At 40.9% G+C, this 72,089-nt stretch overlaps 1 non-coding gene across 1 annotated transcript; it reads right to left on the bottom strand.

The window, feature by feature from the left end:
• Positions 1-50,916: 50,916 nt before the first annotated feature.
• Positions 50,917-50,991, bottom strand: Trnas-cga (transfer RNA serine (anticodon CGA)). Its single transcript has one exon. It is a non-coding gene; the product is annotated as a tRNA-Ser (tRNA).
• Between the last annotated feature and the right edge of the window lie 21,098 nt (positions 50,992-72,089).

Here is a 72,089-nt window from a genome sequence, read left to right as displayed (position 1 = left end):
CAAGTTAAGTGGCACAGTATTGTTCCACATGTAAATTGTCTGCACTATTTCTCAAAATACATGAAGATGTTTGTACTACTGTGTAACTTACATGTTAAGGTATAATTGGCGATGAATATTGCTCTGTGCTGGGACCAAAGTATGACATCACTTTAAAGAACCCAAAAACTCTACTGTCTTAGTTATCAAAATACATTATGATTTGTTCTGAAACAATACAAAATACATGTGGTTCACATTTTGGAAGTATACTTCTAGCTTATAGATTAAGGTACGTCTTTTTATGAGTGGAACTCAATATTTGTACGAAATGGAAATAGTACCTGACAGAAATTAAAGGTGGTATGGATTATTTCTCCGTGAAGCATTCCTCCATAACAACACAAACTAAACGTTCTTCACCAATTGTCTCTACTAATCTAACTTAGAGATTAAGGTACCATTTTTGTCGGCTGTGGTTCGACCGCGGTACAAATTTTGTGCAAGTCATAATGGATCTGTCAAATAACCAAAACATGAAAACTGTGCTCCGCTTTATATGCACACTCGATGTAAGGCAGAGTAGACACTCCAGTGAAGTGTCACACTTCAGATGTCTAAATTGTCTGTTTTACTCGTCAAAACATCGTCTTACGCAGCTGAAGTCAGGGACCAGTGTAATAAGCAACTGGAGCCTCCCTCCCCCAGTACTGAAATCTGAACCACATCTGACACAGCCCATGTGTATTACCTTACAGCACTCGCAGCCAGAGTCTGACGATCAGTGTATACGGTGCCCAGAATCTGCATCCACTAAAATTGGAACATGCACAATGCCAGACAGTGCGATGCATACATCCTGTCCGCTTCTAGCCAAAATAAGGGAATTTCAATTTCATTATCTATTTCCTGGAAAGTAATATTGCAATGACATTCAAAATACTTAGAGAGTTGGCAATACTCTCTTACGATGTAAAGGTTGGCTACAGCACGTATACAGAAGCTCTGGAATCTAATATACTGTTGTCGCGTCTCGCAGTGTACGGATTAACTAGTAGCAGTTTTGACGCCAGTGTAGGAGTCCGCCTGCTGTGGTGCGCATGTGTGTTGGGCGAGGGATCGTCACCGACCTGTCGTACTGCCGTGTCCGCCAGCAGAGACACAGGATTTGGTGTTTAGTTGATTATTTTTATAATTTGCAGCGCGTTTATTAATTTTAAGTAAAGGATTTGTCTATATGCGTAGCAGCAGACTGTAGTTTTGATAATGATAGGAGTAGAATTCTTAAGGGGTAACCATTGTTAGATTAAGTACTGATTTTTGTCATTGATTTCTTTTGTAATTATCAGAGAATTGTTTCACTATGTATTCAATTGAGAAGTATTTCAGTCTGTCTCAAGAGTTTGATTAATTTGTAATATTGCTTTAATGCCACTGGAGGCAGATTTACAAACGAAGCGATTGTTCATAGAGCTTGTAGCGTTTTGTTAATTGAGTGAGAAAGAATCGCTTTCAGAATATAGTTTTTTGTTTAGGTTATCATTTATTGATTTTAGATTTGACCAAACCCTTTCTCTTGAATTATATGCAATTGTAGTAAGCAGCAGCAGCCGCAGCAACAGCAGGAGCCGCCATACAGAACATGCATTGCACTCAGCGTGAATAATAGGTTTTTTATGTTTTTGTTTAATAATGGAATGGAACAGATCAAGCAGTGGCAGCAGAATAACCAAGTAACTTATTTGTTGCGCACAGGACCAATTAAAAAAATAAAGTCTTAGCGATCTATGTAATAGTAAAGTCAACAAGAGTACAAGCACGAGATTTTCAGTAGAAAACACGAGTTAAGAAGATAGAGCTAGCAACATTCAACTTATTGGTGTAAGACTTCAACTAGTCCCCTTTTTTGATGGGTTTACGTACAGAAGTTTGCTTTCACCAAAATATCAAGTGAATGGTCATCAAAAATAGCTATTCCATTAGTTTTATCTGTTCATTGGTGTATGTGTTGATAGATGTACAACGTCGAGACTGCCACATTTAGGTGCAGTGTATCATCTTTTTAAACAGTTCCAATTAAGGATGCAGGTCTAGGAATGTCCTTGTGTTCACCACTTTCTGTGAATGTAGCCCCTTTCCATTGATGTTTGCAGTAAATTATGAAATAATTCAGTTCTTCTTGTTGTATTCAGACTTTACCAAATACTGTGTTTAAAGTAACTACTGACCTTCCTTTGAATATATGATCCACGGACGTCATAGGAATGGGAACGGTGCCACACTCTCCGACACCGCGTACAGACCAGCAGCGGGCCCCGGCCAAACTACGCACCGTCGAGAGTTCCTCACGGCTCCACGCCAACTAACCAACTCGGAGACAGCACTAAAATAACTGAGCAGTCGACATCACAAGCTACACACAGTTTCACGAAGACTTGCATGAAGAACTAGACAATACTAACTGCAGCGTTTGTGCAGTAACAAGGATGAACCACGAATCGGCACACACAGGCCACCCATAAGCGACCGCTGGCCAACATACATAGCGTCCGACAAGACGACTGACCGACGACCATCCAAGGTGGTCCGCACTCAAGTGATTTGTATCGACAACCGTCGGGTGAGTCATGGCTGTCCGGACGTCACTGTAGCTGCGCCGTAAGTCAAACATTGCCAGGTCCGAAATGAACTTCTAACGCCTCCCAACTCACTGGCAGATCCGAACTAACTCCGAACACACTATAATCGGGAAGTAATAGCAGCCTTCGAAGATAATACGCCAGGTCTTATATCGATAAGCGCCGCTGCTGCCACTCACGGGCAGGCGAGGCGGCAACTCAGTGACACCAGCAATTGAAATTAACATAACGAGGTGGCAGTACAGTAAAAACAGGATGTCAAATGAGATATGGCACGAACACGAGCCATGCACGGCTCATCTATACTTGACGGCGTTATGAAGAAAATATCCTAGATTGTGAGGAATATGTTTCTCCATATTCAATATAACACTTACATTGTCCTTGTTGGAAGCTGTGTTAATAACTTCTATATCGATTATAAAAAAATAATTAGAAGTGTATGCAAACAAGATGTAAAAAAACACAGTTATAATCTGCCACGAAGGTTCATATCAGCGCACACTCCGCTGCAGAGTGAAAATCTCATTCTGGAATGAAGACGTAGTTTATAAACCTTACTTAATTTCGATTTTCGATAGTAGCCTTACTGTTTCTCACCCTTGCTCTCCTCACCCCCGCCCCAGTAGACAGATTGCTGTGTTATAGTACACTGTTAAATTGATCACTTCAGCTATCTGTAAGCTTCCAGGTAGCTTGCACTACACTGACAAAGAGTGTAGTGTAGCGCACTATCAACATTTCCTGTTGGCTTTAATATGTTTTGTCTTCCACAGGGTGAAACACACAATCCGCTCTGTAGTTGTAATTCATAGCTTCAGGTGTGTTAATAGCATTTAGTGTAGCCAAGGAAGGTATAACAGATTATCACATATGCGTCTCAAGGGCCAAATACAGAATAAGTAACATAGCTACTAATAACACTGTGCACTTCAAGGCTTGTGATCTGACACATAAAATTGTTGTATATCTTTATTAAACAGTTGGAGCTCAACAAAATTAAACTTGTAAGTAGGCTGTTTAGGTTTTTTTATTGGTAACGCCGCCGCCACGTAGCGCTCTGTATGAAAATCACTGGCTGTGCCGAGTGCAGTCTGTGGCTAGTTTGCATTGTTGTCTGCCATTGTAGCGTTGGGCAGCGACAGCTGGATGCTAACAGCGCGTAGCGTTGCGCAGTTGGAGGTGAGCCGCCAGCAGTGGTGGATGTGGGGAGAGAGATGGAGGAATTTTGAAATTTGTAAGACTGGATGTTATGCACTGCTATATATATTATGACTATTAAGGTAAATACATTGTTTGTTCTGTATTAAAATCTTTCATTCGCTAACTATGCCTATCAGTAGTTAGTGCCTTCCGTAGTTTGAATCTTTCATTTAGCTGGCACTAGTGGCGCTCCCTCTATTGCAGTAGTTTGAGTAACGAAGATTTTTGGTGAGGTAAGTGATTTGTGAAAGGTATAGGTTAATGTTAGTCAGAGCCATTATTTTGTAGGGATTATTGAAAATCAGATTGCGTTGCGCTAAAAATATTGTGTGTCAGTTTAAGCAGTCATGTATAATTTTTCAAAGGGGACGTTTCATATGTCGACCCTTAGCTGAGGATACCTCACTGGAATCTTCAGATTTTTGTTCTTGTCGTTTGTGTAATTAGTGTAGATATTGTTTATTGCTAGCGCATAATTGTAGAGAGAATTTCCTTTGTAGTTGCAGTCTTTCATTGCTGTAGAGTAAAAAGTTGTGGCATGCATGAAGAGTTGCACCAAGTATTTCGCAGCTGCGCTTGCAATCAACTAGATATTATTATCAGTGCTATGTTAATGTGTTCTCTTATCTTTGCTCTTCAAATTGTGGTTTTCTGTGTTATCATGTGAAGTATTGTGACAAAAATGGCGTGTGAAAAACGTAACACTAGGCTCCAAAGTAAACTGAGAAATAATAGTGACGACGAGCGTAGCTTACCAGCACCACTGTGTATTGAATTAACAGACATTCATAGTAGCAATTTGGTAACTATGCATGGGGAAATGGAGCGGGGTGCGAATAATGGCGTAGGCAGTGAAACAATTAGTGAACAGGGAAGCATTATCATTTAATCGGTCGGCAACAGCTCGCCTCAGGATTCCGAAATGACAGGACACAATCTTGCAAGTACTGTAGATTAAGATTTTGCGTCCTCACCGTTTTCTCAAATCAGTCAAGACACATTTTCTGCTTTTCAAACTGAGAATATTGCCGGGTTAAAAGCATTGCCGAATAGCACTGAGGAACATGTTTCAGACACCAGTGCAGTGTTATTACAATTAATGCAACAAATGGGACAAAAGCTTTAAAAGTTAGACACAATGGAACAACACCAGAGACAAACACAGCAACAGTTAGACACAATGGAACAAAATCTTTAAAAGTTAGACAAAATGGAACAAAATCTTCGGAAATTAGACACCACGCTAGAACAAACACGTGAAGATTTAACTAATGATTTACATAACATTGAATCGAAATGTCAAAAAGTCTGTAACGACGTAAAAACAGAAATGTGTGAGCATTTTCAACCTATTTTTTCGCTGCATGAAAATGGATTACAGAATCACGAAGCAGCCATAAAAGAACTGCAAACTATAGTTCATGAAAATCGTGAGATCTTGCAAGCTAAAATTGACTCAATTGCATCTACCGATTCGGTTACAGAACTTGCAAAAACTCAGGAAAACTTAAAGGACACAGTAGATACGATTTCATCAGAAATGGACACTCTGAAACTTGGTTCAAAAAACACACAGAGAAATAATTTCACTATCTGATAAAGTAGCCGAACTTTCAGATCAGTTCACTAACTTATCTACAAAGGTAGATGATGATCTGAATGACACAAAACCTGTAGCCTTCACTGACACTGAAGAGTATGAACAAATTAGAAAATTCAAACAGAATCAAAATCAAATCAACACACAGTACAAAAGAAAAATGCGGGAAGTACAAGATCAGTTGGCTCAAGTAATAGAAGAATTACATATTTCAGAGGACACTCGCGCCCAGTACACGAAGAGGGACATAGAAATACAGAACAACCACAAAATAATGACACAGGACATTTCGGGAATCATGAAAGAAATTGGCAAGGTACACTGAATTTTGAGATGGAACCGCCGAAACGATGTAACAATGACCGACATGCGACTCGCCGACATGATTTTGACTATAAGCTGTTCATTACTACACGTAAATTCAAAACATTTAAGATTACTTGCAACGACATTCATCCACAAGCGTGGCTTCATCAATTCTCTCAATGTTTTCCTCCCAACTGGTCATTAGAGCACAGACTAGAATTGATGTGTGGCTACTTGGAGAATGAACCAGCTGTAAGAATGCGATCGGTCATTCACGATTGTCACAGTGAAGGAGAATTTTATCATGCTTTCCTCTCAGCATATTGGTCTCAAGCTACACAAGACCGAGTAAAACATAGCATCATTATGATGAAACATTTCGAACAATCTGAATTTTCCAGTCTTGTGAAATATTTTGAAGACATGTTACAGAAGAATCAGTATATTTCAAACCCATACAGCCCCTCAGAACTCATCCGTATTTGCTTAATCAAATTGCCTCAACATTTACGACAAATTATTTTGGCAGGACGTTGCAAAGAGGACATTGAAGCTTTTCAGGGACTGTTACAAGAATTGGAAATTGACACTGACAATCGCGGAACGCGAAAACAGGAGCACAACAATTACAGGTGACACCTGTCACAGTTCCGCGATGGCAGAAACAATACACGACATGGGTATTCGTACAACGTAAATCGTGACCAAAACAGACACCACCCTATGACAACTGTTGGCAGAGTAGTAATAATTACAGGGAAAGATCACCTCTCCGTGGTAGTAACTATCACAGAGATAACCATAGAAACAGACAATATGGGAACAAAAACAATTATTATCAAGGGAGACAGAATAACTTCAGACGCAACGGTCCAGCGCGCAGTTACGATTCAGGGAGAAATTCTCCACCACATGACCGACCAACAAGAAACTGTGTAAACTACCGACAAAACGACAGACCTGAATTCCATCAGAACTGGCGATCTTCAAACAGGGCAGGGCCTTCTCGTCAAGGTGAATTTGTAGAAGTTAGGTCTCCTAATCCCAATAACGACGCGCGCCAACAAAGAGACAGACAATGACTCGAACCGCAGGAAGCCACGTGCGCCGGCTGGCTCAGAGAAAAATAAGATAGACGCCAACCTTGAGAAAAATTTTAGCATTCCTTACCGACGTACACAACAAGATAATTGTTGTGAAGTTTAAACTCTGTCCACTAGGAAGAGTAAAGGTTTACACCACATTTAACATGTAAAACCGTTTATTGAAATATAATCTGCTTTTCAACTTTGTATTTGCCATAAAACATTTCACTTCACATTTCTAAAATGCTTTGTCACACTGAGAAACTGTTAACATGTAACAATGTTTTGAAGTTAACTATCCAGTCTAGAACCTAGGGAACACTTTTAAACAGAAATTACGAATGCATTGTTATAATGAACAGACGACACAGTGTTGTTATTTGTACATTCTTGCTTGTTAGTTGCACTATTACGTAACGACTATAAGGCTTACATACTTAGAACATATATTGTTAATGGGGTTTTAATGCAACGTTTTGGTTTAGTTGAAAAGACATTCTTTATTTGAAGTACTTTCTGTGAGATTAAAGATGACTTAGCATTTCGTTTCTCTGATGGCTACACGATTATATCACGACGCTACTAATTTGTGACACAATTTACATTGTGCTTTTGCGGTGTATCTGTTTTATATCTGCACAGTTTTTCTGAATTCTTCTGGAAAGGAAAACATGTTTTAGTACTAACTTTGTGGTATAGCTACAATGAGACAGCCTTTTCTGTAGCACAACAATACGTTACACTACAGTACTCACTTCATCACAGCAATAAGCGTAGTAACTACGATATCTATACGCAAAGCATTTCACTTTTGTTTATCATGAGGTAAGTACATTGACATCTGCAGAACTTAGCTTTCAGAGGACGATAACTACGACACTTCCACAGAGATTATCTCACAACAAGACGCACAGTTTAGCGCTATAGTACACGTAGTTGAGTGATAAATTTTGTACTTAAAACATTTATTTTTAAAGATATTTGAAGTACAATTATACAAAGGTTTTCCGTGATACATTTCATTCCATTGCTGTAATCTGTAACGCATGAGGAAATAATTACATTAATCCTCAGGGGGATACACGCTTACTTTGTGTACCATGTGTTTGGCAAGCACAAGGAGCCCTAGCTAATATGGTATTTGCTTATACAACTTTACACATCGGTACCATATTTCTCTAACACATAAATTACACAGCTATCAGATAATTTAACTAAGAGACAAACATTTTTTTTTACTACATCAGTGACACATGTTTACACAATTACACAGTTGGATAACTTGACAGTTATGAAACTGTATTTTGTCTGTACTGTGTGAACTGTTCATATTTTTTCGGAAACCATTGTGATACTATGAGCGCTTTGAATGATGTATTTGGTATGGGATCATGATTTTTAAAGTACGTTTGAGGCAGATGACGCTTTTGACATGAGCAGAGAATTTTTTTTAGGTTTTGAAATTATTGGAGCCAGCTACGACGATTTTGAGAGTTGGATGAGGTGTTATGATGTTATTATTACGGTGACTATGTGTATTATGCTGTTGCGGTATGTTTATGATCAATAAGCTGATGCTATGTGAGTTATTTGATTATGCTACGTATCTGTTATGATGAAATATTGAAGAAGTGTCGACGAATAAAATAAAGAATAATGAGTAGTGGTTAGGAACTCTGATTTGTGAAAAAGGATGTTGGAAACCGAGAATCGTATTTTAAGAGTTATGAAACGTATGTAAATGCCTGAATGTATTACAATGCCGACGGAACTTTTTTGGACACTGTTATATATATATAGGATTTTATTTCTACGGATTTGTAACGCAAATTCTTGACCTGTGAAATTTTTTATATGAGACTGCCACTGTAGCGGAAACTGGTGTCGTAAATATTTCGGTAAGAAAGTTAAGTGACCACCTGCATGTAATGCGTCGTTGGCACTCAGCTGCGCGACAGCCACCTGGAAACAAGCCATTAGTGTGTGCCTTTCTGAGGCACAAGAAAAAAAAGGGCTATTATCCTCGCTATTGCCATTTCTTTGTAGGAAGCTTCGCAAATACGACACGCTCAAACTTGAAAACAAATGATTACACTTTGGAGTTCTTAATTTATGATATTTACGAAATGAAATGATGAGAAACATTTCATGTCAATTGTCTTGCTAGTTGGAAGATTGTTTACTGTATTATGTAATGACTTATGGCTAGCGAATGACGTTTCACGTCTTGCTTTGCCAATTTTGTTTAATATCTAATTTCTAGCGGCACTGCAGCATTGGTTACAATAAAATTTAATGAATGTACTAATATAGATATTTTATGCCTACAGATCCAGTAAATAATAACTTTATGAGGTACTTAAAAAACGAAGGAGTACAAAAAGACTTCCCTTCACAGGAACTGCATACATAATTTTCTTTTCAAGTACTTGGTAATTTTTATGGTAGAATAACTTTTTGTGCTGCACCACTTTAATGACATACATATTAATATATGAATAGACATTTCCCTTATTATTTATTTTATTTATTTATGCATTTATTTTACCTGGCAAGATTAGGGCCTTCAGGCCCTCTCTTACACCTAACCAGGCATACTCAGATTGAACGAGTTACAGTTTCTACTTAACATTAAGGACATATAGCCTATTATGCAGTATTGATGTTAAAGAAAAAAATAGATATTATAACAGTAGTACAATGATAATTATAACAATAAAAAATAATTATAACAATCAATAATAATAATAATAATAGCAATAATAATAATAATAATAATAATAATAATAATAATAATAATAATAATAGTAATAGTAATAATAATAATAATAATAGTAATAATAATAATAATAATGACTATGTATATGAAAGTAAACATACTTTTCTTTTCTGAATGTCAGTCACATTGTTACTTGGGAATTTTCTCGTTATGTTCTTGCAGCTTGTGAGTTATTCTCATCGAGCAGAGACATAAGACGATAGAATGTGGTGAAAGAGATATATAAGAGGTAGATAGGTTAGAGGAAGAGAAATAGAACGGTAAAATTCGAAGCCTTGATGGAGAGGAGAAAGAAAGAGATGGGAGAGGCACAAGAATGGTGGCTATACCGTCCCTAATATGTATGTTCCCTCTTGAATGTTGAGTAGTTCTGGATAACACGCAGATCACAGGGGAGCGCGTTCCATAGTCGTGTGGCTGAGATGGGGAATGAAACGGAGAAAGATTTTGTGTTATGTAAAGGTACAGCCAAGATGATAGACGTATCCGATCTGGTGTTGCGATTGTGGAATGATGATAGGTGTTTAATGTGAGAAGATAAGTATTGGGGGCACCAGTGGCTAAGAAATCGATGAAGTAAGCACATCGTCTGGAGATCGCGTGCCGTATGTGGGCGTATCCAACCTAGCTGGGAGTATGAAGGACTGATATGATCATACAACCGAATATTGCACACGTATCTAACGCAAGCATTCATCACTAGCTCGAGGCATCTAGAATTTTCACTATTTGTGCCGTGTTGAACTACATCACAGTAGTAAAGATTAGGCAAGACTAGTGTTTGGACAAATTTTTGTTTAACATGGTTTGGAAATATTTTTCTAAATTTTTGAATTGCATGTAGGGAGGAGAGCGATTTCCGGCAAGCTGTGACTGTTTGTTCTTCCCAGTTTAGGTGTTCATCCAAGATTGTTCCAAGGTCTTTTACTGTTTTTGGGTATGGTAGTTGGGTACCATTGAGGAGTATTTTAGGGACTGTTTCGCGAAAGTACCGGCTGATTAACTTTGGATGAGATATAAGTATGACCTGGGATTTCTTGGGGTTTAGTTTCAGACCTAGGTTCTGTGCCCATCGAGAAACAGAGCAAAGATCTGCGTTCATACTCGCTACTGCGCCAGCAATGTTCTTGGGGCTTGCACTTATGTAGAGTTGGATGTCGTCGGCATAAAGATGGTAGTTGCAGGAGTGAATCACTGAAGAAATATCATTAATGTACAGTGAGAAGAGTAGTGGACCAAGGACGGAGCCTTGGGGAACTCCAGAGCGCACGCTTTTCCGTGATGACTTTTCCGACCCACAAATGACTTGTTGACTTCTGTTTTTGAGGTAGCTGTCGAACCATTGTATTGCGCTGTTTGAGAAATTCAGCTGTTTCATTTTAATTAGTAAAATATCGAAGTCAGCTGTGTCAAAAGCCTTGCTAAAGTCAAGCAGTGTTAGGATAGTACATTCACGTCTGTCCATAGCATGTTTAATGTCATCAGTTACTTTGATTAATGCGGTTTCTGTGCTATGGTGCTTTCGAAAGCCTGACTGATATTCGTCATGGATGTTATGAGTTTTGAGGTAATCCGTCAGTTGTTCATGGACGATGTGCTCTAGGGCTTTAGAAATTGCAGGTAGTATGCTGATCGGCCTGTAGTCACCTGGCGACTTAGGGTTGTCAGTCTTGGGTATAGGCTTAATTAAACTTTGCTTCCACTCAGTAGGATATGTACTACTGACAAGAGATAGGTTGAAGATGTCTGTGATAACTGGAATAATAGTGTATACGACGTTCTTAATCATGCCAATGCTCACTCCATCATTTCCTACTGCCTCGGAAGAGATTCTCATAATTGCCTTGTGTACTGTGCCGGTAGTGACATGTTTTAGGAAAAACTTGTCTCTCGAGAGATTGATATCTTGGGGCTGGTAATTTGTCGCTGCGTGGCAGTTTGCAGCTGTTGAGAAGAAATCGTTTAATTCTTCTGCAGACGCTTGATAAACAGCGTCAGATCTTCGCTTCCCTTTACCGAAACTGCGCAGCTTTTTCCACAGTGCAGCAGGTTTTGATATGCCGCGTACGACAGAGCGGGCATGTCTGATTTTGGCATTCCTCACGCTTTGCTTGGTTCTGTTTCGGAGTTTCCTATAAGCTTCGTACGCCTCGGGAGTTGGGTTACGCTTGAAGGCCCTATGTGCAGCATCACGTTTATTCATTAACTGACGTAATGCAGTGGTGAGCCACGGAGCGGGAGCTCACTTTACCTTAACAGTGCGTTGAGGAGCATGTTTATCATACAGTGCAATAATTTTGCGACATAATTGCCGAATTTTTTCGTCTAAAGTCGGTTCATCGCTTATATCATGCCAAGGGATGTATGAGAAATCCTTTTGAAGAGCGTCATGGTTAACATTTTTTAAGTTTCTGTAGGTTACCAGGTGAGATTTTTCTTTGGTAGTATGCATTGAGTAATTTAAAAATATCACGTCCTGAGCAGAGAGTCCCGGAGCGGATGTCTGATTGGCGCGGATTATTTTATCTGGTCGCTTTGTTGCTATTATATCTATGATTGTGTGGCTGTGTGGCGTGTGATGAGTTGAGTCCAGCGGTGTTAAACTCATATCATTGGCGTGGAACAGTCGCCTTAGTTTTTCGGCAGAGGGAGATTTTAACTGTAAGTCGATGTTTGTGTCGCCCATCATGATTATGTGTTCATACTGTGTCACGAGTGAGGACAGGGCAGACTGAAATGAGGACATGGCACCGACGTTTGGAGGTTTATAGATTACTCCAATTAGCAGTATCTGATTTGATGTATTTATTTCGAAAAACAAGAACTCTGCTTCTCCTTCGCCCTTTCCCTCCGATGTGCATAGCACAGTAGGTGTCAGATCAGAGCGAACATAGGCACCCACACCACCCCCGCATCGTGTTTCACGATCTGCCCTTAGGAGAGAGTAACCAGCGATTCGGATAGCGTCGGAAGAAATGTTTGGTTTCAACCAAGTTTCAGAGACGAGGATAATGTGGAACAGCGATTGGCAGAACAGGTCACAGAACTCGTCGAAGTGAGCCGTAAGCGACTGCGCGTTCGCGTGGGCCACAAAGAGCCCGCCGCCGGAACCGGTCCGTCCCATTGTGGCCGCCTGTAGGACCGAACGCGCTCCGTTTACCTGCTGGCCGGAAGAGGGACAAAAGCTGGATTTCGCGGGGCAAGACATATTTACAGGTCTGTCCAAGGTCGTGACTGACTCAAGCGTCTGTGGACTAAAGGTGAAAAACACGCTGGAAGTATCGAAGAAGGGAGTGAAAAGAAAGATGGAAAGTGGCAGTAGTGGTTACGAAAAAGATAATAGTAGTAGTAGTGGTAGTGGCGAAGATGTAAATAACAGATATAGAAAGGCGGTTGTAAGGAAATTCCTGTTAATGGAGAATATTAATTCCCATTTGACTGACAATATGAATATACATGAGCACTTATAATAGACAAATAAAGAAACAATATTTTTGTGAAACAATTGACTGATTTTAAATATACTTATGGTACTTATAGAAATAACGGAGCAGTATTTAAGCTAAAAAAATGAAAATAAAGAATAAAAAATTAACTTATATTAGACAGATTACAATATGAGACTTTGTGTCTCGCGAGATTTCGCTCAGTCTTTCAGTTCGAACATGTTTGTCACCGTTTTCCTCCCTCCTTCCGTCTTGATTACGATCCTGCCATCCTGGGTCCATACATTTTGAAGGCCAAACTGTGTGATCGCAGCGTTCAAAACTTTTAGTCTTTCGCGCGTCAGATCTTCCCTCAGGGTAACCCCACTCTTGGCGAGTTTTCTTTTCTGAGCAAACACTTCAGCTCTTTTCCGGTAAGACACAAATTTAATTATTATGGGCCTGGGTTTCATGGCACCTGGTATCCTGCACCCAACACGGTGGCTTCTGTCAATATCGCCCACGTCGATCTGCACGCCAAGTTTCTCACGCACGAGGCTAATGGCCAGGTCGTCGGTGTTTTCGCGATCGTTTTCAGCTACCCCGAACAAGCGCAAGCTGTTCCTTGTGTGATACTGCTCAATTTCATCGGTGGCAGCAGACAGTTTAGCCTCTAGGTCGGCGGCTTTTTTCTCTTGTGCGGCCAGGGACTTTCTAAGAGACTGGATTTCGGTGCTGTTGCGCCCGACAGGCTCTTGTAGTTTGTCCATGACCGCGGCCGTCACGGAGTCCGTGATGGATTGGACGATTACGTCTAGCGTGTCTTTGCTGTGCAGCGCCGCACTCACCTGGGACCGGACGAGCTCCCCGATGTCGGGAAGCGGGGCCTCACCTGCCGCCGGAGACCGGGCGCCCGCGCTGCCTTCGCCTCTGTAGTCTCGCCTGCTGCCGCTTACTCGTGCTCTTCCCATTTTTCACTCACTTATCACTTATCACTTGTGGTAATCAATAGAGAACAATACACTTGTTTAGTCAGATGCACACGTTGTGGACTGCCGCACTTCTCTGTAACATCTTCAATGAGCGGAAAAACTCGCGAGCCGAAGCAACGCGCGTCACTCAGTGGCCGCCATGTTTAAGCATTGTTGTCTTTAGTATACTATTTTTTCTGCTTGTGGGTTTGTCATATTTAGATATAAGTTATTACATTTACTGCTGCTTGCTTTGCAAATCTGATTTTTTTTGTCATTGCTGTTTGTGTTAATTGTTTTGTGCTGTTGCATTGCCTCGTCCCTTAGTTTAGCATCTGAGCTCAGTAGGTTTAAGTTAGCTTAAGAGGGTGTAGACAATATAAGAAACTAACTACGATGAATTGGAAGAAAAGCATTGAGAAGATATAAGAAAACAGTTTGGCCAAAAAAGTAGTGTACAGCGAAGAAAAACTATTTTTCAAAGAGGATGTGAACAGAATACAGAAAGAATGCTTGTATACAGCACAAAATGTTACACTGAAAACAAACCCTGTCCTTTCCTTGTGTTATCCCACTATGTGTTTGGGAACCCTTGTGTATTTATGTTCTTCCAGTCTTTATATGTTTCTCTGATAAGACGTATGTTGCCGAATTTTTCTAATACAAAGCTACATTCGCTATGATGAGGAATACTGTTATCCTCAAATATAATTTGCATTAATAACATATTATTTACTTCATAAAGATGTTTACACATTATTTATTCTGTTTCGTTCTAATGCTCATGTGTGAAGTTGATGTTTCAAAAGTTATTCTGATCTTTATGTATGTACTTATGTCATAATTTTTGTAAAACTGATGTGCGTGTTTACTATATTTCTTTTGTAAAGCCTGATTTACTACAAACGTTATCTGTCTTATTATGTTTTAATAATGTATTTTGTACCTTTGTTATTGTATTCTCATGTTATGAAATTGTAATTGACACCAATTCGTCAAATTAAGTAACTTGTAAGTTACATTTCACTGCACACATTTCTGTTGGTCGTAGTATATGGATAATATGTGAGAAGTAGTGGCTGTTAGTGTTTGCACATGTGTTGATAATTCAGCTAGGGGCTGGTTAACAGCATTGCTGGTTCTAAGGACAATTCCAAAAACTTTGTGCGTGCACAAGTGGTGGTTGATGGACTTGCTATATTCTCCGCAAGACTCTACAAGGACAGCAGTGGGTCTGCACGTCTGGTGGCCCAACAATACCGTAATCTCTACCAGGACTACAATGGGTCTACTCTGTGTTGACCTACCTACCAATATTCTTCAAATCTTCGACTGACTCTGCTGTGGGTTTGCTCTATTGTGTCCCATTACCTGTCTGCATGTCAAGAGTCAGCAATGTCTTTCCATTGGAAGGACAACACTACTTCTTCAAGACTAGATGGAAATCCACTACTTCTATGTGCATTTTCTTTTACTACTCAGACTTTGAGAAAAACACTGCAATTTTACTTTGATGAATGATCAGTACTTTCTTTATGGACTGTGAGACAATTTTAGCTTTTGAACAACATTGTATCGATAAGTGTGTGCATTTCATTTCTTTGTATTGTAATTATGAAAAAAGGTTTCAAATCTGTATTGACCACTGCCCAAAACCATTTGTAATTTTTTTATGGGGAGCATGGGGGCTATGTAAGTAGGCTGTTTACGTTTTTTATTGGTAACGCCGCCGCCACGTAGCGCTCTGTATGAAAATCACTGGCTGTGCCAAGTGCAGTCTGTGGCTGGTTTGCATTGTTGTCTGCCATTGTAGCGTTGGGCAGCGACAGCTGGATGCTAACAGCGCGTAGCGTTGCGCAGTTGGAGGTGAGCCGCCAGCAGTGGTGGATGTGGGGAGAGAGATGGCGGAATTTTGAAATTTGTAAGACTGGATGTCATGCTCTGCTATATATATTTTGACTATTAAGGTATATACACTGTTTGTTCTGTATTAAAATCTTTCATTCGCTAACTATGCCTATCAGTAGTTAGTGCCTTCTGTAACTTGAATCTTTTATTTCGTTAAGCTCAACTACAAATAAAGATCACGCGGCAGAAAGCGATACAGATTATACGAACAAGGCTAACAGCAAACCAAGTGATGTTTCACTCTGTTGCGTATGAGAGCGCAGACGTCTTCAATTGCAGATGCCGCATGGTGTGGCGTGGCCTCGCTCGAGGCTCCTACTGTACGCGTTCTGGTGAGGTGCGATGCGCTGCTGGCGGCGATAGGAGGCGTCGGTGAGAGGCGGCGGAGAGAGACGGCGGAGGGAGGCGGCGGGCGGTGGCCGGCACTGAGCGGCGACTCGCTGAGCCGAGCAGAGCCGATTAGCTCCGACCCGATTAACTCGAATGCCCGCTCGGCCAGCCTTTCCCAGCAATGGGCGCTGCGAATCTGAAATATCCTCCCGCTTCTGGAGATATACGTCATATTTGGCTTTCCCCATAATACGAATTCTGATGAGAATGTTTTATGGATCGAAGCTATGTCTTTGTCTCTTTGGAAACAAAAATATTGAGCTAACTGGATGGCCATATTCATTTCGTCTATGTGTGTGTGTGTGTGTGTGTGTGTGTGTGTGTGTATGTGTGTGAGTGTGTGTGACTACTATATAACATAGAATGAGATTTTCACTCTGCAGCGGAGTGTGCGCTGATATGAAACTTCCTGGCAGATTAAAACTTGTGCTGGACAAAGAATCGAACTCGGTACCTTTGCCTTTCGCGGGCAAGTGCTCTACCAACTACTAAACCAATTACTATACCAATTACTATATAACATTCTAGAATTCCTTACTCTATATTAGTTTCTTGCTAATTATCTCTGCACCTATTTTCACATCGGGGATCCAATTTAATTCCAAACAGACATACACTAATTTAAAGATACGTTCATATCTTTGATCTGTTTATTACTGGTTCCGTACAGATATCCACGAGTTACCATGAATATTATGAATAAGCTTGCATATGTACGTACCGAGCGAATGAGCTGCGTTTCATGAGTGGAATATTGTGATTTTTCCGTGGTTGGATGTCAAATACCTACTGAAACCGTGTTGTATGTGGTTCTCCGACAAGTACAAGAGTAAATATGGGAACACCAAAAGCACAACACATTACCACGACTAATATGGTGCAGGAAACAACTTAGCCTACAAAACAGCTTTCAATCGCTTTGTTGTGGACAAATACCAGCCCTGTAATATTTACAAGGTAATATTATCGCATTATTCATGTAAAACGTGGGAAGTTTAGCTAATTATGACGGAGACTGATAGCGATAACGCACTATTTTCTACAAAGCCGACCACAAAATCTCAGTGATATTGAGATATGGAAAGTAATCACCGAGATCCAGCATTGTTTGACTTCTGAGGTGTAGGCTCGGTGAGGAGTTGGAAACAGTGTGTAATAGGGTTAGTCCGACCAAATCCCTTTCTTCTACTGCTCCATAACCCAGTTTTTATGGCTTAAACACCACGTTCTCCTGTTACTGGCATTTTGATCACTATTTGGTGGTTCTGGAATTCCAGCTCACCCTTGTAATACTACATCCACATTGGGAACAAACAGAACCATGACATGGATCCCATTACCCATAATCGTCACAGAATCCTTGATAGTAAAGCTATCTGCAGACTAAATAGGGGATCGTGGAATACCACGAAATGGCTATCCAGATCACCACTGAACCCCAGCCTTATAAACTTGGCGAGTAGTAGGAACCCGAGTGCAAAACGACTCATCTGACCGAACGACTTTCTGAAAAGTGGTTTACAGTCCAGGTTTTATGATTTTTTGGACGAAGTTTTCCTGTTAAGTGCATCACTGATGATAGATTTCGAATGGCTTTTTATGGAGATCCTTTCGTGTTGTTCTGGTGGAGACAGGGTTCGTGAGTGTGACATTCAGTTCGGCAATGACTTTTCCACCTATCTTCCTCCAAATTTTCGTTACAATCCTCTTCAGTGACTGTGTGCCACGATCACTCAATGCGCAATGTCGTCCGCGTTGTGAGGAAGCGGACTATGTTTTTCTTCTTTCCCTGTATGCAGTATAAAACTACGAAAGGATGCCTCTTGAAACACAAAACTCCTTGAGGCACACTAGGTTAAGGAAGCACCCACCATATGAGCACTAACATTCGAATTCAGTTACTTCCGACATAATATACTCACTAAACACAACGATATTATGACCACGACTGACACCTTTTGACACCTATTGAGAATACTGGACAGGAGCAGTTTGTGGTCAAATAATACAACAGAATAACCTTCAGCCTTGACTAGCCCTGGCATTTATGTTGAAGCATGCATTTTACCTTGTGTATCCACATTGATGTCCAGCCCACGCATTCTAAATTTTCTGTTCGATTTCGATACGGATCATTTTAAGGTTTATATATGATTCCACATGTAGATCTTCCGGCAGAATCAGCGTGTTGATTGATAACATATTAGAAACTGACCAATAGCAAATAAACTGAAAATTGCATGGACATGATTTCTTTCTAAAATTGATGGAGGCTGTGAACCCTTGTACAAAAAGAACTATTAAAATTGTGAGTGATTCGTGTTAAAGAACTGTGCTTAAATTTTTGGTTCCCTTGTCATTTTCTATTCCTAGGAGCAGAGTGCGATACTCAGTTCTGGCTCATTATAGAGTTGCCGTTGTTTTCAGTCCGTTAGGAGGAGAACTGTTAGTGGGGCCGAGATGTTCCCGATTGGAAATAAATGGGAAGGGGATTGCCAGTTCGCTTTAACTGAAAACATTGAAATGTCTAGGAAGCCACACATCGGATGAAAGACAGCTATTATTCCAATTTGTTTGTATCGGAGGGGCATCCAACGACACCACAAACGAAACCACAATCGACGCGCTACATCACCACGTACTTGAGTGAGAGGGGGGGGGGGGGGAAGGGGAAAAGTTTGAAACCTTCAACAGAAACTCTCGATTTTATTGCAGATTACGATTCTATGGCAAAATCCTGTCTCAGGAATTTTCTTCGTTTCGCCAAAAATGCTTCTACGATCGGAGGACTGGAAATGGACGCACAATCGCAATTTACGTCGTGCTACTCGATGGCCCTTAGATATCCAAGGGCGTGTGGGACCTCGCCTCCATGCTGCACAGTGCATTACGCAATTGCAGCACGGAAGGTGTTACACCCTGTTTACAGTGGTCGTTGGATTGACAGCGGTGTTCCTATTAAATGGCCCACTAGGTCGCCGGAGTTTATTCTGTGGATTTATTTAAAAGATAGGGTGTACCAACAGGCCGTAAAGACATGGTCGACTGCATGAATAACGTGTGTACTGACATTCTCGAAAGTATCCTTCTGTCCTGTGTACGTTCATTTCAAAATCGGATTACTGAGACATGAAGTTGCTGATGCTACGTCTGGACGCTTACTAATTGGAAAGGTAGAGTAGCAATCGCCTCGAGCCATGGTCGCATCGAGTTGTCTCCTGTTCAATACGTCGGAGGAATATAACGTTGTTAAGGGTGTTGCCAATTGTTGTTGTTATTGTTGTTGTTGTGGTATTCAGTCCTGTGACTGGTTTGATGCAATTCTCCATGCTACTCTATCCTGTGCAAGCTTCTTCGTCTCCCAGTACTTACTGCTACCTACATCCTTCTGAATCTGCTTAGTGTAGTGACCTCTAGGTCTCCCTCTACGATTTTTACCCTCCACGCTGCCCTCCAATACGATATTGGTGATCCCTTGATGCCTCAAAACATGTCCTACCAACCGGTCCCTTCTTTTTGTCAAGTTGTGCCACAAACTCCTCTTCTCCCCAATTCTATTCAATACCTCCTCATTAGTTATGTGATCTACCCATCTAGTCTTCAGCATTCTTCTGTAGCACTACATTTCGAAAGCTTCTATTCGCTTCTTGTCCAAACTATTTATCGTCCATGTTTCACTTCCATACATGGCTACACTCCATACAAATACTTTCAGAAATGACTTCCTGACACTTAAATCTATACTTGATGTTAACAAAATTCTCTTCTTCAGAAACGCTTTTCTTGCCATTGCTAGTCTACATTTTATATCCTCTCTACTTCGACCTTCGTCAGTTATTTTACTCCCTAAATAGCAAAACCACTTTACTACTTTAAGTGTCTCCTTTCCTAATCTAATTCCCTCAGCATCACCCGATTTAATTTGTCTACAGTCCATTATCCTCGTTTTGCTTTTGTTGATGTTCATCTTATATCCTCCTTTCAAGACACTGTCCATTCCGTTCAACTGCTCTTCCAAGTCCTTTGCTGTCTCTGACAGAACTACAATGTCATCGGCGAACATCAAAGTTTTTATTTCTTCTCCATAAATTTTAATACCTACTCCGAATTTTTCTTTTGTTTCCTTTACTGCTTGCTCAATATGCAGATTGAATGACGTCGGGGAGAGGCTACAACCCTGTCTCATTCCCTTCCCAACCACTGCTTCCCTTTCATGCCCCTCGCCTCTTATAACTGCCATCTGGTTTCTGTACAAATTGTAAATAGCCTTTCGCTCCCTATAATTTAATATGTAATAATATGTAATATATAATATATAATATGTAATAATCCTACCCTTGCACCATGGAGGTGGGGTCCCATGTTGTGCATTCAAGGGCCACTGAGATCCATGTCGTAAATTTTGATTTTATATGCATTTCTATTCCTCTGATTGCAGTGCCACCTAGGGCGAAAAGAAGAAAAATCTTCAAAATAAAAATAAAGAAAGAAAAAGGTATGTAAATTTGCCCGGCGATTGGCAATCTTCTACAAATAAGAGGGGCCCCACTGAAAATTTCAAAGTCGAATGTGGCAACATTTGATGTCTCCTTCAAAAGAGACATAAGGGCATGAGCACCCTATATACCGACTTTCCCAGTCAATATAGCCTGCGAGTTGGCTTCTGTACAGTTTTTTTTTTTTTTCATGCAGGTATACTAAGAGGAATTTGTTATGGCGTACAAACAGGAAGCTGACGTTAACCTGGCCGAGAGGTTCTAGGCGCTTGAGTCCGGAACCACGCTGTTGCTACAGTCACATGTTCGAATCTTGCCTCGGGCATGGATGTGTGTGATGTCCGTAGGGCAGTTAGCTTTAAATAGTTCTAGGTATAGAGGACTGATGACCTCAAATGTTAAGTCACATAGTGCTCAGAGCAATATTAACCATTTTTTAACGTTCACTATGTCAGTCATCCCAAACATTCATTTATGGTGCAGGCATTTCGATTCAAAAATGTCAGATTGCATCACTGACGGGTCTACTAATCGTGCTCATTATGTTCTAAAGTGTATACGAATTACATTTAATTCTTAATGTGACTCGTTCAAATTGTATTTTCTTTTACATACATGAATTTCTGTTTTGCTGATTACTTTTCCTGTAGCGGTTTTAATTTTGTCAAAAAAAAAAAAGGTTCAAATGGCTCTGAGCACTATGGGTCTTAACATCTATGGTCATCAGTCCCCTAGAACTTAGAACTACTTAAACATAAGTAACCTAAAGACAACACACAACACCCAGCCATCACGAGACAAAGAAAATACCTGACCGCGCCTGGAATCGAACCCGGGAACCCGGGCGCGGGAAGCGAGAACGCTCCCGCACGACCACGAAATGCGGGCTTAAATTTTGTCATTCGACTTTAGATTTCCTATCAGACCAATTAATAAAGCTCTCTGAGTGAACTCTGTGAAACGAAAGACAGGGAACCAAACGTAGTCAAATATATTCTCAGTATTATATCGAACAGGAATAGAGCTTACAGCTGCTTCGTCAGTCGTAATTAAGGTAAGCGCTCGATTATGAAATCAGCCTCGTCACATTGCATACTTTTCTTGTTGTTCGAAACCTGTAACAAGTATAATATTACATTAACGAGGCTAAATGCGTCGTATTAGTCAATCAAATACCCGTTTAGGACCAGAAAAACAACTGAAATCTCTTTTTGATAATGTATTCTTCAGGAATAGCATGTTCCCAACTACTATTTAGAACATTTGTTGAGAGCACCTGACAATAACTAAGAACAAGAAGCGATCGTGAACAGTAGTCTCCTAATGTTTTAGGACACCCGGCATAATGGCACTGGCTTCAAAGTAACTACAGGTGTGTCTATAACAACATCATTCTTTAATATTCCTCAATGAGTCTCTCCAAGCTAATGAAGTATCAAGAAGGCGAGTGATGCTGCTGTCTCTGCCTTCGATAATTTTCCTAAGGTCTTCTTTCCACTTCATTTCAACAGTTCATACTTCTGATTTTTCAGGAACGTCGGCATAGCACCACCTGATTTGGAAATTTCCAAGTGCCACACTTGCACACATACAGAATTTATATGAAAATAATCACACCAGTAAAATTCCGCCATCACTTATGATGATGATGATGATGATGATGATGACGTTGTCTGGTTTGTGAGGCGCTCCACTGCGCAATTATCAGCGCCCATACAATGTCCCAATTTTTACACAGCTCAACGTTTTACACAGTCCAATCAAAACACTGTCACATATGATGATGAAATGATGAGGACAACACAAACTCCCAGTCCCCGAACTGAAAAATTCGCCAACCCGGCTGGGAATCGTACCCAGGACCCAGTGATCATGAGGCAACAACAGTAGCCATTAGGCCACGAGCTGCGGGCACACCACTGGTGAGAAATACTTTTAAAGAGATGAAGCTGAAACTCACTTCACACCGGATTACAATTACCTTTGTCTAACTCACAACTCATATTTCAAGAAAGTGCTTTATTGACAGCCTCGTTTTGATACTGATGCAAACACAAATGAAGGGGACAATTCTTCTAATATGGAGTGTTGTAATATTATAGAACGAAGAGTAGAGAAAATCTCCCAAAGGAATAAAAATAAGAACGTACATTATAATAATGATAGTGACTGTGTGAAAAAATCCATCCTACTTGACATGATAAAAAAGTATGGTTACGATATTGTGAAATGATGAACTGATTAAAAGTATTACTGAGGATGACAGAAAAACTTGAAGGAGGAAATCCTTATGTGTGGTATAGTCCAGCGGTTGTCAACCAGGTCCCAACCGCATTGTCCTAAATTGCATACAACTGCTTCAACATGCCGCTCCATATCTCATTTTTTGACATACATGTTTTCTCTCTATTTACCTCTCTACTCTCATTATGTCTCGTGTTAGTTTTATTTCCAAATTTCATACTGTGCATACGCATCGCGCCAGTGTCGTGTTCTCGACCTCGTGCTACGTTGGCGTCACCCGCTTGTCCTCTCGGAATGAAGTCGACGATCCTGTTGCCATCTGGAACCTTCCTTGATGACACCTAGACGGAGAGACCACTCCGTGAGTCTGGTAGACAGAGATAGAATCATGGAATGACTGGAAAATCACCGCACTTGCCCTCTCGGGAGCCACACGCGGAGCCTTTATTGGCTAAAAGCCAAAGCATATAGTCATGCACATTATCGACACTGATCTGGCACGGCTCATTCATATTAAATATAAATTAATGAACTTGTCTTGAACTGCACTTCAGGCAACAATAGCAAGATCTTATAAAAGGATTAGCCATGTCAGCCATAAGAAAGTAAGGAGATACTGGTAAATATTTATTTTAAGAAACAAAAATACCTTTGTACAACAGTCATTCATGGTTTTCCCTATGTTAATTACAAGGATTCATAGTCGTTACCAGGCTATTTAAATCGTGGTTGCTTTGAGAAAAACAGAAATAAAGGTGGACTTGGATGACAGATGAACTGTACTTTATGCAGTGATCAGGCTGATATCGGCTTGGAGGATGGCGTGCTGCGGATGCTGGCAGCATTTAAAAGGCAGCATGCATTTTGTAGGCGAGATATATCTGGCAGAGGCCGGTAGTGTGTGTACCAAACTGGTAGCATGACAGAACACTATGAACAACTATCATTCTCGTCCTTCGCTATGTGGTCACCCATTTTCGGTCTTGATGACGAATGTCTTCTCTCCCACCTGATCAGAAGTGGTCAACAGGGCGATATTTTCATATTCTCCAGAATTCTCTTTGGGCCTGACCGTATATCCTATTAGTAACTTTTACTGTACTTCCAGCCAATCCAAGTCATTGACCATAACCCTGCTATACAATGGTCATCCGAAACGTTACGACCATTGCCCGCCTGTTGGCATTGCGGGCAAGTGACGTGGTAACAAAAAGCGGAGCAGACATGCACGGGAATGACCCTATCGAAGATATGGGCTGCAAATAGGGAAATACATTGAGATAAGCGACTTTGACAAGGGGTAGATTATTATTACGCAAAGCCTATGAACGAGAACCACGAAAGCGGCGAAGCTGTTCGAATGTTCACGTGCTACTGTCGTGAGCATCGACAGAAAGAGGTAGGAGGTCAATGCAACTACCACTAGGAGCTAAATGGTCGGACATCCACGACTCTTCACAGAAAATGCGGTTAGAGTTCAATAGATGGTGATCTGTGGCCTCTCTGCCGTAAGAGCACAATGCTGGTGTACGCACAAGTATTGCGGAGCACACCGTTAATCGTACATTGTTGAACGTGGAGCTCCACAGCAGACCACACCTGCGTGTTCACTTATTGACCCAATGACATCGTCTGTAACGACTGCAATGGGCACAGAACCATCGGGATTCAACTATAGATCAATGGAAACGTGTCGCCTTTTAGGGCGAATCAAATTTTTACTACGAGAGATCGATAGTTGTCTCCACAAACGCGTCATAGAGGTGAACGGCGACTCGAAACGTGCAGCGCACTATGGACGCAAGTTGGTGTGAGCAGTGTTAAGCTATGGGAGATATTCTGCTGCTTTTGCATGGGACCTGTCGTAGATATTGGCAGCTACGAACCACTTACATCTCTTCATGCGATGCCGTGTCACCTTTGAGCAGTGTAAGTGTGCGTGTTTCGGAGCCAGAATCGTGCTCCGTAATTTGAGGAGCATAATAGCGACCTCAGTTTGATGGGTCAGCGACAAAATTCGCCTGATGTAAATCCTAAAGAATACATCTTGGTCGCTATAGCGCGTCAACACGGCGTATTCAGATCAGCGGCTCGCTAGCTACGCGAATTACATGACCTGCGCGTAGACATCTAATGCCACATATCTCCACAAACCTACCAACAAACTGTCGGATCCCTGATACGCAGAATCAGAGTTGTATTTCGTTCCAAAGACGGACAAAGAAGTTGTAAGTTATGTGGTCGTAATGTTTTGGCTCATCAGTGTATGTTTCGTACCACCGGCAATTCCCCGTGTTAGACCACCATACACAGTTCTTATCGTGGATAGATTACTTACCAGCCTTATGTTGCTTGGTAAAAACAGATAAACTGTGTTTTGTCCGTATGTCACCACTTCCTGTCCCTCTGATAACATATCCTTCGATGTCAGTGAGTTGTTTCCCAACACTAAAGCTCGTCAAGACAGAAGACGTAAACTGTGAATTTAGTTGTCGCTTCTGTCCCTTGTTCTCATAAAGTGCCCCTCCTACTTAAAAGCGCAGAAAAATGTTATGGCGTACAGCAGCATGGATTTGTTAGAGATGGACTGGAGGACTGTCTTGGGCAGTCGGCGTCTACCTAGTTCCCACAAGGGAGGCCAGCGCCTGCGGCCTGTATCGTCCAGTACAATGTCTACTTCGTACTGTACAATACTTTGAAAATTATTCATTGTAACTCCATATCTTCGTCCCATAGTCTGAATGACGTTGACTTATCACTTTGCATTCTGCTTCCAGTCACAATTACTAAGCAAAACGTGCTCCACATTCTCAGCAAAATATTCATGCCTTCAGTCAATTATCATGTTAACTCATTCGAAATGTTAATAAATTATTAGGTCGTTTATGTAATGAGGGAAATTCTCCAGTTAACTGTTCAACTTACCATTTAGCAAAGACATTTGAAATAATTGCAATCAGATTATTGGTGCATCAGTCTCAGGCTCCTCACAGCAGTTAAACACGGCATATTAGGCCAAGTAACATGCCTAATTTGGCGTTTGGGTACTGCTCGTAGAGAAACATCCGTACTAATGTGCTTTTTATTTTTTTATCTTACAGTAACACTATTGTAGATTACAACAAAGTGTCTACCCGCAATGGTCGTTGTAGACGCTACTACTTGCACTAAATTGGTAAGAAATTCTTTTACTTGTTGAAGACTTAACGGTTTGTGTGTAGCACAGTTTTCCATTTGTGTGCGTGCGTGTGTGTATGTGTATTTGTGTGTAGGTGTGTGTGTGTGTGTGTATGTGTGCGTGTTTGTGTGTGTGCTTGGCGGGTTGCGGCGTGTTGGTGTTCTAATACCTCTGAGAGTTGACCTACTGCAAACTCTTTGCTTTCCACATTTTTGGAGGAGATAGTACGGGCCCGAAGAAGAAAAAAATTGCTATTAGCTAGGGGCTCCCAAGTGTGTAACTTAATATCTGTGACCTGCTTCATTGGAAGAGACGTGTTTTCAGTAGCAAAGATGAACAAGTGCACATAGCACTTAAGTTTTGCGCTTTATAGCCTATGTATACTGGATATATTTTTCTTGTTTTGGTCCTTACTACCTCTTCTCAAAACATGGAAAGTAGAGGAATTGCTGTAGATGAGGTCCACTAACAGAACGAGCCTCATTCATAGCTTTCCAGTCGGTCATTTCCTGACCAGTAGCTATTACGTTAAATTGATCTATTTACTCTTTCAATATTGGAGCAGGCATCTCGTTATTACAGCATATACTCGAGAGTCTGAAGGATGCAAAAGACCGTCAGTCGTGCTCTTTCAAAACTCATACCGATAGTTGCTTTTAGTGAGTCAGGAAGGCTCGGATAAGATTTATGTGCCTGGGCGAACTTAAACCCTAAGTGCCTTCTCCGGAGTATAACTTCATAATGGGGCCACTGAGCCACAACGTACTGTTGGATATACCTCAGGTATTTCCAATGAAAAAAATGCTAGGACCCACAGAGAAACGAAAAAATCATGAAGCGTAATGTTTTATATGCAGTGTCCAATTAACTGAAGTACATCACTATATTATCTATGATTCGTGCGGGGCAAGTACCTATGTTAGAAATGTGTACCTTAAAATGTAAAACAGAGTACCAGGTCAGCTACTATTATTGTAAACTAAATTTTACTATAACGTATAACGTATTGGAGGGAGCTTATGAAGCCGTAACCTTTGTGAAATCAACAGCCGATTCTGGCTGCCTTAGCTTTCAAATTTAGCACGTTTCTCGGATATTTGTGCTACCTTATCATCAACGTTATATGTAAAAGCTGTAATCGTTTATTCAGGAGCTTTCAATTCGCGGTACAAAATATACGTTGCAGTGTTGCATTACCCGTAAGATTCGATTAGGTATCTGAAAAATCTCGTTTTGACATCTTTTAGCCATTCGGGATATAAATGAGGTGCAAGTAGTAACTGATTCATCACTCTGCTTTTATGCAGATGTAAAATGGAAAACAGAAAGGAACTGCTTTGACTTCGGTATGATACCACTACAGTAGTTACTACAGGGCAAGAGAGATCAGTGTCGCTTCGCAAATACAACACTGCATTTTATCAGGTTTCCGTACAGATTGCCACCCAATCAGGATGCAAATGCATTATCAGAGATCGGTATAGTCGATAGGATAACAATCAATCCCACCAAAATGTCAGGGAGATATCGTAATCGAGCGCCCGCACCGTTGAAACGATTCCAAACGCCTGGGTGACTGGTGGAGCTCGACATTTGAGCGTCGGACAGATAAGGGTAACAGCGGGTGATATGTGCGCGTCGGCGTGGCCCTGAGGAACGTCGGCCTCGGCCGCTGGCGGCGCAGATACGATCTCTCGTTGGTGTGTCCGCCATTTGCGCCCAGGGCGGGTGGTTTCCTCCCGGTGCGGGATAACAATCCAATCAGAAGCGCCTGCAGCCGCCGCCGACCCTATCACCGTAGGAATGCCTGCCTATAGAAGCTGTGTGTCCCGGACTGCAGATACTGCCTGGGATATGGCACCAGCCTGCGATTCCTTGCGTCCTAGAGGTCTCCAAGGTCCTCCACAGCAGATGCGCCCATATTTGAGGAACTTCCCGTACCATAGCCCACTGGATCGTGCAATACTAAAAGAACAGCACATGAAAGCACGAAAAGTTCCAGGAATGTATGTCTGTTCACAGAAACCCTGTTTAGGTCAACCCCGAAATTCTTCAAGTTATCGAGCGCCAAAGTAGACCCCGTTGGTGACTGATGACAACTGTATAAGTTACCGGTTAGCCGTGTGAGCGACACTGCCAAAAAAAAAAAAAAAAAAAAAAAAAAAAAAAAAGGAATTTCGAATTTGACGCCCAGGAAAGTGCCTTAATCTTAATGCAGTAATTATCTCCAACTTGAACATGAGCGCTTGTCCGAAACTTGTTGTCTGCGGATAAATATACATTACAACGACTGTTAATGGAACCATGATATCATTCTTTATATACACTGAATCTGTGAAAAACTGCCTATAGAAAAGGAACACATACCAAAAGTAGCAAATTTACATTTCGTCTCTTACACTAACTATAAGTTGCATAGGACAACGTACTTTTTGTGATTTGTGTCGGAACGCGGTTACCGACTCAAGGCATGTTGATGGAAACACCTGGCCAGGTTCCCACGAGATTCGTCGCTTTTTCTCAAGGGTCGGTCGTCTAAATTTTTATCAATTTCCCTGAAAAATTTCGCTCACAGGGATCCTAGCCTTTGGGTATTTGCACCGGTTTACTTTCTGAATTTTGGTCCGCTGTTATCCCGCCTACAACTTTAACCGTATATGTTTTAATTACGGAGACTCAGGACATTTATGAATAGTCTGACTTTTGAGTCAATACCACTGGATAATCTTCGAAAAACCAAGGGGGGTGGGGGGGGGGGTTGAACTTACTTTGTGCCCAACTTCTGAAAAATATTGTATATTTATCGTTTTCTTATACCAGGTTAAGTAACTGTTCTGGGTTTCTCAGTGAAAGCTAACTCAGAAACTTGGGTGTTAGTAGAGAATGTGATCTTTTGCAACCAATGTTATATTCATTTTTTCAAGTTCAGGATCCTTCTTATACATATACATATCATTAAGAAGAATGTAGTGAATAAAGCACAACAGCAATTAATGAAACCTGTGTTAAGAAAATATTTTTGTGGTGATTACAAAGTACCTTCTTTTCTGCGTATACATCATTGGTATTGCTAAGATTGTGCTAAAAGATATTTCCAGGTTTTTGGCTATGCTTGTATTTCATTATCTATTTAAAAAAGATGTTCTTAACAAACGTTGACAATTTGCAGAATTCGTTTATTTCTTAATTTTTATGTGTGGTGGGTACAAAGTACCCCGATCGTCGTCGTCCCATTATCACCCCTAGCGCTTTATAGTACACACCTTTGAAAACGGATTGGTACTGCAAAGGATAATCGACAACGTACAGTATGAACAATGTATTGCAGCACGCACAGATATTATCTCTGTGCCTACAGACAACTCTCCAACCAGGTTCATACGGTGTACTCAGTTTGATCCTGTCCTGTTCTAATGCTTTTACTGTACCAGGCATAATTGTAATATTGACTCAAGGTATGTGGATCAAGCGCGTTCCGAGATTCTTCAAACATTAAATGTACTTGAATTCTTCTGTCCAAGGTCCTTTACATATCTTGTGTGAAAGATATAAGCTGGTTTTCACTTGATCTATGTTTTAGGAGTCAGGTCTTCGACTGAAGAACACATTCGTCATGCTGAACACGGCTCTCCTTGATGGTCCTAGGTTGTTCCTAGGTTGTATGTATTACCGGCACAATGGATCGAACGTGTTATGTCGTGTATCCAAGCTCCAACACTGCCCTTGAATGCGGCCTGTTGACTATGCAGTTTCGATCTCGCCTTGCTGACCAGTTAATTAACAGGGTTACTTTCGGGTACCACTTAAATGGCAATTAGATTGTAACTATCAACCAGCGATATCTTCGATGGCTCGAGAGAATATATCTAGATCTATGGCGGAGAACGACCCCATGGCAGTGCCAAAGTGTGTATTCTGTCCCGTGTTCATAAGGTGTAGAAGAGCAACAGGCGCTCATGACCCAATCAGGAATTGTTGTAACCAATATTACGATACCGAGGGTCAAAATATTCAGCGGAACCTATCTAAAGTTGCTAGAAACTGGTACTATTCCCAGTAGTCGTATTCATTCCGAAAGACATCACGACGTTCAAGAAGAGAAAAACGTTGTTAATTCAGTGTAATGCAGACATCTAGCTACCCGACTGAACGTTTCACAATCTAAGGTATGTAGCATTCTTCATGAGAATAGACTATATCCGTTTCACGTGCGGAAAGTTCACCATGAGGAGCCACATGATTGTACCGCCCGATTGAATTTTTGTAACTGGTTAACTGGAATTTGACAGCTCTATCGCTTCATAATGTTCAATGATGAGGCAACCTTCACAAGAGCTGGCATTAAGAACAGGCATAACATGAATGTCTGGGCAGACGAAAATACCCATGCCACGGTAGTATCTCAGTTTTAATGCAGATTCAGTGTCAGTGTCAGTGCCAGTGGTATGGCGTTGTGTGTGACCAGTTACTGGGGCCGTCTATTCTCCCGGGAAATTTAAATGGGCAGATGTACAGAAATGTTTTATTAGAAAACTTACCGCAGCGTCTTGGAGACGTTCTTCTGGAAACAAGACGTCACTTGTGCGTCAAACATGACGGGGCACCTGCACACTTCCACCATATGGTAACAGTTTATCGTAATCAACAATTCCCACATCGATGGATAGGTCGCGGAGGCCCTACCAACAGGCCTGTCGGATCCCCAGATTTAACACCCCTAGATAACTGCATCTGAGGGGGGGGGGGGGGGGGGGGGGAGTGAAAGACATCGTGTAAGATGTTACGGTGGAAACACGAGAAGAATCGATACAACGCTTTTTCGATGCCGTAACGCCAATAAGGGACAAGCATGTGAAATTTCGAAATGCTACTAGCGTGGTTCACTCCCGTGCGAATCTTTGCTTTCAAAAGCAAAAAGTAAATATTGAACACTTGCTTGAAATCCACTCTGATTGGAAGAGACATCTACAAAGTTGTTGAAATTAATTATTTGGTGCATTTTTGATAGCGAAATCCTACAATAGTAGTTTTATATGCCATTTTTCTGAGTTTTTCAACTACTGTAGCTAATTAATTATGGATCTGATCCCATTACTTTAGTTACATTTTTTTGTTCCAGCTAACCTAAGGGATACACTCCAGAAACCGTGGGAAAACCCCGTGACTCACCCTGCATATACGAGGTGAGCCAGGAGGAACGATACATGCTTTTAAGAGGTGACAGTATTAGTGATTCTGAACAAAAAAACTTCAGATGGACGTATGCCCTATTCCAAAGGGTTTCCGAAATTGAACACATTTAATATCACTTTTGTGCCTTTCTCTTGGATAAATCGAAAACCGCATCCTCCATAGAAAAGGTGTCGCAGTGCAAAATTAAACTATATTAAATTTCCTACCAAAGGGGTCATTTATTTTTATCCCTCTAGAACTAAGGGTTTGCGCGAATAGAGCGCGAGAATGTTGAAAAACTCTCTCGATGCGCATGCACGAGATATTATGTAGTTTATGTAGGCCAATTTGTGGTAGCATATTGAGGTAGCAAGTTGAGACGAACAATTCGATATACGACATTTGTAATCTATTAAGTCGGGAAGCTAAGTCAAATTTGCCTACAAAAACTACGTAGCTGAAGCGCATGCGCGTCGAGAGAATTTTTCAACATTCTTGCGCTCTCTTCACACAAACCCTCAGTTCTAGAGGAAATCATGAATGAGACCTTTTCGTAGGAAATTGAATATAGTTTAATTTTGTTCTGCGGCACGTTTCCGCTGGAGGGTGCGGTTTTCGAGCTATCCAAAAAAAAAAAAAAGTACAATAGTGATATGGAATGTGTTCTGTCTCGGAGTAGGACATACATTCATATAAATTTTTTTGTTTTTTTGTTCAGAGTCACTAATACTATCATCTCTTCCTCCTGACTCAACATAGATGTGTGTGTTTGTGTGTGTGTGTGTGAATTCACTTCTCTACGACGCAATATGAATCCCAGGGTAACACAGATATAGAGATGGTTTGAAATTTTTAACATTCAAATGAAGATTCATTCGACATTATGTGTTACAGAGAATCTAATGTGAAAACTGAGCACCAAAGACGTTCGCCCTCCACATGCAGGACAAAATCTGTTTCAGATAATTCGTCACCTTAGGAAGCCTGTGATAGTGTTGTTGAAACTGAATTCATCTTTTATGCAATAGAAGTTTTGTTGGAACTCGGCCCATTGATTTTTCTGAGTTATGGTCATCGCAATGGATACAGTGGATTAGATGTCGACGTACCAATAATTTTTAACCAAAAATGTGATCAGTTGTCTTTTCGATTGGAGAATTTTCTTACAACCACTCCTCTGTCTTCTACATTTTCCCCAAAGAAAGTATATACCAATACAGTGAAACAAGAACTTAGTCTAGTACCTATTATACTGAGGAGAAGATGTCTACATGCTTCCAGGACAAGGAAAATCTTTGTCATCCACCAGCAGTAATGGACAGTACGCTCTCCACAGCTCACTAACGGTGTTTCTGCGTACCCTGAAAGTCTACGAGCAAAGCGTATCTAATCAGCAGTGTATTAGGACTGGCGGTTATTGGTGTAACTATTGGTTTTCTTTTATAACGGTTTTACATCTCCAGTGTTACGTAACAGCTAAAACCGCCCAAAATGACCGGTTTCTGAAATAACCGATGTTTAGTTTTTTTAGTAGCACTATTTCCAATAACAAAAGTAGTCACTCAACAAATATTGAAAAATGAAAGACCTCAGCAAGTTTTTCATTATACTTTTCAAGGTATTTAGAATCATAGTATCAAATGAAAGACTTAAAAAAATCAGCAATTTTTTTGTGTTGATTCTAATTTTTCAAATCTACGCTAAAATATAACGTTGTCATACAGGATAATAACACTATTTGGACAATACTATTAGGTAGCGCTAACGGTTGGAAGCTTAGATTGGAGGACTGAGTCTTTCCAGTTGTTTCTTTCCAAGGTTTACTAGCAGATAAAGGCATATCAAGTAGACACAGGCAGCAGATAAGCTACTGTCAGATTGTTGCAACGTATGATTGAATTGCTAAGATTTTAATGTATTATTGTTGCCATTACCTCCTTTCTTGCTTATTATCTCACAGAAATTACAATAAAGTTATAAGTTTTGGTGTAGAATTCGTAGCGTTCGATTTCTTTAGTTGTTTCAAAAATTCGAATGAACAATTTAGATACTAGGCATGCTATAATATCTACCACGAACAATTACATGGTAATAGTTGAAATTTCAGTAATGAATTAATCCACTGACCAGTATTTATGGTCCAGTCTGTTCATAAATACTCGTTCTAACCGAGCGAGTTGGCGCAGTGGTTAGACACTGTGCTCGCATTCGGGAGGACGACGGTTCAATCCCGCGACCGGCCATCCTGATTTAGGTTTTCCGTGATTTTCCTAAATCGCTCCAGGCAAATGCTGGGATGGTTCCTTTCAAAGGGCACGGCCGACTTCCTTCCCTGTCCTTCCATTATCCGATGAGACCGATGACCTAGCTGTCTGGTCTCCTTCCCCAAACCAACCAACCTACTCGTTCTACAACGACTTAAACTGTAAGTCGACTCCTTCCATCAGAAATAGCACTTAAAGACGGTACCAGTCTTTAATAGAGCGTAGAATTCACTATCAAAGATAATAATTTCGTATTAAAAATGACAGTCTTAGCATACTCCATTTACTTTGCTTCCAAAAGACGAATGGATGATTGCTTATGGGTAGTATAGGATGCTGAAATTTAATTTCAGTTACGTTCGGAAGCAAGTTTTCTAGCTCCACTAGACCATTCTTGGATACATCCTGATCATGTGGCGATAAAATAGGGTTTGTTGTTGCTCTGACCTTCTTCCATTTGAAGCAAAGGTGAACAATGCTTGACTTCGTGGACTTTTCTAAACCTATGAGCTGATCTACATCTACCTGATTACTCTGCTATTGATAATAAAGTGCTTAGCAAAGGGTGCACAGCAGAGTGGACTGTAATACTTTTGCAATTCTATCTTTAAGGAGCCCCGAAGCTTTTGAGATAGGATTTTTCCTACACTGTCTTTAGAGGGTTGAGTTGTTTGGGGGGGAGACTGAACGGCGAGGTCATCCGTCTCATCGGATTAGGGAAGGACGGAGAAGGAAGTCGGCCGTGTCCATTGAAAGGAACCATCCCGGCATTTTGCCTGGAGCGACCTAGGGAAATCACGTAAAACCTAAATAAGGATGGCCGGACGCGGGATTGAACCGTCGTCCTTCCGAATGCGAGTCCACCTTGCTCGGTATTGTTTTTAGAGGTGATATTTCTTAATCCATTTACGAGAATGATCACTAGGGTAATGAAAAGATTTTCTGTAATCTACTCGGTTCCAGAAATCTCCTTTGTGGTCTCGTCAAAGGGCATCAAACACATGTAATCATGTCCAGTACTGTTTTTTTGTGGTGTGATTGTCTACCACTGAGAGATTACTGCTGACAGTTTTACAAATCTTTTCAACGTAAAGTGGGTAGTATTCCACACTGTTTGTACTGACTGAAGCAAAAGCATTACGTTTCGCTCTGCTGTGCCCTTCCGTTCTGGAACCATCCTCAGGTTCTCCATAAACACAGACTCAGCCATGAAAATGTGATAGATTGACGACTTTCCTGCATCGTCACTTCTGGACAGCGCAAATTTTCACCTTGAAGCAACCACAAAATTAACGGTAGAGGTATTATCTCCAGTTTCTAATGTGTCAAAAACATTACAGCTGCTTCCAAGGGATATTTTTTATGTTATATCCTTATATGACGCCACAAGTTTGTTGCGCCTCCTCCCATTTTTAATCTTTTAAAACAAAGTAACATTGTACTAGATCTCTACCGCATTTTGTTAAATACTTGTAGTCTAATGATGGTACCAACCTGAAATACTGCAATACAATTGATTTCCGGCGACTACAGCAAGAAACTAGCGTGTAAATCAGGTGGTGGCAAGTCATGCACACCGCATGTTTACGGATATCATCCTAATATACCTCACCATATATCAGCAGCTACATCATTGTCTCACCAATGCTGTACCCATTCTTATGTCCTGTGGTTGTAGCACCTATCTTGGTGAATTTTATAACCCAATATAGCAAAGCAAGGGAAATTTTACTCATCAATCTTACTCGCTTTTTAAAAACCGTAGTATTTCTAAAACCAAAAAAATTAACACCGCTGCTATACACATTTTTTAATAACAGTAAAAATATAAATAAATTACGAAACAAATACCGATAAATACCGGTTACTCAGATCTAAGATACCGGTATCGGCATTAACCTGTTGGTTTTTACCATCCCTACCTTGTATAACACTTACATCGACAGGAGTGGAAGAAATTTTGGAACACAACGTCCCATCGACGACAAGTTAATTACAATATCTACATGTACACTGTACTCCGCAAGCATCCTAAAGGTTGTGTGACGGAGGGAACTTTGGGTACCAGTAATTGGCCCCCCTTTCCCTGCCCCTCTCAGTGGCACATGGGCAGAACGACTGTCTGTAAGCTCTAATGTCTTGAACTTCCTCGAATTGGTCATTTCGCATGGTGTATGACAGAGGAAGTAATGTGTTGTCCGACTCCTCCCGGAGAGCATCTTCTTGAAATTGCGATAGTAAAGCTCTCCATGACGCATAGGACTCTCGTGTAACTTCTGGCACTAGAGTTTTTTGAAGATATCAGTAACGCAGTCACGCTCACTCTGGCTTAACGCTATTGCGCGTAAAGGAAACAGCAGTGTCCTTCTTAAAGGAGCCACCCAGTTTATATTAAGATATTTAAGAAAGCTAAAGAGGACGTAAATCTCAAAGATGAAACAGAGAGTTGAATCCTGTTTCTCTTAAATGTGAGACCCAGTTTCTTAGGTATCACAGCTTCCCGCCTAGCGTTTTCATTCCTGTCCCATTACTTTACTATTTTACAGATCGTCTCTACATAGCAGGAAGTGATAGTGAAATTTAAGTTCCTAGAACTGTACTCTAAAAAAGACTGATGGTTGTGTTCTGTCACAGCACGCAAAACTAAAGCAGCTATCGTATGGCCAATTCATGCATTTTCTCTTTTTAAACACACGTTACATTTTTGGTAAATCACTGACCTCACCTAGTGCAATAGCACTTAACATTTCAGTTCATGTAAGGGAAAATATTTAGTGTTAAGTTCGTAATAAGCTCATAGAACAAAACAGAGTCACGCCCTTAAAGGGGGACCAAATTGAAGTAGTTGGTGTACTTTGGAACCAGGGGGTCACTTGGTCCTCCACTGGAGGCATGGGGTTGCGCCTGTCAATTCGTATGTATATGCCAGTTGGTTATATTGAATCAGCTTACTAAGAAGAGGAGACGTCGAGGCGTGAAAAATGGAAGATAGCAATTGACATGTTTGATTTGTCCACGGACACACCGTGAATACAGTTCCTCGATTTGTAAATGTGTAAACATGGATGTACAAAGGGTCTACGCGGTAAGGTGTAACACTCATTCGAATACAACATGGCCTAAGAACAGTGGCTGACAATGATCCTAACTGACGGGGAATGGAGGCGAGCACCACGGCGTTTCAGTAATAGTGCCTGAAACTAGATATCTTACGTTAGGATACTACGGTATCCATCCTAAAAACGGAAGTAGCGATAGGAGGAACGTATACTCGGAGCTGGAGAGTGAAACCAAACCCCACCAAGACAGAGACAGCTTGCTTTCATGTGTGCAACATAATGGCGAGCAGACAGATCCAATTCTATTTGCGTGACAGACTATTATACAAAATCAACAACCAAAATATCTAGAGGTCACCTAGGCCGCACTGTCCTACAAGAAACGTCTGGAAAACACGAATGCGGAGATAAGAGTTAGGAACAAGGTCCTGCATAAGCTGTGCTCCCAGCTGGGGCTCCGATACTGAAAATCTACACGCTTCAGAACATGGACTAGTCCACTCTACTGCGGAATAACGTGCTCCTCTGACGGCTGGCATGGCCGAGTGGTTCTAGGCGCTTCAGTCTGGAACCGTGCGACCGCTCCGGTCGCAGTTTCGAATCCTGCCTCGGACATGGATGTGTGTGATGTCCTTGGGTTAGTTAGGTTTAAGTAGTTCTAAGTTGTAGGGGACAGATGACCTTAGCTGTTAGGTCCCATAGTGCTCAGAGCCATTTGAACCTTTTTTTTGTGCTGCTCTATGTCTCAAAAGCACACTCTTAAAAATTCTAGACGCACAGCCAAACAACACAGTGAGACAGATAACTTAGGGGTTTGCTGCCGGGTGACGTCGTCGAACACCGCAGATATTTCGACAGGAGCACACCCTGCCATTCTCAAAGCACAAATGCAAGGAAGAAAAAATGAGCAAGCAAATTTAATATCTCGGTTCACAGAGGAGAAACAAGGAAGACACCACACACAGAACAAATGTCAACACAACCAAAGCTAACCAACATCAGAAATACCGATAGTTACTATTAATCAACAGGTGAGGTAGCACTAAGACTGTCCCTCTGTTTTTGATGAGAGACACGGACGCATTCCAAGCAGCATTTAAACAAAATCTACCATCTCTGTTAATAAGGTTACTTGATAGTAACTATCGATATTTCTGATGTTGATTATCTTTGGTTGTGTTGACACTTGTTCTGTGTGGTGTCTTCCTTGTTTGTCCTCTGTGAACCGAGGTATTAAATTTGCTTGCACATTCTTTCTTCCTTGCTTTTGAGCCTTGAGAATGGGAGGGTGTGCTCCTGTCGAAATATCGGCGGTGTTCGACGACGTCACCCGGCAGCAAACCCGTAAGTTATTTGAACATTCGATTCGCCGGGAAAAGTTAACGTATCACAACACAGTGAGAATTATCAGTAGTACACTATGGTCGACGCCCTCCGAATTCGTGACATTCCACCCCCGGACTTCGACGACAAGCAGCTGCGTTCCGTGAGTTTAATTGAATACAAGGCGGCCACTACTTCCAATCCATCAAGATGTACCTATTGTAGAAGAAAAACCGGCTTCTATCAATAAAATTATATACGAAAACAACCATAGAACTGCATACGTTTCACTTCAATTTGACAAATAGAAACGAGACTGCACATAGGCTTGCCCTCACGCTATCAGAACAGGCCCTTCATGACAAAGAAACTCCCTGCCCTTGACCAATGGCGCAGAACATGGAGAATGTTTAACAGAACACACATCAATCATGCGAGAAGCATGGGCTCACTCCGCAGATGGAAGTAACGCTCCATCTCCAAAACGCATTTGTGGGGCATGCATGAATTCTATTCGTCGCATATTTATAAGGTGTCCCAAAAGGGTCTATCGTGGTACTTTCAACGATTTCCTGATGGCAAGGAACGATGTACTTGATTATGTTAAAAATTTAGATGTCTGTTTGTAAATAACCTGTGTTATTTTTTGTATTATATATCTTATTATATTAAAAACCATGCTATAAATAAATAAACAAATAATAACAACCGGTTTCAGATCGGACAGAGATTACTGCTGTCGGTGAATGCAGGTCTCTGTGAGCCAGTTTCCGTGGGAAAATTACTAAGATAAGAACGTGCAATGCAAATCTTACAGCACACTTAAAGTAGCAAGTCTTCAAAGGCCCGAACTACAAATGAAAAGAAGAGTCGCTGACTGGAATGTATGGTGTATTCCAACGGATCTCTTTCCAAACGAGGCAAGCCGTAATTTGAAACGAAGGCCCAATGTGAGATTTACTGCTTGGCTCAAAATATGTCTGGGTGACGTAGAGGTGATCTGCGAAGTTTTGGGTGTGTTTTTCGTAAAATGAATTGGGCCTCTTCGTTTAGGTAACCGTGGAAATAAACCTAGACGGTTATTACATGTACTGGTTACCAAGTGTTGTCCTTTCGCCTACAACTTCATGACCAGTACTCCATCTACATCTATGTCCTCATACATACTGTGCAAACCAGCATACGGTACATGGCTAAGGAAACTTTCTACCCATACTATTCATTCCTACCACTTGTAATCGGAAATGGAAAGAGGGAAAACTACTGATATACGCCTACGTACCCGCCCTAATCCCTCTTATCTTTTCTTTGTGGCCCTTCCGTGACATGTACGATGCGACATTAGAATCTTTCTAAAATCAGTTTCAAAAGCCGTTTCTCTAAAGTTTCTGTAGTGTCTGGCGCAAAGAGCATCGACTTCCCTCTATGGATTCCCTAATTAAGTTCACCAAGCATCCCTGTAATACTCGCGTGTTTATTTAACGTGTAGCTAACGCAGCGGCTCGCTTCTGAATTGGTTCTATGTCTTCTTTAATGTGACCTGGTAAAGTTCCAAACACTCGAGCTGTATTCAAAACTGGGTTGCACCAGTTTTCTACGTGTGGACGCCTTTTAGAAGAGCTACACATTTCTAAAATTCTCCCCATAAACCGAAGTCGACCATTCGCCTTCCCTACTGCCGTCCTTACGTGGTCGTTATATTTCAAATAGCTTTGCAGTGTTGTGCCTAGATATTTAATCGGAGTAACTGTGTCAAGCAGCAGACTACTAATACAGCATTCGAACATTACAGGATGTTTGCCTACTTATCTGCGTTAAGCTGGCATGGACACCCGCTTATTATAGGGTCGTGTTCACAGGACAGCACGCACACATTCCTCATTTTATGAACATTCATGCACCGTTTCGGCCCTCGATTTGTTCTCAAATCTATCCGATCTTAATCCCATAGAAAATATCTGGTGCCATATGTAGCACTGCTTGAAATCTCCACAATTTGGTACCTCCATGGAATTTATTCATCAATGAGTGGTATCAGTTGGATTTGGCATACGTGAAGAAACGTTTGGATCCATTTCTCGCAAAACTGGGGCCTTTATGAAGACCAGAGTGGGTGTGACATGGTATAAGAACGATATTCTCGCTACGTATGCCACGTTCCAATATGTCGCACATGAAAGCGGGATCCGTCCGGAGCTCTAACCTCGGGTCCGATTGTTAATAGGGAGAAGTGGTTTGGATAGCCGCCTTAAAGGGCTTGTGCAGGCCTCCAGAAATTTATAGGAGATTCCTGAGGAAACATGTTGTTTGGGTGCTAAGACCGAGCTGCGGATTCGAAGACGTCTATGTACAAAAAATGGCTGAAATTTCTGCGATATATTCCTAAGATCCCAATATCGAATAATCTTGAAATTTTAGTGATATTTTCATTCGTTTCCGAGATACAGAGGTTCAAAATTACCCTACTTTTACATGTAAAATACCTACGTAATATCCGCTGTGAGGCGAAAACATATTTAGTAAAGTGAGGTAGCGTGGAGAAATACGCTGTGAAGTGTCCCCCTTATCATCAGAAGGGTTCTGGGAACTTCATGTTGTAGGAATGAAGCAAATAGCAGCTAAAGATGTAAAATGAGTTCGGCGTTAATTTTAATTCACATAAATAAAGTTCCAAAATATTACTGATGAATAAAGTTCTTTTCGTATGAGTGATATGCTCTGGTGTGCCAGGGAAAAGAAGGAAACCTGGATACATTTCTCGAGAAACTTAGGCCTTTATGAAGACCAGAGTCCAGTGTATTAGAGCGATATTATCGCTACGTATGCGATGTTCCAATATGTGGCACATGAAATCGGGATCTGTCCGGGGCTCATACCTCGGGTTCGATTGGTAATAGGCAGAAGGGGCTTGGATAGCCTCCTTAAAGGGCTTGTAGAGGCACCCTTAAACTATAGAAGGTTCCTGAGGGAACATGTTGTTTGGGTGCCAAAACGGAGCTCCGGATGTACAAAAAAATGGCTGAAATTTCTGCGATGTATTCATAAGATCCCAATATCGAATAATATTGAAAATTTCGTGATATCTTCACTCGTTTCCGAGATAAAGAGGTTCAAAATAACCCTACTTGTACACGTAAACTACACACATAATATCTGGTGTCTGGCGAAAGCGTACTTTTTAAAGTGAGGTAGCGTGAAGAAATAAGCTGTTAAGTGTCTCCGTTATCATCAGAAGGATTCTGGGAACTTCATGTTGTAGAATTGAAGCAAAATGCGTCAAGAGATGTAAAATGAGTTCCGCGTTATTTTTAGTACATATAAGTAAAGTGTCAAAATTTTACTGATGAATAAAGTTCTCTCCATATGCCTGATATGCTCTGGTGTGCCAGGGAAAAAAAACCAGAGGGAAAATGCTCCTATCGGAGCACAAAATGGTCTAATATGCCCCTGTTTCCAGTGACCATGGCTGCTTCGTGCAACCTTCCTCAACACCTTTAAAAATTTTGGTATCAATTTTGGCATGCAAACGGATTCACGATTTCTTACTTTGAAAGAGCCTTGGCCATGGAAAGGAGACCGTAAAGTAATAAATACTCGAGATATTAGACAGTGGTGGCATAAAAAGAGCGAAGGAGACAGTGGCAGTGTGAGAGAAAAAGAGCGACACAGTGGCAGCGGAACACATTTCACAGAGACAGAACAGTTCCAGTAAAAGAGTGAAGGAGACCCTGCCGGTGGGAGAGGACTGAAGAAAAGGAGAGAGTGGAGATGGGTGATAGCCATTGATAATGAGAGACAGAATTTGCGATAGTGACAGCGAGGAAGAGAGAAACATGTGAGAAGAGACAGAAGCAGTGGGAAGGCATGAATGAGATAGAGACAGGGACAGTTAGAGAGACACTTATGATGACACTGTGATGGGCTGAATGAGTGAGTGACAATGGGTATGGACCATTTACAGCTATGACTAATGGCTGTGAGCGGGTTACAGTTAGGAGAGCTTGTGCGAGTTAGATGTTTTGTTCTATATTTAAAAATTCGCGATTATGTTCGCATTCCAAAATTTTAAAGGTCCTTAGGAACGTAGTACGAGGCATCTGGTACCCCACTTTTCGGACAGAGTCGTTTTAAACGGGAGCAAATTACCTTTTTTGTCCTCCAGGACGAGCATTTTTCCGCTGGTCAGATGGTTGAATAATTTTTTGTCGGTTGTTTTTAAGTGAATGACCGACCATGTAAGATCGAACGTATATTGTTGCCATGTCTGGCTTTAATAAGGTAAAAATTATTTAGAGATGCCACACGTCTCATGTTAGGATACTGCAAACGTTTTTTAAAATATTTTTGTAATTTATTTTAAAATGTAGTAATTACGAGAAAACAGTTGGGGGGAATTTCGCAACGATTTGATGGTGATTGATGTTATCTACCTGTATATGGTAAAGACTTTGAAGAAAAACCTGCTCCATGTGACGCTGAAATTTTATATTTCGAATCACTAAAAGGTAAAGAGCCAGGAGCTGCTGTTCCGCGTGGCGAAGAAATGGCCAGCGCGTGGAAGCTACCTGAAGGCGTGCGATGTTTGTCCGCCGCGGAGCCGTAAGGGTCGTGAAACAAGTTACATTGTTAGCGTCTGCAGGCCCCGGGCAGCGGCCGGGGGGCCTCGTTATCTCTGCACGCAGGAGGCGGCTCTGTCTGCTAAGATCGCCGGTCCCTCCTGGTGACCTCTGTGCTCCTACCGGGAGAATTACGTTGTTCCGGTTACAAATTTAACCGGTCTTTGCTAGTTACTGTTGTGTTTCTATGTAATGTTATTTTGGGTGTTGACGGTGCCATAATGTAAGCAAAACTTACAACTTACGAGAAACACGTAAATACAGGAAACGGTTAATGTTAGTAAAACAAATGTCGCCGTTAGTGATTTCAAAGCGACAAGTTTCTCATCAGACACCTTCTCATGTTTAAGATATCATAGATATATTATGTGGACTGTTTCATGTGGTGGTGACTTACAGGAAAGTCCAGTGTAAGAAAAATGACTACTGTACTGTAATTGGACATAACAGTACTTGATACAAAGTATACTATGAACGTTTCGCATTATTTGCATCGAAAGTGCTGAGTTATAAAAGGTATTTCTCTCATTATATTGTCTTTCTGAGATTCCACATTCTTCATTAAATTAATTTGATCTCAGATGGTAGATTCGTGAGAAAACCAGTTGCACTGGAAACGGGGTAGGTGGTACAAAATGTCCAAAAACGTTTCATCAACTACACCGCTGTACAAATCACCGCGTAGTATTCCAACAATTGTTGTAGTCACATACCTAAAAAACCTCTGGATATGGGTTCCTGAGAGAGTGGCACACCGTTGCACACCAACGATTGTTGACGTCTAGCAGAGAGATGAACTAGCATGAGATGAAGTACCGATGTCTGTTATTCCAGCTCATTTCGACACGATGTTCAGCTGCATTAGAGCCACTGTTGCTGGCAGAAATGGAAATTCTCTCTACCGAAATCCGCATCTTTTATGCACTCGTGTCGCCTTCAGTTTCATTATGTGTTTCTCTCATCGAATTGTTTACGCGCAGCCGGCCAGAGTGGCCGAGCGGTTCTAGGCGCTACAGTCTGGAAGCGCGCACCTGCTACGGTCCCAGGTTCAAATCCTGCCAAGGGGCATGGATGTGTGTGATGTCCATAGATTTGTTATGTTTAAGTAGTTCTAAGTTCTAGGGGTCTGATGACCTTAGCAGTTAAGTCCCATAGTGCTCAGAGCCAAGTATATTTCTGAAGTAATTCTATAAATGTGAAAAAAATGAAAAAAAGTATATCTACTGTGCATCTCCTTGTAATTTTTCAAATTGAGTAAAAGGCACATATTTTATTTACAGCGGCGACGCCACCTTTTGTCTCATAGTCCTCAGCTATGATTTCAGGTTTTTGTTTTTCTTCATCAACTATAGCCATGTCATGCATATTAGACAAAAGTATGAGTCTAGGGCCTTGTCCTGTGTCCGACTGTTGTGGCGAATCGGTTCTAGGCGCATCAGTCCGGAACTGCGCTGCTGTTACGGTCGCAGGTTCGAATCCAGCCTCGGGCATGGATGTGTATGATGTCCTTAGGTAAGTTAGGTTTAAGTAGTTCTAAGTCTAGGGGCCTGATGACCTCAGATGTTAAGTCACAAAGTGCTCAGAGCCATTTCAACGATTTGAACCTTATCCTGTTGAAATCCAAACATTGCACTTATAATTTCTCTTGTTTTGTTTGGGAGAAATTGTGAAGGAATTTCACTTCTGCTCTTCCTCATTGTACCAATGCAAGTGATTTCTTCTGCAGCAGATATTCAGAAGGGAGGCAGCTTCTTCACCAGTTGCCAGTTATAAGACTCCTTTACAGTTTTCTATAGTTATCACAAGTCTTTACACTATGTGCTCAGGAGCATTAGATAACCGATATTGCCCTTGTGGTTCAGTGTCACACCAAACCTCCAGATTACTTCTGCATAATGTGTTTGCATTACGTAGCGCAAATATTTTTCTCGTTCATTTACCTGGTTTGTTGGGTATTTACTGACTGCAGCCATAGCGGCCTCTGACAGTGTGAAGCTTTTCATCTAATGTGGTGAATTCACTCAGGCTGTAAGATATTTGACAGTTGGTAACAAAAGCATCCAATACTGTACGAATTACAGCCAACTTACTTTTTTCTCCTATTGTTCCTCGTTTCCATGTCATCAACGTGTACATAGCGTAGAAGAAACGGAAACCTTTTGTAACTGATTGCAGCCCTAATCAGTTTCATTTCTGTTCAATCTGCAGCTCAGAGTTTCTGTATATTAGGATGACGTCCTTTTCTTGTTCCAAAGAAATGCAAAACACAGATATTATTTCATGGTTTGATGTCACTTTATTACCTCTTTAGCGCGAGACTTGATGAGAGTTACGCTGTCTATTTACGTACGTATTCCTAAAGCTTATGGTTTCATAAAAAAATTCTAGTTCCATTATTTTTCGAACGCACTACTTTCACCAATTATATTCATCACACTCCTCCTTCGACGTGGCAGAATTGTCACCATGTTTTTTTTCTCTTGTTTTTTTACGTACACTCGCTTTTACACCAACTAGTAACTTTGTATATTCCAATGAATAATTCCCGCACATCTGATATCTCTTCAAGATAATCACTATCACAAGCTTCAAGTTCCGATTCACTGCCATGGTCCTCATATTCAGTGTTTTCATCACTCAAATACACTTCACATTCCCAAAGGCCTGAAAAGTCCGGATGGACTTCATCATCATCATCTTCGAGTCGTTTGCGATTTTCCACATTAAGTACACCCTTTAAACTGAAATGAAAAATCAAAAGAAACGCAATGAATGAGTAATTTCAGATCCCATTATAACCAAATTAATGTCTGATGTGCATCTTTAAAAAATAAAAAAATGGTTCAAATGGCTCAAAGCATTATGGGACCTAACATCTGAGGTGATCAGTCCCTTAGCCTTAGAACTACGTAAACCTAACTAACCTAAGGACATCATGCACATTCATGCCCAGAGAAGGATTCGAACCTGCAACCGTAGCAGCAAGCGGTTTCGGACTGAAGCGCCTAGAACTGTTCGGCCAAAAGGCCAGCACGAAATAAAGAACCATGAATAAATGCAATGTACCTTTGTTGCACTTAAATCTGCATCGTGACTGCTGGAACAGAGCTTGGAACTGTCACAACAGCAGGGATAAGTTGTACTTTCTATCTACAAGACTCGACATCTCGTTGCTTACAATTCTGAAAAAAAAAAAAAGAACTGAGAGCACTAACCAAACGATCGGAAACCGATTTGACATTGTCTAGAAAACATCAACAATCGAATACACTGAAGCGGTGGTGCAATAGTTGAAGGTTGCGGAATCAATTAGCCATAAAAACCACTGCTGTTGTACTTTTTACAATATAAATGGATTACGTCATTGTGATAAGAACTTAGCATTGCTGGGTACATAAAAATGTGACAACAACGAACGTAGAGGTAGTAACGATAAATTATTTCTCGCCCATCTCACGAATCATATTGTAAGGCAGAAAAATACACCTGCATTAGGGGGCACAATAAGCGATACAGCACCAGCACATCATGTAGAAGCTGCTGCCATGTCTGTCCACTATGCGAAGCACACACAGTTTCCAGATTTGGACGTGGGATCGAAGTATGGACGCATAAACTGTTACGATAGTTTCTTAGCGCAGTGTGGTCATCAAGTTTTTCAGTTGCTGCATTAGTTCGCCTTGCAGCTGGCCTTTAACCCAGGATCCCACTTATATCCTCTCTCTTCACATATAAACACTGCGTGATCCAGAACGATTAATTAGTTTTTAGTACTGGAACGCTTCTCCGACTTTCACCAGTAGCTAGTCCAATAACAGGAGTTTACAGCTTTATCCTGTTCGATTTTGAAATGATAGCATTTACTCTATGTGTACTGTAGTCTTTTCCTGCAACTACAAAAATCACTCGAGAAGAGTAAGTTTCCCTAAATATGATAAACTATTCGCGGGTACAACATCGTCACGTACCTTGGAACGAATACTTGTAGTGGCCAGAAGATGTGTGGATGACGAAGACCCACCGCTCGCCTGCAGATCTGGTCGGTCGATGAATAATGTGTCCACTCCCGTTTCCGGTGCAGGTCCCTCGAATCCGGAAGGCGCTCAGCCAGACCCAAATGGAAGTTAAAGGGCGGTAGAATAAACAGTTGGCCCGTTGCCCCCCAGATCTGCACTGTCCGGCTGCTTCACACTTTGCCCCTCCAGAAAAACGGTCCCAATGGCACTCGCTGCAAACGTGCCATGCAACCTTCACGCCAAAGATAGTCTTCTAGGAACATGGAGCAGCTATTTGGATGCTCGGTGAGCTACTTTTAGTTCGCGGCTTCGGTGCGGAGACCATGCGGCTTTCGTAAAAACTAATCTTCCTCTACGCTGTCACCGTGAGAGCTGTGACTGGTTCGCTTCCTTTGTACCCTGATGCTTCTATATCGAATTCGGTACAGCCTTCTGTTGTTGTTCTTTGTTCCTGCTTGTGGCTAGCCAATTTGATGAGCCTGTAATACGTATAAAAGCATAATAGCCTCCATTTGTTAATTGTCAACCAGTTGTTATTTGGGTGTGTTTTGAATTATTGCAGTTTTTTAATTGGTTTAGTACTTAATTCGTCATTATTTAGGACAATCAAAGCATTTTTTGTCTGTTCCATTGTACATTACATCACCAAGTCGCTTTCGTTAAGTATTTGGAGCAAGCTACATTATTGCATGTAATTTGTAGGGTTATACTGCCAAATCAATTTCGTGTTTGCGTAGGTGAGGTTCATCAGCCAACCGTTCGCGTCTTCCTATCACCTATGTTTTCCATCCCGCGCGACTGTTAAGTTTTTACCGTATTCATCTAGTTGTGTGATTTGAAGCTGAATATCTGTTGGCTGCTGGACTTCACTATCAAGTGTCAGAGGGGTTGGCAGCTTTGGCCAGTTACCTTATTACCTTTTAGAAACTTTTCACAACTGTTTTGTGTGCAATGCCTGCGTGTAATCTGATAACTTATGGTTTCACTCGTTTTACTTAACAATTACTTCTCTATTCATCAGGCTATCGGGCGTTTTCCCACAGATTGCCTGGGAAAAGAGTGCGGGGAGCAATTTATCGGGCCAGCTCTAAGTAATTTCGGGTCCGCTCATCCCGGACCACTCCACCCTATGTTTGGTGGTTCCAAATCAAGGATCGTTAATGGTTTTGTTCCCTTTTAATTAACCCCGATTTACTAAATGTCAATTATTTGTTGTACTTAAGTTATACACATTCAAGAAGCGTTTGTGGACTACCTAATTGAAGACTTCCTCCTCAGAACGTTTCAAGTGATTGTTATGCAACTTCAGTTGCTGAAATATTATCTTGCTTGTATTATTAAAATTTACTGTTAATGTTTAAACAATAGTAGCCAGCGGCACACAAGATATGCATATTTTTCGATCGAGAACAATATTCGGTGCAAATTCAAATTTTCATACTTCATGTTCCGTTTGGAGACTTGAGAGCAAGTATTTCAATTAACGCTATTACCTATTGTTATGTATCTGATTAATTGTTGATTGTTTATCAGTAATTTTTAAGTAACTTAATTAAATTAATAGCTTTGCGTCAATATGTCAAGGTCCTGTTGATGTAATTAATAAAATTATTTTGCTGGAATGTGTTAATAAAAGTCTTCATAGTAATGATGTTCAACCCTTATTTAGCCCTGTCCTCCCACTTCCACGCAACCATACGCCAGTAACGCGTACGACACTGGCAGTTTTTCACAATTGAGCAGCAGTATTAGGTACGATTGAGACAACTGCGAGTCCATTCTCTTCAGGAAATATTTAATACATATTTCATTAATATGATAGGTTCCACTCGAAGAGTAGGTGTGTTGACTCTACCGATTAATTTACCGTCACCTGCAATACAAATTTGCGTTCCAGCTTACAAGGAAACATGTAGTCATATTTAATAATGAGATAGTGTTGTCCTAAGAATAGCACATTAAAATTAAAAAAATAATAATTCGTAAATTAATCTAAAGTGTTTATGTGGATAAAATTAAAACTTAATTAGTAACTAGAGTAAGACATAATACATAACTATATATGTAGAAGAAAACTGAGTTCTTCATTACTTAAATTCTGTTAGTGACGATACCGAAACACATGACTTGGGTAATAAGTTTAAACACGTATCTAATTCACGCCGTTTCAAAATGCTGCATGATGCTTGGTGTGGTACTAGTCAGAATACAATAAAAACACATGTTACAGAAATAACACGTGGTAAGTTTGGTTTACTTTCGTTATAAAAGTATTTATTTTCTGTTACTTTCTCAGGCGATTCCCAGTACCATAATTACAATAAAAATATAATAAAAGGATATGCGTGGTTAATGTTCAATACTTCTCTAGCACTGCATACTTCTATTCATTATCATAGATTCACACGAAATTATATCAAACGTATAGAATACTCTCTCTCTTCTGGTTCCATGGCGAAGAAAGGTAGCATTTTCCTGCCATCAGGCCAATGGACCGGTCATCTGCCTTTGTCACACACTTTGCCTTACTGGTATACCTCTAAATTTTCCTCGTTTTTTAACACTGTTTAAAATTATGTTTCTGCATCAGTGTCATTCCCACTCCATTTATTGCAGTTGCATCATTTTTTAAATATTCTGACTCCAGAGAATTTATGAAAGCTAGTGCTTGTCAGTGGTTCAAAAGTGGCTCTGAGTACTATGGGACTTAACATCTGAGGTCATCAGTTCCCTAGAACTTAGAACTACTTAAACCTAACTAACCTAAGGACATCACACACATCCATGCCCGAGGCAGGATTCGAACCTGCGACCGTAGCGGTCACGCGGTTCCAGGCTGAAGCGCCTAGAACCGCACGGCCACACGGGCCGGCTGGTCATCAGTGGGTTTCATGAAGATCGCCGCTGCCCTTCAGTTCATTAACTGGCTCCCTCCGTCGGAGGTTCGAGTCCTCCCTTGGGCATGGGTGTTCGTGTTGTCCATAGCATAAATTAGTTTAAGTTAGATTAAGTACTAAGTAAGCTTAGGGACCAATGACCTCACCCGTTTTGTCCCATAAGATCTTACCCCAAATTTCCAATTTTCCAGTTCATTAACTGACTTCTCGCATTAGTTATCAATGTAATACTTCTGGCTGAGAAATCAGCAAAAAGAATTGACTGTTAGTGTTTCTGACTTACGCCCTCGGTCTCACGGACTTACGTTGGGCGTTTGGTTAAGGGAATAAACAGCGACGTACTTATGAGGTGAACTGTGCCTTCTCCACGCATTGCAATATCAGTCAAAAGGATCATGTATGGGGACCGCTGTCATACTATCTAAGTAAGCTGTTTGCTGTTTAGGTTTTCTTACTGGTAACGCGACGTAGCGCTCTGTATGAAAATCACTAGCTGTGCTGTGTGCAGTCGGTGGCCGGTTGGCATTATTGTAATATTTGCCATTGTAGTGTTGGGCAGCTGCATGTGAACAGCGCGTAGCGTTGCTTAGCTGCAGGTGAGCCGCCAGCAGTGGTGGACATGGGGAGAGAGATGGTGGAGTTTTGAAATTTGTAAGACTGGATGTCATGAACTGCTATATATATTATGACTATTAAGGTAAATACATTGTTTGTTCTCTATCAAAATCTTTCATTTGCTAACTATGCCTATCAGTAGTTAGTGCCTTCAGTAGTTTGAATCTTTTATTTAGCTGGCAGTAGTGGATCTCGCTGTATTGTAGTGGTTCGAGTAACGAAGATTTTTGTGAGGTAAGTGATTTGTGAAACGTATAGGTTAATGTTAGTCAGTGCCATTCTTTTGTAGGGATTTTCGAAAGTCAGATTGCGTTGAGCTAAAAATATTGTGTGTCAGTTTAAGCACAGTCATGTATAATTGTTCTAAGGGGATGTTTCAACTAGTTTTAACAACTCTGCTGACACGCTAGAATTATTACAGTGCAATCGACAGTCATCAGATTGGGATGTGAAAAACTTTTGCCTTTGGATATATGCACAAGCAAACCTCTACCGTTTTGGTAAAATGAGCTAAAAGGGAAGAAAAGGTAGTTTTGTAGTCCATTCATAATGAAGAAACCGTTCCTACAAAACTCAACTCCACAATCAGTCCCAAGGAATCGTGTGATGCTGACTGGTATACGTGTCGTCGTCTGCCTTGTCGGATCATTTGGATGCATTTGAAGGTGGAGGATCAGAGCACCGCTATCTTGTCCGTTTTGATTTTTCCAGTCTTTGGAACAGTTGAAACTTCCTGGCAGATTAAAACTATGTGCCCGACCGAGACTCGAACTCGGGACCTTTGCCTTTCGGGGGCAAGTGCTCTACCAACTGAGCTACCGAAGCACGACTCACGCGCGGTACCCACAGCTTTACTTCTGCCAGCACCTCCTCTCGTACCTTCCAAATTTACAGATGCTCTCCTGCGAAGGAGAGCTTCTGCATATGATCTGGTGGTTACTGGTAACGCATCTGGCGATTCTCTCACAATATTGGCCTCCTCGTCGGCGGCGCCTTTTGAGGAATCTTTTTCAGGTCCTCACTTGTCTCTCCCAACTCTACTGGATTCCTCTCCTGCTGTCCCAGCCTTCCAAACTAGTTCTGCACCTCTCGTCGCGGCCTCCAACGGCAGGAGGACCCCCATTATTTCAAAGCAAATCCCCACACATGAGCCCTGTCCATCGACAAGTGATGTGCAGAAGTCTCTCTCTTTCAGTCTCAAACAGATGTTCTACATAACCCACCCACTCAACCGCATCAGATAGTGGCAGTTTCGAGGAGCCAGCAGTAAACAACGTACGCAGCCTGAAAGAGTCGCATCATGGAAGAAGGAAAATCACTTTCAGTATTGGGATGGGGGAGTGATGTTCACACTTTCACACTTTTTCGCCCTTCTTTTCCTCCATTGATTCTGCCAAGGGTACTGGTTCATAGCTCTGTTCGATGATGACTCCTAATTTTGTAGTTTCTATTCCACTTTAGCTGTCTATGCTGGCACATACATTCTTCACTTCAAATAGTAAGGATTGATTCTGATCTCCATCTCGCTGATATGAGACAGTTTACAAACCACACTGATGCAGGGGTAAGTATTTTATAGGCAATATTATTTGACCAGATTTCGACTTCTGAACTCTCGACTTTTGTTACTTGAATTCCGAATTTTCTGCGGGCACTGCCTTCATTTACAGGGAAGGAAATCCATTATGAAATTTCAAAGTTCTCGATGATGGTAAGGATATCGGACGCACCTTTTATGACTCATTTTACCTCTTCACTGTGTCCCTTGCGGCTCTGGTCGCTTACAACTATGTGACGCATAGGTCTGTCGGTATTCTACACGTGTCGGACACACTTGTTTTATTGTCACCTCTAGCAGCCAACTTGATAGATTTTCCCTTTCTGAATCCCTGTGCGAGCTGATTTTGATGTTGACGTGGTACCCGCCTTTTTTACTGTACTGTAGCCGTCACATTTAATTGAGTGCAGCAACTGGTAAAATTGTATCGTATTCCCTGGACGCACAATACAGCCTATTTACTAGATCATTCCCTTGATGTTGTTATTCAGGAAGTATCAGCCCATTGCTCTCGTGCTATAGATTGGTTCTGTTGTAATGAGAAATGGTGGACACTACATGGTAAGCCACGAACTCGTAAGACTCTCACTCGTTTTACTGCCGTAGGGGAAGCAGACGTCCGGTGGGTGAAACAATTTTATTACTCAGTATTAAGTCAAATTTACGATTTCTCTAATCATGCTCCTCTACGGGTTATGGATGCAACGTGAAGCAAAGCCACTCTGCAAATCCGTTTACAATGCATCCCTTGCTAGTGCTGAAGGTCCAGTGTAACGTCCCATCGCGACTTTTGCAATTTAATTTTTAACTACATAACCGGCCTGTACGATGCCCACTTTCCGGATGAAAATTTTCCTAACGACTTATCCCTTTTGCTTGACTGTGTCGTCAGCCCTGAATTAAATGAAGTTTCTTTGAGTGATTTCCACAACGACGATATATAGGATGTTGTCACCATGTCTCAGTCATGAAAGTCACCAGGATTGAATGGCATTCCCTAAGAATTTTATGTACTTTTTTGGACTTTCATAGGTGGCACAATAACATCGATGGTCCATGAAGCTATACGGTATGTTTCGCTGTCTGCTCCTCTCAAGGAAAGTGAAATGGTTCTCATCCGAAAACGAAGGTTCGATCTGATCTTGGCTCAGTTCGTCTTACTGCTCTCCGGAAGTTCGATCATAAAACTGTCACTCGAGGTATAAACACCCGTCGCTCCAAGTTACTCCTCAAAGTCGTTGACGTTCACCATAGTTTTGAGCCGACACTACCCATGGTATGAACTACGGTTATAGAATGTCGAGATGTCTTTACGGACACTAATATCTCGTCTTTCTTGCGTTTTCTCGAATTCAACAAGGTTATTGACCACGTCAATTTCAGTTTTTTAATGGATGTGTTAACCGCTTTCGATTTTACTCCTGACACGAGCCACAATCCAGCCAATATTTTCATTGGTAACCATTTGGTTGTGAACGTTCATCTTACCCAGGGTTGACATTTACTCATGACACTCTTTGTTTTATTCTTAGAACCTTTGCTTTGGCGTATTGCCATGTAACTGGGTGGCTGGACATTACTGGGAGAATGATTGTCGGTCCGCACTTTTGCTTATGATGTCATGGTTTTATTACTAAATGCTGACGACTTTCAGGGCTCAAGGATACCTTGCATTCCTTTTGTCGCCTTGCTGATGAGCACATTAATGATCTAAAGGTCACGTTCCTGTCGTTGCGGAGCTTCAACCAAACTTAATTCCTAGGGCGACCATGTTCCATCGGCACAAGACGTTAGGGATCATATAGAGCGCCACCCGACCAAAACTGCGGCACTTAAACGCCGAGAGGTTACTATTCGTGTGCAGTAAGCGAACTTGAACACGAACGCCATTCCTTTATCCTCCTTCACCAAATGCGGAGAATAAACATCCATATTTTCAGTGAACTGTATTACATGGCACACATATACCTACTACTGGTTGAATCTTGTGGTGACGAGGATTGCGTCTTCCCGATATTAAAGTGAAGGTATCAATCTTGTTTGTAGAACGCATTGTCTTCACATGTACACTGGCGCCGTTTTCCATTACATTTCAGTTACTTTCCTGCCTCCAGCCTGTAATGTTACGCTTATTTAGGGGAGCTAATCCGCCACGCAGTATTGGTACGAGGTAAGATGAATCTGCTTGCACGGCTGAGCGCTGGCGGACGGCCGCAGGGCCGCCTAAGCGCTGCGGCCCGTCCAGAGGTGGCGACCATTGCTGGCGATTCCAGCTGCCGGCACAAAGACTTGGCCGGAAATGACGAAAATACCGATACAGAGAATTTGGACGCTTAAGAGGACGGACTATGCTCCAATAAATGGCCCACTCTATGACGGTCTGAAAGAAGGCGTCTTACATCTCTCTCAGAATCTATAGTAATTACAGTCAAATATTAATGAATGTATCTGCGATCACAGAAAAATGAGGGGCGTCAAGTGACGCAACAATATTTCAATACGGGACAACAATATTTAAATACCAAACTTACACAATGAATGCCTGAGGTAACAACTTTTAATCGCTTCATGCAATTTCAACAAACGATGTCTCATATGACAGCATTGCACTACAGCTAACACCCCTGACAGCTAAGTACTTGTATGTATTTATTTATTTACGACGTGTTTCATAATTGTTTGATTTGGCAATGTTTGTCTGAACATCTTATTCTGCACAGTACAAAATGCAAATGAATGCACCATGAGCACCTCATATTTTGTTGTACTTACATATTTACTTAATGAACTGTTTACTGTTTTGCCAGCAACTTTATTGAAATATTTATTGGAAGTACCATTAAAATTGTGCTGATGTGAAAATGTTCATTCGCATATGTTAGTGGACACCAGAATTGGAAATAGAAAAAAAAAAGACGACTCTGTCCGATATGCATAAGTAATTGTTGGAACAAAATTTTACGACAGTTCGTTGTAATTTAACGTGAGGACACTTGCGCTTGAACACTTGCTTACTGATTTCTGTACAAATCTTTACTGGTAATCATTGTACATAGTGTGAGTGTAACCGAACGTTTACAATTTTTTTAATTAAATGGTGTTGTAATATATTACTCAATGCGATAAAGTGGTCACGTTGAGTCATATCTTGTTCGTAGGACTTACGAACCATGTGTTTTTGCTGGGGACGGCCTTCAGCCAGTGGAAAGGTAGACACTAATGGAACCCAATTGGGAGTCAAGTGTGGACTGGGACTTCACGAATGAAGAACTCATGGGAGCTATTATGGACACTTAATGTTAAGTTCTTGATGACGGCAAACCTGCTATTGGTAACGTGATGTATAGGTGACACTTTCTTAATGGTGAACAAGCGCTATGAGTCTTTAACTTCTGAAAACTCTTTTCAGTTACATCTTGAGTGGGATACTTTAACGTCCGTTCTGAAAAGAGGCAGACCTCCCTGTCGTAACGAGTGGAACTTGGCGGTGTATACGATTGATATAGGGCAGTGAACACGACTACCCTGCTCTAAATCCTGAAGGGATTTCAGATTTCGAGAATTCTGAATGTGCTCCAATGTATCATTCTTAACTTTTTCCGACTGTATGTATTACAAATCTGACGGTAGTCAGAATCTTATTTACTATTGTTTGCAACGCGGTATTGCGTGTTTCAGTTTGTAAATCTTCCTGAACTCTAAATTATTTTGAGCTCATGAGCACTTCATGTATTGTGATTACGAAATGATCTACAATTTTTCGTGTCGTTGATTAATGTCTAGCTTGGATATTCTGCTACCATTCACGTGACGGTCTCAAAATAACTTTACTGCGTTTGATGAGTACGTCTTCTGCCTGTTCCTAAAATGAATATATTAAGACCACTCCCAGTTTATTTGACATGTTATTTTGTGAATAAAAATTAATCAACATCATTCTCAGTCATCTACTTCAATTATAAAATTATTCATTTAATGTTTATTTTCTATTTTTGTGAAATTCTAGTAAATACATAGACTATTTGACTGTATGATCACAGGTACAGGTATCGTTCTTCCTGTGAATTAGCAGATGTCCTCACTGCGACTCTACGACTACAATAAGCTGTTCCTTTTAGAGCTGTCGTAAAGTACGAGTAACGGCAGCTAAAAACGCAGCTGGTTTGCTCATATGAGATGATGTTTTGAAGAGCTCCTACTCTCAAAAGGAACGGCTAGGTACCGTAGCAAGTCAGTCACTCTGACTCCTCCTGTTGTTACTTTACGGATTAACCCTAAATTGCGACATGTCCGCGAATATTTTATAATTGTCAGTTTCTCAAGTGTTGATACCCCCGTTCAAAGATGCATGCCACTATCGGAGGGTGAACCTTTGTGATCAACCATCTCGCATCTTCCCTGTTGTAATGGCTTCTCCGTCAACATCCTTGAAAACTGTCTGGTCTCATCTTAGTCATCCTGTATTGCCGATGAAGATTGCTTCATCGTGGTGTAGAATCATTCATCGTTTGACACCGACTGGCGATCGATTTTTCGTGTGGGGCTTATTCTGAGTTATAAGTGTGAATAATATCAACAGACTAATACCTTACTTCGCAGGCTGGTCTCTTTTAGACGCAATCATTGGTTCTGAATTCGTAGACAGCTGACTTTTCTTTCCCGAATCGTCTGATTCATGTGTCACTACGTTCACCACATTGTTGAAGGAGAAAAGTAACCTGATTCCAGTGTCTTTCACCAGTATGCGGAGACCACGTATTGGAAGTGGCTGCCGTTCCAATGTCTCAGCAAATATGATTTTTTGTTTTTGCTTTTAAAGACTGGGTGCTGGTTAACTTCCGTGCGGTCTTTAATTTCTGTTGTTTCTTGTGCCAAGTCATGTGAATCCTTATTTTATTCACTCTTCTCTCTTATACACATCAATATAAAGCAAAAATAAATAAATTAAATTAAAAAGTATACAAGAGATCGTGAGTTAGTTTATTGGTTATTTAGAGTCTTTTTCTCTTGCTTTGCTACTAATAATTATTTGTTGTCTCACTTTGGAGGTCATATTGCATGGTGATTTCCACTATGGTCGTGTGAATGTTCATGAAAGTACCAAGTCAGTCTCGTGATTAAAAGACAAAAAAGTGGTCAGTGCATCTGACATCCATGGAATTGGCTTGGGTTCAGTTGCTTTCCGGGTGAGAGATTTTCTGCACTCACTGACTGGGTGTAGAGTTGTCCTCATCAACATTTATCATCAACGACACGCAAGTCGCCCATTGTAGCGTCAACTGGAAAGACTTGCAACTCGATGGCCAAACCTTTCCAGGTGGGGAATCCAAGCCATCAATGCAATACGATCATTTCGTTCTTATATTCTTTTCCTCCCCATTCCTCCATAGAACCTTCCTTGCTTTGTAAGTCCACCCAAAAAAAAAAAGGTTCAAATGGCTCTGAGCACTGTGGGAGTTAACATCTAAGGTCATCAGTCCCATAGAAGTTAGAACTACGTGAACCTAACTAACCTAAGGACATCACACACACACACACACACACACACACACACACACACACACACACACACATGCCCGAGGCTGGATTCTAACCTGCGACAGTAGGGGTCACGCGGTTCCAGACTGAAGATCCTAGAACCGCACGGCCACACCGGCCGGATAAGTCCACCTAATATACAACATTCTTCTGTGGTACAACATCTCAAATGCTTCGATTCTCTTCTCTTCCGGTTTTTCCACAGTCCACGTTTCAATACTGCAAAAGTACAGCCTCAGAAATTTCTTCTACAAATTAAGGCCTATGCTTGATACTAGTAGACCTCTCTCTGCAAGGAATGCCCACTTTGATAGTGCTAGTAAGATTTTTATGCCTCGCGTGACTGTCCGTCTTCGATCATACTGTTTTGTAGCAGAATTCTGTAACTTCATGTACTTTTTGCCCACTGTTCATGATATTCAGTTTCTCGATGTTGTCATTTATGCTTCTCATTGCTCCCATGTTTCTTTGACTTGCCTTCTCTTAGTCCGCCTGTACTCATTAGATTGTTGATTCCTCTTTACTTTTCTTGAGGATAGCAATGTCATTAGAGAATCTTATGAGTGATATCCTTTCATCTTGAATTTTAGTTCCATTCCTGCACCCCGCCTTTATTACCGTCATTTCCTCTTCGATGTATACTTTCAACAGCAGGGGCGAAAGACTACACCCTTGTCTTGCCCTTTTAACCCAATTCATCATACTTTTTCATTCACTCTTAGTGTTCGCTCTTGGTTAGTGTTCATATTGTACAGCATGGGGCAAAAATAACCCGTTGATTTCACTTGTGTAGTAACAGTGTTGGGAGTGAAATGGCGGAGTGGGGGGATCTGTCGTTTTATAGGCTAGAGAGTCCAGTTTCACTAACAATGGCACAGTGGGCAGTGAATCACCGAGTTTTCGCTGTTTAACATTTCTTCGAAAGTAATGACTCTGTGATCAAAGTTCAATGGCTTTTCTATACACACTTCAATATTTTGCGAAATGGTTAGATACGTGATCGCAACGCATTATTCCATTGGGTTGCCTCGTTTCGGACACCTGGATCAGTCATGATGTAGATGTCGCTTAGTCGTTCTAGCACTGTGCCATCGCAGAAAAATCTCGATCGAACATGTGTTCTTCAGAGTCCTTGCCGCTCCACTAGGAGGCATGGTCAAACTCTGGAAATTTGGAAATTCGTGGTAAGGTATTTTGGGACCAAACTGCAGAGGTCGTCGATCCCTAAGGCTACACACTACTTATTCTAACGTAAGCTAACTTACTCTATGGACAACACACACACCAATACCCGAGGGAGGACTCGAACATCCGACGGGAGGACAGCCGGTCAAACTTTGCGATCGTCTCGTCTCTCGCTACATCGTATCCTACATCGTGTGAGTTACATCTTCATCCTTAGGAAAGTATGATCGTCCAGAAGATTAACGACCGTGATAATTTGTGAGAAAGTGCTTGATATACCTCCTGCTGGTGATGTGTTGGCTGACGAGCGATTAAATTCACTTTCTTGTAGGCCGTTATGTAAACAAACAAAACTGTCGGTATTGGGCAGCAAACAAAGCACACGAAGTGCATCAAAAACCACTGCACAGTGCAAAAGTGACAGTATGGTGTGGAATGTCCAAGTTGGGAATCGTTGGCCCTGCTCTGTTTAAGAAGACCGTGCTAGTGTAACTGTCAATGCTGCTCATTACGTTGCTGTACTACGCTATTTCGTGTGGCCACAACTGGACACTTTAGGGATGATCATGTCAGACATATAGTTCCAACAAGAGAGAGCCACAGCTAACACGGCTAATGATTCCATTGCAGGTGATCGAGAAATGTTTCACTAACATGTGACCTCGTGTTTCGGCAACGTCCATCGGTCAATAAGCTCTCCGGACTGGTTGGTTGGTTACTTCTTATTATGGGTCTACCCAAAAAAATAAAGTGTATTGTAACAACCTCGTATACTCAGTGACCTAAAAGTTGCAGTACCTAAGATATTGCTCCTCTTCAAGTGATATGTTTATGAAAGTGATGTCGAACTCAAAAGAAAAGTTTCTGATATGTATTCACGGAGAAGGCCGCTTTCTTACAGACGTTGCCTTTAAAACACGAAGAACGTGAGAGTTCATAAATTAGAAGTCATGCGAGTACATTTTGTGTGTGATCAAACCAGAGCCGATTACAGTAGTCTGAAATCCATGCATTCTTTTTGCGCCAGTCTACCTATCCCTTACCCCTGATTTCCTTAGAATCTTGAAGGTCTTACACCCGTTCACATTGTCGAACGCTTTTTCCAGGTCGACTGATCGTATGAACGTGTGTTGATTTTTCCTTATTCTTACCTTCATCATCAATTTCAGCGAAAGATTTGCTTCTCTGGTGCATTTACCTTTCCTATAGCCATGCTGATCGTCATCTAACATATCCTCGATTTTCTTTTCCACTCTCCTGCATCTTATACTTGTCACCAACGTGGATGAATAAGCTACTAATCTGATTGTGCGATAATTCTCGTAGCTGTCGTTCCTCGCTATCTTCTGGATTGTCAGGATGTGGTTTTGCTGAAAGTTTGATAGTATGCCGCCAGTCTCATATATTCTACGCACCAGCGTGAATAGATGTTTTGTTGCCACTTCAGTAATTATTTCTGAAAGTATACTGGAATGCTATCTAACCCTCCTGCCTTATTTGGCATAAAGTCATCCCAAGCTCTTTTAAATTCCTTTCTAACTTCTGGAATTGTCCATTTTAGAGACATCCTTTCCTCTTCAACTGAAGTGCTTACTGATTTATTCCTTATCCCTGTGCCTATAGCTTCAGAAAACTTGAAGCATATATCCTAATTTCTTGTAACTTCCGTATCCCACTTTTATGAGCTTTTATTCTTCCTGAATTGTCTCTTAAATTTAAACCTACTCTTCATCACTACTGAAGTTTGATCTGAGTTTACATCAGCTCGTGAGTACGTCTTGCAGTCCAGTATTTGGTTTTGGTATCTCTTTTGATCACGATGGAATACAACTGTTCCCATACCTTCCACCCTTTTCGAGGTATACCTCCTTCTCTTTTTACTGTTGGATAGAAAATTCGCCGTTGCAAACCGAGTTTTATTGCACAATTCAATAAGTCTCTCTTCCCTCTCATTTCTAGAACCCACCCCATATTCAGCAATTACCATTTTTCTACTCTTTCCCCAACAACTACGTTCCAGTCCCATCACATTTTCATCCCCCTTTAGGTACTGACGTAACAGTTCAATATCCTCATATACTTTCTCTTTGTCTTTGGCTTGCGGCGTCGGCATGCGTACCTGAACTATTGTCGTCGATGCTGGTTCTGACGAGAAAAGTCTTATTACTGAACTGTTCACAGAAACACACTCTCAGCTCTATCTTCCTATTTATAAGGAGTCCTACTCTCATAATGCCATTTTCTGCTGCCATCATACCGTTTCCTAGTGCTGTTGACATTATCCTATACTCAGTTCATTTATCTCTTCAATCTTCTCATTAATGGAAGAAGGTTTATGACATCCTTATAGCTCTTTAAATGTCTCACACACTTCTTGTATGCAGCCTTCATACATGGTTTCCTTTTCTGTTACAGTCCACGACTTAGAACCCCATTAAACATTGGCAAAGCGCTAATTTTGTACATATTCACTTGTGTTTCCTTTCTTGTCGTCCTTCCCAAAATCCACCTAATTTTTCCGGAGATAGATCAAATATTATTATCCTCAAACTAAGTACCTTTGTCACAGTTAAAACTAATGTCACTTTCTATATAACGTAAATGGGATGCTTGTTATGAGATTTGGTCGCTTTTATTATCCATGATATGACTGAATTCTACACTTTTACTACACTATCTGTGTCTTATTCACCAATATTTGAATTAATTTTATTTAATTTTTTTATTTACAAGTCAAGTTCCGTAGGATCAAATTGAGAAGCAAATCTCCAAAGTCATGGACCCTGTTAGTACATGAAATTATAACATAAAGCTAATAACAGATAAAAGTAAAACGTTTATGAGCCTGAAAAAAGTCAATCCATACGTTTAAGTAAACACAATCAACAATACAAGATTCCGCTCAATTTTTCAAGGAACTCCTCGAGAGAATTGAAGAAGTGACCCAGTTTCGAAATGAAAGGTTACTGATAAGGTTTTTGAATTCTGTGACATTATTTAATATGGATGCAGCATTATCCTGGACACCTATCTGAACAAGAGTTAAGGAAGTCAATCCAAATGTAAGTTTGATATTCACCGAGTATCAACTGAGTGAAAGTAGCTTATTCATGAGAAACTCTATAATTTTTACTTGTATTCACAGAAACCGTTTCAGCTCGCTTGAATGAAAATTTTGCTTCCTAGAATTATTATACAGGAACTAACAGTAGATCGTTACCTCTGAACCAGACCTTTACTATAAGTTGTATTGGCTGTTATTAATACTACAATTCTCAAATTTAGTACAGCTCGATTATTTATTATGTTTTATCATTTGCTTTAACCACAATTCTTTACTCTTAAAATTACAGGTACTTAATCTACTATTATTGGGTATATTTTAGTTACAAAATTTGTTTTTACTTGAGTGCTCGAAAACTATAAGAGGTAGCTTATCGTGGTTTTTCAGTTATTATTTTTAGGATCAACGGAAGAATAAAACTAATTAGGTTTCTATGTCCTATGTTAAGCACTTTAAAAGTTTTCTAATTACTGATTTATAGCTTTGAAACTGGCACCACATATTTATGAGCTCTATAGGCACATTCTGAGCAAATTCTGGCTTTCTAGCTTTGTTATTTAGTGCCATCTATTTTTATCATGAAATATATACTATTAAGTGTAGGTACATAGAACTTGATATTTGCAACATTATTATCCTGAAATAGATTTTAATAAAGTTCTAAACGTAATTCTGATTTTTAATTTCATACTTAATCGTTGTGCAATACTAGCGCGCTATGCGCAGACGCGTTGACATGGCACTACTAGCAGAGAATGGGGTAAGTCCCGGCACACTCGCTCGCCTCTGTATCTCACACGTGATACAGTACTTGTTCTGGTTCATCACCCCCTCTTTATTTTTGTGAAGAAATCTATTTTTGATTAAAATTAAATATATAAGAATCTAGTGATGTAGTTATTTAGTTGACCTCGTTTAAATTTATGTTTAGAAAATATCTTACTACTAAACATACAAAATAATCATGCTTATATATAGACAGAGAATGTAATATAAAAGACGTTCACAAAACACTTTGCAAACTTTACATAGAAACACTGCATAAATTTGTAATAGTTACAAAATTATTATTATTTGTTTTTCATTTATAAATTTTGATCTTTACCTGAACAGAAACACACATGAATTTTTCACCTTAAAGTACTCACATTTTTCACCACAATCGTAGGCACTAAGGCGGGTGCCCTTACTACAGTTTTTCGCTAACTGTGGGAGGAGAATTTTCTTTTTCATATTGTTTGTTATAAAATGAAAGGGGATGTTTCACTGGAGCTTGGGTCGTCCTTTCGTCCATTTCCACTACAGCTTGACGTAAGCTTTCAAGCAGCCATCTTGTCCATGAGAAACAGATAAGATAGCCTCAGTTTGTGTTCTCAACTTACAACTAAGGTAGGACAAAGCATATATTACAGTCTATATTTTGGCAATAGTTCTAATAATTTAGATGTTGTCAGAAAGACAATAAGCAATAAATTATATCTGAGAAAATTAGTCATATTATTTCATAATTTTGCCTGAATCTCAAACTTTGCGCTCATGCTTTCCTTTCTTCCATAAATCATAGCTTTTATGCAATCCAGTTACATTTATGTAATTACATAGTGAATTTTAGGCAAATTTATTGCTTGATATGTTGCTTTAGCTTAGGACATTGAGTAACCTGTGCAAGATCGACTTTCCTTGGGCTCAAATATCATGTGGATTAGCTTATTAACGAAGTCATTTGCTTTAGAGCACTTACTTTGCATTGCTGTATGTATTATGAAAAACTGTTTTTGTTCACAACATATCGATATTTTATTTATCTGCATTTTCCAACATTTGTAGGAGTCTGTTGTCTATTTTTACCAACCAAACTTACTATCTGCCTACAAGATTAAGCGTTTTCCACCGTCTTGCTGAGACATGAGGGATACTATTCATCAATTCTCCATTTAATTATATACGACAGTTCTTACCTCATTTTTCCATTTTCTCCATTTTCAACATGTATATTTCGCCACGCCTTTTTCCTCTTTTTCTTTTTGTCAGCCTAGCGACCGCCTTATTTCTTTATACACTCCTGGAAATTGAAATAAGAACACCGTGAATTCATTGTCCCAGGAAGGGGAAACTTTATTAACACATTCCTGGGGTCAGATACATCACATGATCACACTGACAGAACCACAGGCACATAGACACAGGCAACAGAGCATGCACAATTTCGGCACTAGTACAGAGTATATCCACCTTTCGCAGCAATGCAGGCTGCTATTCTCCCATGGAGGCGATCGTAGAGATGCTGGATGTAGTCCTGTGGAACGGCTTGCCATGCCATTTCCACCTGGCGCCTCAGTTGGACCAGCGTTCGTGCTGGACGTGCAGACCGCGTGAGACGACGCTTCATCCAGTCCCAAACATGCTCAATGGGGGACAGATCCGGAGATCTTGCTGGCCAGGGTAGTTGACGTACACCTTCTAGAGCACGTTGGGTGGCACGGGATACATGCGGAAGTGCATTATCCTGTTGGAACAACAATTTTCCTTGCCAGTCTAGGAATGGTAGAACGATGGGTTCGATGACGGTTTGGATGTACCGTGCACTATTCAGTGTCCCCTCGACGATGACCAGAAGTGTACGGCCAGTGTAGGAGATCGCTCCCCACACCATGATGCCGGGTGTTGGCCCTGTGTGCCTCGGTCGTATGCAGTCCTGATTGTGGCGCTCACCTGCACGGCGCCAAACACCCATACGACCATCATTGGCACCAAGGCAGAAGCGACCCTCATCGCTGAAGACGACACGTCTCCATTCGTCCCTCCATTCACGCCTGTCGCTACACCACTGGAGGCGGGCTGCAAGACGTTGGGGCATGAGCGGAAGACGGCCTAACGGTGTGCAGGACCGTAGCCCAGCTTCATGGAGACGGTTGCGAATGGTCCTCGCAGATACCCCAGGAGCAACAGTGTCCTTAATTTGCTGGGAAGTGGCGGTGCGGTCCCCTACGGCACTGCGTAGGATCCTACGGTCTTGGCGTGCATCTGTGCGTCGCTGCGGTCCGGTCCCAGGTCGACATTCACGTGCACCTTCCGCCGACCACTGGCGACAACAGCGATGTACTGTGGAGACATCACGCCCCACGTGTTGAGCAATTCGGCGGTACGTCCACCCGGCCTCCCGCATGCCAACTATACACCCTCGCTCAAAGTCCGTCAACTGCACATACGGTTCACGTCCACGCTGTCGCGGCATGCTACCAGTGTTAAAGACTGCGATGGAGCTCCGTATGCCACGGCAAACTGGCTGACTCTGACGGCGGCGGTGCACAAATGCTGCGCAGCTAGCGCCATTCGACGGCCAACACCGCGGTTCCTGGTGTGTCCGCTGTGCCGTGCGTGTGATCATTGCTTGTACATCGTTCTCGCAGTGTCCGGAGCAAGTATGGTAGGTCTGACACACCGGTGTCAATGTGTTCTTTTTTCCATTTCTAGGAGTGTATATTTGGTGCGATCCTCGGACCACTTCCACACATCTCACTTCCATTAATGTCAAAACATTAGTGCTTGCCTCAAGGGTATCACATTCCTACCCTTTCTTCACTTCACACCAACTTACTCCCTCGAAAATTATTACTTGATGGTGACTCTGAGGGATTAGATCTAAGCAATCCTTGCTTTAATAACTTCTTATAGTGCAAAGTGTCTTTTTACTTTTCTAGTTACTAACCCTATTTATGGATCTTATGTTCATCTATTCAATTTTAGCCATGTTCTTCTTTTTATTGGTACTCAAATTTACTTTTGCCATTCACTAAGAAGATTATTTACTAAGAAGATATTATAAACTAATAAAATATATACAACATGAGGACATATGTCTTTTTTACTTACTATGATTGAAACGAAGAAGGGAATGAAACTTGAAACTGAAATAATGGTCCATCCTGCTGGGATCGCACGGAACGCCAAACCGTGTGTACACCAAAGAGTGGCAGACTCCCTACAGTAACTAGTTACTGTTATTTTTAAATCTCTTGAGATCTGCAATATTCTGTAGACCTAATTACCTTGTACTCTTTGGATATTCCAAGTGGTATGCGTTTGCATGAGGTTTACTTACTACCCAAAATGGTCAATGATAGAGATGCATAAACTTATTAGTTGCTGCTGAAATTTCTCACTTAATTTAGCAATGCATTTCATAGACCCATAATGCCCATATCTTAGATGTACTTAATCTATCAGCAGATCCACATACTGTGAAGAAAAACATACCTTCCATTCTGCTGAATCTAGCTACCTGCTACAGAACAAAATTGTGCTACTTTTGGATTAGTAGGGAGTCCTAAATGGCTTTCACTAGCTTCAGTTGATCGTCACCATTTTGTGCCGTTGTAAAATTTTTAAATTTTGTAGGGCACTCCCTCGGCTCATATATGGTGAACATACTTACTACATTCCTATCTGATAAGGAGAGTTCTGATTTATTACATAACTCAGCACATTTTTATAACCCATCTGCTACCAGATTGTTTTTTCCCTGTATGTACTTAATTTCAAGGTCGAACTGCTGAAGGTACATGTCCCATCCAGTTAGTCTTGGATACCTCAGTTTGCATGTCTTTAAAAACGTAATTGCCTTGTGATCACTATATATAATCACATTATGTCCTAAGAAATGGCCCACAAACTTCTCCATACAAAAGACTACGGCTAATGCCTCTAATTATGGAATCCCATAATTTCGCTCAGCAGATAGCAGTTAACGACTCGCAAATGCAATGGTTCTATGAACCTTTTGGTCGCCTTCTGTTTCCATCTGAAACAACGCTACTGCAATCCATAACCTCTTGCACCAACTGCCATGCAAAAGGTTTTAGTGAAATCTCGAAGGTGCAAAAGCGCGCTATTAATCAGTCTTCTAGTCCTTCAAAAGCGGACTGGCACTCTTGAGTCCAAACCCATGGGGTATTCTTTTTCAATAAGTTCAATAAACAAGGAGCATTAAACAAACGATCTATAACAAAACGTCGATAGAATCCGAACATACCAACATTGACGTGAGTTGCTTTTTATTTTGAGGTAGTTCAAACTTCTCAATAGCTGATAATTTGGATTGATCTGGCAATATACCGTCCTTGCTGATCTCATGGCCCAGGAATTTTATCTTGTCCTTTACACCTTCGTCTTCTCTAATTTCAACTTCATACCTCCCTTGTCTATAGCTTCTAGCACCCTGTCGAGTAGACCGATATATTCTTCCCATGCACGAGTTGTCAACAAAATCTCATGTACATAAATAGTTACCTGATCCAATAAGTCCTGTCGTAATACATGAGCCATAACTGTTACAAAGGCACACACAGATATATTTCATTCGAATGGGACCACGTGGAACAGGTTGCACACTCCGTCATACAGAAAGGCTGTCTATATACGTGATTCCTTTGCCAGGGGCAAATTCCAGTATCCACAAGTCCAGTGAAGTGAGGTACATAATACCTTGGAAGTTCCGTAAAAGTCGTCCATATTCTCTTACTACAATTCCATTTAACAAGCGTGCATCCAGTACTAATCTAACACCTCCATCACGCTTCGGCACAACAACAAGATGATTATTATATTCATTGACTGCTTGCTCTAAGACACCCCATACCAACATACATTGAAATTCATTCCTAACTGCTAGTTTTCTTGAAACTTGTATCTGACATGCTTTCCTGTAAAATACCCGCCTTGACTTTATATTCAAATGGCATTCCTACCCTTTTACTTTACCAGGTGCATTTAAGAATATATTAGCATTCTTAGTTAATACACTCTTTAATTCTGATCATTTTTCATCAGAATTTTGACTTGTTCATTGTAGCTTTTACTCAATTTCTCCTATGATAAATATCTCCTCAACATTAGCATCTTCTCCACTATTAGTGAATTAAGTACTTTTCCGTAAATACCATTTATTCATGATCACTGTAATAGGCAGCTCCCAGTTTCATTATTACTGCCTATATGACGTCCTATGAAAGGCTGTCATATCACTTGAGAGTTAGGTGTAGTTAATACTAGATTGTTCTGGTCAAAATCAACTTTCCCTGATACTTTGACAGGAAATCGGTACCAATTAACTCACAAACACTAAAGCCTACCACTATTAAACAAAGATGATCTATTACTACAGCAGTTATACCAATGGGTATCAAAGCTTCGTGCTAAACTCGTCTAGAAACTTTTCCAGTGGACACTGTTATATTTGAACCACTTACAGTCATGACCATCAATTCAGTTTTATTGGGAATACAGTCAAACAATGCTCCGGAGAAAGCACTTGCTTCACAGCCACTGTCGATAATACAACGTACTGTTACTCCTGATATCTTCGTTATGATAGTAGGGTCAGCTATTTTAGACTGAACAGGTTTCTCATACACATCTTCTAATAAATTCTTTTTAATTTGCTTCCAGCTAAAGTAGTTTTTATCAATTGCAAAGGCATTTAAATTTAAATTTTGGGGCTCACCACTCTCTAAATGTTTCGATTCCTTTTCCAACCTGTCCACCAATTTCAAATCAAAGCACTTGATGGCTCCCTCTACTTCTGTTGGCTGCACATCATCCACTGTATCCTCTACCTCTAAGCAATTGCTCCCCTGCTCAGCGTTGCTACTTGTAATATTGTCGTCAGTTTCTACCATTTGTGGCAAGTTATGACAGCTATTACGTTCCTGGACCTCTGTACTATTGCTACCCCCTTCATTCATCAACTCCTCCTCTTTAAAACTTTGCAAATCTGATCCCGCTTCTGCTGAAGCAACCTCAGCTTTTAGAATGCTGTCATTATCGAAGATGTAAGCTTTTACCTCATCTTCGTCCCCATCAGACTAAAAAACGCTAATTACTTTTTCCTTATGTCCTACAGTGTATTTTTGACCCATTTCTCCAATGTTTCCAAAATACTGTCCGCTATATTATGAAAGTAGTACTAGGACTGTCTGTTCCTATTTCATCATACCTGTGTTCTCTCTCTGTGTGTTGGATAACTGTTCTTTTTGTTGATGTTACTGGCTCTGTTACGGTTACCACCTGGTGAGCGCCAGTTTCCTCACGGACGGGATTTAGATTCCCAGTCGCGGCCTACAGCATTAGATATGTAACATTTGGTGGCACTGTGTGTACATTACTGCTTTCGTCATAATAATTGTTACGAAAGCGTGGGGAGTGTCTAACCCCTCTTCCTCTACCACGGCCATTATTTCGATAATTTGTCCTTTTATTCGTAACTTCCAAACTTCTAACATTCACGTTCCCGTTGTCCTGATTTCTGTTTCGTACGTAATTATTAGAAGATCTGTTGTTATGCTGCATCTGTTCCTCCGTATCAGCTATTCTTTCCATTCTCCTTAAATATTCAATGAAGTTATCTAAACCCTCAATAATCATACCGGGTTTCATCTTTTGGGTCCAATGTAACAGTCGTGAAACCCACTTCTTAGAGAAATGTTTTACTGATTCACGTCCTGAGGAAAGGTTTTTACCACTCCAAAGTTCTTGTAAAACATCGTTTTATTTGTTATGTGACCCTCTGATTTTATGTTTATTTGATCCACGGTACCAACCTCATTAAATTCAGTTTATGATGCTGAGGACTCATGTTAAGAGACCGGTTCCTCTTTGATATTTACATAGGTATCTTCTTTTCATAACCTGTTAGCAGCAATTAACAAATACTTAAAATATTCTTGACTTAAGGAGGGTAGGACGTCAAACTTCGAGAACGAGAGGCACCTCAGGACATTTTAATTTGCACTGTCTATAATTTTACAAATAAATTCATAAAACTTAGTAAGCATGACCAGGAAGGATTCAGGAGTTACACTCATAGCAGTGGAAGTTCAAAAACACGAAAAAATAATATTTTTTAAATGTGAAACTTCAGGATTTTTTCACTTACTGTTGGCTGCATTTGTTGCTATAGGTACACTTTTCTTCATAAGCAAGAGAGATTCTTCGATGAATTTTGCACAGCTTACAAACCATACTTACTTGTGTATGACACTCTAGAATTTATTTATTCTATGGAAAAATGAATGCGCTGTTACATTTTCATCTTCGTGTTTAAAGAAAACTCGACTTTTATAGTTATTTATCTCAATTTTTACCACAGTTTTAAACAGATTTGTGAAATTCTAGAGTTCCATACAGGTGGAAGTATGGTTTGTATGCTGTGCAAAATTCAACGAAGAATCTCTCTTACTTATGAAGAAAAGTGTACCTACAGCAACAAATGCAGCCAATACCAATTGAAAAAGTAATGTAGTTTCACATGTAAAAAAAAATTATTTTGTTATGTTTTTGAACTTCCTCTGCTGTGAGTGTGAATGCTGAATCCATCGTGGTCATGCCAACAAAGTTTTGAGAATTTATTTGTAAAAGTATAGACAGTGTAAATTAAAATGTCCTGTGGTGCCTCTCCTGCCCCAAGTTTCACGTTCTGCCTCCCTTAACCTAATTGCTTGACTCGACGAAAGATGTCGGCGCTGTGTACCAGTAAACGTGATGTGGCGCGTTGCGACGTAGTGCAGGCAGCAGAAACAGCTGCGGCGGTGAAGATGGCTTCGGGCGTCGCCTACTGCATTGGCTGCAGGGGAGCTGGGCCCCGGTGAGCACACGCCGCAGCTTGCTGGTGTTTGCAGACACTCGCAGCTCCGTGATGACGCACTGTCTTCTTACAACATCAACGCCGGTGGCAGCCGCGATCCAGTGTCCTCTTCTTTCCTCCTACCGTCACGCTTCAAATTACTGTGGTTGACATGAACTGTTTATTCACTACACTCGCGAGTAAATCAAAGCGCCGTTCTCGTACTGGTTTTTAACTGTTTCACTCTGGTGTCTGTTAGTGCCTACTGAGTTCCCTGCTATCTTTCAACCGCTTTCACTCCAAAATCTCTTTGATTTCCCTCCTTTCCTGGCCGATAAACACCGTATGTGGAGCGGTGGGTATAATAATTTAGTAAGTTTATGGTTGGTCGTTATACAGTTCGCCGTCTTTCTCACACGAGCCTGGAAACTAAATTTGTGGGCAACCAGAAAGCGAAGGAAAACATACTGACCTTAGTTTCCAGTCTACACAGAGACATTTTGGTGAAGCCCACTGAAAGAAAAGTTTCTATTCTCCTCTCAGATATATGATTTTAAATTAACGTGTAAAGTTCTATTTAATACTTATATTGAGTAAAGTTTCTCACATACAAAACTTGTAATTCACAATGTTCAATTGAAAGTAAATCTTTCTATTCTAACAGGACAGCTAGCAGTTCAGAGGCAATCTCTACGGTATGTTCCCACCAGATTGTCTTTCACCCTGACAAATAAAACCCAAATGAAAGTTTGCAATAAATATTCAAAATTAATGATCGTCATGAAAATGGAAATAATAATCGTCATTTTCCACGAGGATAGGTAAGTCTGACAGAGTGCACACTAGCAGCTACTTAGGGGAATTCTAAGCGATCCAGGATGTTGTACAGTCCTCGCGACTTCACCATCCGTTTTCACCGGAAATACCCGATTTGTCACAGTCCGGCTCTGACGTTTGACAAAATCAAATGGCTTCGAGCACTATGGGACTTATCATCTGAGGTTATCAGTCCCTTAGACTTAGAACTACTTAAACCTAACTAACCTACGGACATCACACACATCCTTGCCGGAAGCAGGATTCGAACCTACGACCGCAGCAGCAGCGCGGTTCCGGACTGAAACGCCTGGAGCCGCTCGACCACATCGGCCGGCCGACGTTTAACAGACGTGGATCTTAAAGTGGATGAGTGCGAAGTGAACTTTCCTACTGCCTCTCGGTCCGTGTTTATATACGGAAGAGGAGGAGGAGGAGATTAGTGTTTAACGTCCCGTCGACAACGATGTCATTAGAGACGGTGCGCAAGCTCGGGTGAGGGAAGGATGGGCAAGGAAATCGGCCGTGCCCTTTCAAAGGAACCATCCCGGCATTTGCCGAAGCGATTTTAGGGAAATCACGGAAAACCTAAATCAGGATGACCGGAGACGGGATTAAACCGTCGTCCTCCCGAATGCGAGTCCAGTGTGCTAACCACTGCGCCTCCTCGCTCGGTGTTTATATACTTGCCGGGGCGGATGGTCACGAGAACTTCTATTGTCTACGGCTTTATGAATACATCAGCAGCCTCCGAATGAGGGCTTCTTCGGGCACATGATTTTTAATATCATAGTTATAAACTGGTTCAGAAACTTCTTAATTTTTACATGTATTCAAGTTGTTTGAAATCGCAGAAAGCGTTTCATCTGGCTTGAATGGAAACTTGGTATTCTAGAATTATTACAGTGGAACTAACGGTAAATCGTTACTTCTGAACCATACCTTTTACTAGATTTGTGTTGGCTGTTACTAATATCACAGTTCTCAAATTTGGTACATCTCTATTATTTAGTATGCTTAATTATGAGCTTCAATCAAAAATCTCTACTCCTTTAATTACAGGCATTTAGTGTATTACAATTGAGTATATTTTACTTTCAAAATCGGTTTTTACCTAATTACTCAAAAACTCTAAGACGTAGC

The sequence above is a fragment of the Schistocerca gregaria genome, chromosome 4 (assembly GCF_023897955.1).
Source record: "Schistocerca gregaria isolate iqSchGreg1 chromosome 4, iqSchGreg1.2, whole genome shotgun sequence".
NCBI lineage: Eukaryota > Metazoa > Arthropoda > Insecta > Orthoptera > Acrididae > Schistocerca > Schistocerca gregaria.
This window is presented reverse-complemented; position numbering and strand designations above follow the sequence as displayed.